Source organism: Notothenia rossii, assembly GCF_949606895.1.
Source record: "Notothenia rossii genome assembly, chromosome: 4".
Taxonomy (NCBI): Eukaryota; Metazoa; Chordata; class Actinopteri; order Perciformes; family Nototheniidae; genus Notothenia; species Notothenia rossii.
In genome coordinates this window covers 93,422,321-93,494,409 of record NC_136902.1, presented here as the reverse complement: position 1 = coordinate 93,494,409, position 72,089 = coordinate 93,422,321, and the positions used below count along the sequence as shown (strand labels likewise).

The 72,089-nt window shown below is 40.7% G+C and overlaps 4 protein-coding genes across 6 annotated transcripts in view; all 4 read right to left on the bottom strand.

Annotated features, from left to right (window-relative positions):
• Positions 1-5,145, bottom strand: part of LOC307037531 (uncharacterized protein) — a 19,244-nt gene extending 14,099 nt beyond the window's left edge. For 2 of the 3 annotated variants that reach the window (XM_079678482.1, XM_079678483.1), the window contains exons 1-2: positions 4,610-5,145; positions 3,921-3,986 (exon numbers count right to left, since the gene is read on the bottom strand). In XM_079678482.1, the coding sequence (XP_079534608.1) occupies positions 3,921-3,953 (33 nt within the window). In that variant the 5' untranslated portion in view covers positions 3,954-3,986; positions 4,610-5,145. The remainder of the gene's footprint in view (positions 1-3,920; positions 3,987-4,609) is intronic. The other variant, XM_079678481.1, reaches the window with a different exon arrangement.
• A 21,391-nt stretch (positions 5,146-26,536) lies between these two features.
• Positions 26,537-42,629, bottom strand: LOC307037534 (uncharacterized protein). The gene is made up of 4 exons (XM_079678487.1): positions 42,567-42,629; positions 42,399-42,460; positions 41,737-41,802; positions 26,537-28,862 (listed from the first exon to the last, which is right to left on the bottom strand). The coding sequence occupies exons 3-4, from the start codon at positions 41,767-41,769 to the stop codon at positions 27,669-27,671; spliced, it is 1,227 nt and encodes a 408-aa protein (XP_079534613.1). The 5' UTR covers positions 41,770-41,802; positions 42,399-42,460; positions 42,567-42,629; the 3' UTR covers positions 26,537-27,668.
• Positions 42,630-47,347: 4,718 nt separating this feature from the next.
• Positions 47,348-51,057, bottom strand: LOC307034986 (uncharacterized protein; the record flags this gene model as incomplete). The annotated part of the gene is made up of 2 exons (XM_079673910.1): positions 47,348-49,493; positions 51,004-51,057. The coding sequence occupies 2 exons, from the start codon at positions 51,055-51,057 to the stop codon at positions 48,225-48,227; spliced, it is 1,323 nt and encodes a 440-aa protein (XP_079530036.1). The 3' UTR covers positions 47,348-48,224.
• A 1,771-nt stretch (positions 51,058-52,828) lies between these two features.
• LOC307037533 (uncharacterized protein) lies at positions 52,829-69,779 on the bottom strand. The gene is made up of 5 exons (XM_079678486.1): positions 69,674-69,779; positions 69,411-69,474; positions 61,330-61,375; positions 60,940-61,242; positions 52,829-55,830 (listed from the first exon to the last, which is right to left on the bottom strand). Exons 3-5 carry the CDS (start codon positions 61,330-61,332, stop codon positions 54,469-54,471), a joined length of 1,668 nt encoding a protein of 555 aa, XP_079534612.1. The 5' UTR covers positions 61,333-61,375; positions 69,411-69,474; positions 69,674-69,779; the 3' UTR covers positions 52,829-54,468.
• Positions 69,780-72,089: the final 2,310 nt, after the last annotated feature.

Here is a 72,089-nt window from a genome sequence, read left to right as displayed (position 1 = left end):
TAATCCTATGCAACTGGTTGATGGTTTTGTAGTCGAGGTCGGACTGTTTTAAAAACGAAAGCGTTTACGTGCTAAACTTTCACGCGAGTAATCCAATGAATCAAATGGAAATAAGGTTTTTAACACATGCACGGAATAATATTGCCAAACTAGTTAGTGAATATAGCAAACTTTATTCAATAAGTCAAGTATTTACTCCCGGAAAATGTTTATGTATGATGATATATTGTTAACTTAGCTCACAATGGAAACAGCGTCGGACATCTACAAACGCGTCCTGTATCCGATCTCAAAATGTGCCATTTGCACAATGTGTCATGTATGCAGCCCTTGTTTTGCACTTGCGCGCATGTCGCGGCACTTTGCGAGCGTCTACCGGCTCCGGCTGCATTTTACACCGAACATATAATATACCGTTCGAAACATCTATTTGCCGCCGAACGCCACCTCGCTCAAGTCGACCCAAGTCATACCGTCATATACCGTATACCACGGTATGATGTCAGCAAGGTATGACGGTATGAAAAAAATGATACCGCCCAAGCCTAGTAGGTAGACCTTCTGTAAACTATAACACTGTTTTTTATAGTTTTTTTAAAGTGTACTGTACCATTTAAAATAAAATAAAAAAGTTCCAGTGATTGACCTCAATCCCTCCTATTCTTCCAATATCCTGATGAAAAATAAAATCTCTCTGTTGCAAAGGCCACGGTTTGATCAACGCGAATTGGGTGTGGGTCCTTGTACTCCGAGTCGGGCTAACGTCCACGCTAGCTGCTATACGTTTTGCATTGAGGTGATACTTGAGGCTTGATATGCTGCGGTGATATGCGAATTCCTTTTTGCATAATTTGCAAACAACCGTGCTCTTATCGATGCTTCCATCCGTCCGTTTTTTTAAAACAAAATGTCCCATCCACGGGGCCAGCCAAAGCGGTCTCATCAGCTTCTTCGTTCATGTTTGACTATTGTTCACTGTGATTTGTTGTTGTCTGAAGTCATGAACGTTAGTTGGTGCTCCAGTATAATCGGTACCCCTGAAACTCATCCAGTGAGAAACGTTCCGCGGTGCAAAAATAAGTGCGATTAAAATGCGTTAATTTATGTGTAATTAATTAATCTTAATTAACGCGTTAAAGTCCCGGCCCTAATATATATATATATATACACACACATACACAACATTGACTGTCCCAGATGTAGGGATAGACTCAGCAGCAGACACACTAGGGTGCATCAAATTGCAATGCATAAATCTCAACATATCAAACTGTCTGGGGTTGCATTTTGTTCAGACACACATAAAAATAACTTTTGCAAAGTTTGGGGAAAATTCATTGAGATTTAGAGGTGGAACACAGAATGTGAAAAATATGAAAATCGGCCGTTTTGGGTGTTTTCCTAGGCAACTAAAAAAAATTCAAGAAATTGTTTTTGAGAACAACATTTATTTATTTAAAGGGCACATGTCATGCTTTTCCGGTTATTACTTCTAAAAGGGTTAAATTAATCATCTTTTTTCTCAAAGCAATGATAAACCTGTGAGTTGGATGTAGAAAAGTCAGAATCAATATAGATGTTTTTTATTTTAAAGAAAATGTAGATTGAACATGGTAAAAAACTGTAACTTATAGTGTCCGTCCAAAAGATATTTTGTACTTATAGTGAAAACTAACCTTGGATGATGGGATAGTGAATAAAAGCTTTAGGAATCCAAAGTACAACATGTACCCTGTATCAAGACTGATGCAAAACAAGTGATATTTGACCTTTTTAGACAGATTTAGCAAAAAAACCCTCTTCTGGGGTCATTTGGGTGGATTTTCCATATCTCTGGCCCCCCTTGGTCGATTTTGACATGTGACATCTCTTTCCAACCGTCAAAGCCAATGGAATCGAGGGGAACTCCCACATAGTCCTTATTTGGTAATGTGTGTGTGTTAGACTGCCGCATAGCAAAGACCGGAAGCTGCGATAACTCTGGTGGCTACCATAAGAAGCTAACTTTTCCTCTCCGATTTTTACATAAAAATGGAATTATGGATTATAAATGAAAAACATTATTACACAGACACATTATCAACCTATGGATTAACCGATTCAGCCGCTTTTTTTCTCGTTTTAATGCCATTGAACACGTCTTTTGATCAGATTGACAGCTACGGTGAGACGATCTCCCTAAAAGCTCCGTAAAGGTGCGTGTTGTGAAGTCTGTTTGCTTCCCCTGTCGCGAGTTCGGATCACTCAGTGATGATACTATATACCTAAATAATCTGTGGAACCTCAGCTTTAATCGGATATCTTGTATGTGCAGCTACGATAAGTAATAAGGGTATCTTTATCTTGAGTTCTGTGCCAAAGTCTGTTAGCATTTTTCGCTCAGGGGTCATTTAGATGCTTCTTATGAGACTTGGGTTTTGTTTTGGTTAAAATGGTTTGTATCGTCAGTTAGCTGAGATTCTTCTCGTTAATCTGGTATAACACATTAATAGGTTTTTAAATATTAAGATGCCCTGAGACACAGTGTCGTGAAAAAACTGAAACAGGGTCCCCGCCGGTGGGGACCTTGGGGCTTAACAGGTTAATATTAGTGTAGACCTTGCCCAGTTTTTTATCCCCCCTCGTGCCACATTTAACATGCTGGTAGAGTCTGGGAAGCACTACCTTTAAGTTGGCATGGTTAAAGTCCCCCGCAATGATGTGGACAGTCTCAGGATACATGCTTTGTTGACTGCTAATAGTATCATGTAGCTGACTTAGCGCCGCGCTAGCATTGGCATCTGGTGGAATATATACTGCAGTTATCAATACAACATTACAACTCCCTCGGAAAGTGTCTAGGTCGGCATTTAACTGTCATAAATTCTAGGTTCGGGGAACAGTGCTTACTCACAGTGACAATTCTCGGGTCCCGTCTAGTCTATGGGAGGTGCGGTCAGCTAGCTCGATCCAATGGAGCTTTCCTAGCTGGTTTGGTGAATCAAACCATCTGAGTCAGGTTAGTAATGCTCACATGTTTTATATCTATTACAGGGTGAATCTTAAACTGAAGCTTGACTTTAAAGCAACCCAACGGAAGTTTCATGTAAGTTTAGTTCTTTCTCTCGTAGCTCGGTCTGCAGGGGTGCTAGAGACGGGAGCACGTTGATACAACCTTCCTAGCCGGAGATATAGCCGCATTTTACAATAAACTTCCGCTGGGTTGCTTAAAAACAAGTATTGCAAATCAAATCGCAATATCTGTGGAGAAAAATCGCAATTAGATTATTTCCCCAAACCATGCCGCCCTACTTTACACCTGTGATTGTGTCTATTCTGCAGTACTGCAAAGCTACCTGGTAAGTGTTTGTCAACAGCTTTAAAATCAAAACTTCTCCACCTGTTAAAAATCCGCTCAAATATTGTTGGTCCACCCTGTCAGAGACTTCCTGAATGAGCAGACCATAATAACCTGAAAGGCTGTCCAACAACATCATCTGGGACCCAAAGCATGCTCTGAACAGAGAATATGAACTGCTACCATCTAATGGAGATTCAATAAAGTCAGACTGAAGCCTCCTTTGTGCTCCAGTCAGTCCTCTCAGTAAATACAGAGCTGAATCCAGATCAGATGCACGCTGAAGGCTCTTTGAGCAGGTTTTCTCTCACTGATCCTGCTGTTATGTTACATGTTTGTTGTTCATGTATTGTGTCTTGATATTTGTTTATGTTGATGTTACACATGGAGCTGCTGTTACACTATGCATGTCACATTTCAGACTTAATCTGACCAATAAAGTGTTATCGTGTCGTATGTACAACAACGTTCTAACCTATATCTGACCATATTGTGTATTCATATTGTATTTTCTAAACAGGTTGTGATCTTTCATTTGGGGATAACAGTGTTAGGAATATATTGTGATGAAGTGCACACTGACCTGAGCTCCAGGGGTCTTTTTATTCTCCTCCATGCTGCTCTCAGTGCTCCTTCTCAGGCTGTGTCTCTGAAATAATCAACACAAATACAGCTGACACAAAACAAGACAACTCAATACAACCGACAGACACAACTAAACAAATCTACAGCTACTTCGTAGGGTCATAGCAGAGGTGAGAAGTAACTAAGTACATTTAATCAAGAACTGTACTTACGTACCATTTAGAGGTACTTTTACTTTACTCGAGTATTTCTATTTAAATGCTACTTTGTACATTTAGAACAGTTCAGAGATAAATGGTACTTTTACTCCACTACATGCATTTAATACAATTAGTTACTTTACAGATCTGGATGAATGATGTGAAATATAATCAAGTGTTAAATAAGACTAGTTCCACCTGGAGTAAATTCACAAGCTACCCTGCAGCTTTTACACACACACACACACACACACACACACACACACACACACACACACACACACACACACACACACACACACACACACACACACACACACACACACACACACACACACACACACACACACACACACACACACACACACACACACACACACACACACACACACACACACACACACACACACACACACACACACACACACACACACACACACACACACACACACACACACACACACACACACACACACACACACGTTACCTCTCTCTCCTCTTCGTCCTGGTTCCTTAGTCTTTCGTCTCCTTGATAAAACACTGCCGTTAAAACACACGAATCTCCCTTTAATGCCTTTACTTGTGTTTACCGATCAGCCACGTGGTATACAAAGCTACGAACAAAGAACGGGAGGCAACAAAAACACGGTTTAACGGAAAAAAGCACGGATAAATCACCCTCCAAGGATAAACTAACTCTTTGTATGTGTTTTAAAAGTCTCTTAAACACATTACATTCGGTATAACATCTGCATCAACGTCTGTTAGCAACGTATAGCTTCTGAGGAACGGAAGCTAGAAACGAATGGCCGCAATGCATCATGGGATTAGAGATTTTCTTTTAAACATCATTTCACTGCCCCCTGTGGTGAAAACATTTAAAACACTATCGCTATTAAAATAAATAATAATTACAATATTAATAATAATAATAATAATAGATATATAAAGATGAAACGGTCAGACGGGTTTTGAAAGTTGTGGAAAATGTTTTTGTTTGTAATAATACTTCTTTATCATGATTGATCATTAAAGTGTTCTCAAAGCTGGTAAAGGTGCAGCTTGTTTGAATGACTTTGTATTCTGAGGGACATAACAAGAATTGGACAAAACAAATAATAACATCATAAAAAAAATTCATTAGGAATTACAAATAAAAATAGTTAAATAAAATAATCATGAAAGATTTAATAATCTTGGAAAAAATCATTTGTTTTTTGTGATTGAAAATACTATTATTAATATAATAGTGTTTTCAAATAACAAATATAATAAAATAAGAAGTAAAATAAGAAAATAAGAAAAAAAAAGTAAGAATAAAATAATGTAAAAACAAAAAAATAATTGAAATAAGAAAATAATAATTAAATATATCAAATAAAAAAATTATATAATTTACAATGAATTAACAAAAACTAACTTGAAAAAATATATATGAAGAAATGTTTATTTTTGACTAAAGCAAGAATGATAAAATTAAGAATTAAATACATTATTTTTTTCAACTATTGTTATTTTATATACATTTATTATAATATATTTATATTGAAAGCAATGCATCATGAGATTTTAGTATTTCTTTTCAACAGCAATTCACAGTATTAATAATAATAAATATGGGACTGGTATGACAGATTTTAAACATTGGGAAAAATGTTTTTGTTTCTGATAATACGTTTTTTTTATTATATATGTTTTATAATGATTGATCATGAAAGTGTTCTCAAAGCTGGTAAAGGTGCAGCTAGTCTGAATGACTTTGTATACTGCAGGGTAGCTGGTGGATTTACTCCAGGTGGAACTAAAGTCTGATTTAACACTTGATTATATTTCATATCATTCATCCACATCTGTTAAGTAACTAAAGGTATTAAATACATGTAGAGTAGTAGAAGTAAACCATGTACCTCTGAACTGTAGTGGAGTAGAAGTACAAGGTAGCTAAAGTAAAGTCCAACTTTCTCCAAATTGTACTTCCGTACAGTACTTGAGTAAATGTACTTAGTTACTTTACACCTCTTTTAAAGATACATCTAAAATGATCATAAAATCATTCAAATAGGATGTAATTGCGTTTTTGGTTTAGATATACGTATTTACTAATTATTACAAAATGATGGCTTGTCAGAAAGTGTTTCTAATCACCCACAAAAATGTGACTTGCTTTTTTGCTGAATTTGAAACTCATTAGCCTACTTACATCCAAACATTCTGTGTACCTTCCTCTCATATTCTGTTTTTAAACTAGTGAACAGAAAAGGAACTGCAAAGTTTTTTTATAGTTTTTTTACCTTAATGACCAAAATATCTTTGAGTGAGAGGAGGGAGGGACCTCTCGGAAGTAATTTACAAACAAAAGCCTTCGTCTGGTAAAAGACCCTCGATGACAGAGGAAGGTTTTGGCTTTTGATAAGAAGAGCCTTAAAGAGGGCGGGATCAGGGATTAGTCAAAGATATTCAAGACAGATTTTGAAAACAGAAAATGAACGAACATAGCTGAAGGCAAAAGATGTGAACAGATGTATCAGGAAACAGATCCTATCTCCATATCTAATGAACTCTTGAAAAGCTGGTGTTTTAAACTATAAGATCCATGACAGGGGAAAGAACCATGGGCTCCGTAAACAGAACCCAGTCTTAGAGCTCTATAGTCCACGATGAAGTGTTTTAGATATATGAAAACACAGGTGTTGTCTGACAATAAACGCACCAAAGAAAGCTGATTTAACCTTGTGAACACCATGAAATAGTGACGTTGTTTGGCACTGCTTTTGATTGAACTGTCAAATATGAAAGAGTTTACGAAATGCTTTTAGCACCTGTTAGTGGGCTTAGTATATGATAGGGGTGGCATTTGTATTGTGAAATGTGCCATATGATTTTTTTATTATTGATCTATTTTTAATAAATCACGATTATAACAGCATAGAAAAGTTGTCAGTTAGTAGGCTTGTTTGAGACGCGTTGCGGCTCGCCTCGAAAGTAGACGAGAATAGCCGATCGCAGCCGGGGAGGTCTCAAAAAGCTCACCTGAAGTCGGACAGCTTCTTCTTCTTCTTCTTCTTCTTCTTCTTCTTCTTCTTCTTCTTCTTCTTCTTCTTCTTCTTCTTCTTCTTCTTCTTCTCTCGGTTTTTTGGCGGATTGCAAACAACTTTAAGGTGTATACCGCCACCTCCGGAGTCGGCTTGACTCGGTTTGCATTTATAAAGAATGCACACATGTGTTTAATCGTTAATGTCAGATATGTACTAAGTAAATACATTTGTTCCTGCTCAAGATTGGATTCAACTTTATTGTTATTGCACAGATTACAGGTACTGAGACACCGAAATGCAGTTTAGCTTCTAACCAGGAGTGCAACAAGCAGTAAAGTGAAAAGTAATGTACACAATCTACAGAATAAAATATAGAATGAATTGAATGATGAATAAACAGTGAGGGATATGAATACACTAGATACACACAGCAGCCTGAGAGCAGTATGAACAGTGTGTATGAATACACTAGATATACACAGCAGCCTGTGAGCAGTATGAACAGTGTGTATGAATACACTAGATATACAAAGCAGCCTGTGAGCAGTATGAACAGTGTGTATGAATACACTAGATACACACAGCAGCCTGTGAGCAGTATGAATAGTGTGTATGAATACACTAGATATACACAGCAGCCTGTGAGCAGTATGAACAGTGTGTATGAATACACTAGATATACAAAGCAGCCTGTGAGCAGTATGAACAGTGTGTATGAATACACTAGATACACACAGCAGCCTGTGAGCAGTATGAACAGTGTGTATGAATACACTAGATACACACAGCAGCCTGTGAGCAGTATGAACAGTGTGTATGAATACACTAGATACACACAGCAGCCTGAGAGCAGTATGAACTGTGTATGAATACACTAGATACACACAGCAGCCTGAGAGCAGTATGAATAGTGTGTATGAATACACTAGATACACACAGCAGCCTGACAGCAGTATGAACAGTGTGTATGAATACACTAGATACACAAAGCAGCCTGTGAGCAGTATGAACAGTGTGTATGAATACACTAGATACACACAGCAGCCTGTGAGCAGTATAAACAGTGTGTATGAATACACAAGATACACACAGCAGCCTGAGAGCAGTATGAACAGTGTGTATGAATACACTAGATACACACAGCAGCTTGAGAGCAGTATGAACAGTGTGTATGAATACACTAGATACACACAGCAGCCTGAGAGCAGTATGAATAGTGTGTATGAATACACTAGATACACACAGCAGCCTGAGAGCAGTATGAATAGTGTGTATGAATACACTAGATACACACAGCAGCCTGTGAGCAGTATCAACAGTGTGTATGAATACACTAGATACACACAGCCGCCTGTGAGCAGTATGAACAGTGTGTATGAATACACTAGATACACACAGCAGCCTGTGAGCAGTATGAACAGTGTGTATGAATACACTAGATACACACAGCCGCCTGTGAGCAGTATGAACAGTGTGTATGAATACACTAGATACACACAGCAGCCTGTGAGCAGTATCAACAGTGTGTATGAATACACTAGATACACACAGCAGCCTGTGAGCAGTATGAACAGTGTGTATGAATACACTAGATACACACAGCAGCCTGTGAGCAGTATCAACAGTGTGTATGAATACACTAGATATACACAGCAGCCTGTGAGCAGTATGAACAGTGTGTATGAATACACTAGATATACACAGCAGCCTGAGAGCAGTATCAACAGTGTGTATGAATACACTAGATACACACAGCAGCCTGTGAGCAGTATGAACAGTGTGTATGAATACACTAGATACACACAGCAGCCTGAGAGCAGTATGAACAGTGTGTATGAATACACTAGATACACACAGCAGCCTGTGAGCAGTATGAACAGTGTGTATGAATACACTAGATACACACAGCAGCCTGTGAGCAGTATGAACAGTGTGTATGAATACACTAGATACACACAGCAGCCTGTGAGCAGTATGAACAGTGTGTATGAATATGTTAAGATATATAAAGTATGAAAACGGTAAGCAGTGCAAGTATAGTATAACATTAACATACATAGATATTAATTTCATGATGATAAACATTGTGGAACAATGATGAAAAATGTGAATGGAAGGGGCGACGTAAAACTGACACAAAACAACAACAAACTTTTGCCGAGCCAATTGGAGAGCTTCATCAGCAGCACGTTGTAAAACCCACCAATGAGCGCTCAGCTCGAGATACCAGCGAGTCGTTTCCCATCAAGCATTTCGCTTCCGCAGCACGTGGAGAGGAACTGCGCCGCCTCGCCGCGCCTCGCTCTCAAGGCTGCGGGCGTCTTTGTCCCGTGAGATTTCAACTTCTCATGTAGGCGAGCCTCCAGAGCAAGTCGGACAAAATGACTAACCATCATGCAACGCACTAGCAAGACGTTGATCGCAACTGCGCAGGTCTGCGCAGGTCTCGCTTGTCTCAAACAAGCCGAGTAACAATCGTTCGTTGCGCCGGAAACATCAACTTCGGCCATTTCCGGCGGTGACGTCATGATTAGAACACAGCTGAGCTCAGTCCCGTTTGAATGCATTGGAGGGCCAAATATTATGACAAAGGATGCACAGCAATAAGACGCCAAGAATAATTGGCAAGCGATGTGTTGTATGGGATGTGGGGCCGTCTCAACATCTGGTTATGGGATGTTTTTGTGGCCAAAAAAAGATCAAATGTTGCGTATATGGACAAAACAAGTGCGTCGTACGAGGCGGACTTTTGCTAGACCAGGTAACGCGGGGTCGATGAAACCGACGATGTGCGGGCAGCACATCGAGAGATCGTGTTTCGAACAGCTTTCTCGAAGATTAGTTTTGCTTTCTTACAACGCTACGTTAACTTAACCTTACGTTTGCCATGAGGTTTACTTCCCTTAAGAGCTAGCTGTCTTAGCTAACAACACTTAGCAGCTAACATTTTCGGCAGTTTGTGTTTCCACTGAAAAACGTGATGTAGTTATTTAAGGGTAAGTTAACTAAACATTATCTTACAAGTAGAGAGAGTTAAGTTGTGTTTAAAATCGTCAATGTAATGCACGTTAAAGGTTTTGAGCATGAAGTTAGCTTTACTGTAGCTCACCAAAGGTTAGCATGTTAAGCTGCACTTTATGTGGCAGCTCGCTTAATACAAAGAGGGGTTTTGTGCTTCATTGTAAACTTTTCTTACAAATGTGTGTTAATCTACCTGAAATTGTAGGGACAGTTTTTTTCTACCCAACTATACAGACCATTATTGAGGAGATGCAAAACATACTGTAAATGAGTTGGGTCCGACATATACTTTGAGTAATGTTAGTTTGCTGCTTAAAAAAATGAAACATTATCAGATGAGGACATCACCAAAGTGTGCAAAGTGTGTGAGTCTGTCAGGAGATTTGATCTGTTCTCTGCATGTCGTACAGGGCCTATGTACACACTGCTCTGGTATGAATACAAAATATAATTGTAAAATGTAAGTCTCTTGCTCTTGTCGTCATTTGAACTCCTATGACTGGTTACGGACTTGAAGGGAACGACTTTCTGGCCTTCCTGACATCCAGGAAAATTGTGAGATTCTACTCCATTTCAATACCAACAGCAAGCCATTGTTTTTAACTTTTGTAATATGATGTTTTGGGGAATTTCTGTTTTATTGGATAGTAGAAATCTACTGGAACCTAACACCAGAGAGAGAGAGAGCGAGAGAGAGAGAGAGAGAGAGGGAGGAGATGATATGCAGCAAAAGGCCCAGCCGGATGGTTGCTGCTCCTCGTGGAACGTGTTCTATCAGGTGAAGCACTTTGGTACCCAGTTATTTATGGTATTGAGTTTGAATTTAGCCTTTGGAAGGTAATTTTCAACAGTGCATTGTAATGACCGAAAAAACATTTTGTCTCTTAACATTCCTGTAATAATTTGTTTTTTTATTGTTGATATTGTTTTGTTCTTTATTTTTGTTGTGAGAATCACTTTGCAATTGTGTAAGTGCTATATAAATATTTATACTAATATTATTTTTGTTACCATCATTACCATTATTAAAAATGTTTTCTTTGTTTTCTTTATTTATCTCTGCAGAAAGAATCATGCCAGCCCACATCAAACTCCTGATCAAGAACTTGTGAATCTTCAGGCAGAAAAGATGAAAACACCTGTTCAAAGTTCCAGTTTCCTGTGCATGGAACCATGCCTGTCCTCTGTTCCACATGTCTTCAGTCAGTCCTGGGGCCTGTACTACGAAGCAGGATTTTCGCTCAGCCGTCTAACTTCAGGGAAAACTCTGGGTTTCCGGTCTTACGAAGCTGGTTCTCTTTTTAGTAGGCTAGCTCTCCATGGTAACTTATGCTGAGCGGCTAACCTGCCCCGGAGCAGGTTAGGTTGCAGGCTAAGAGCTCAACTCAGTGAAAGCACCGCCTGCTGACCAATCAGAGCTCAGTGTGCGGAGTTTAAAGCGATCAAGTCATATTACAGGAGAAAGGAAATACAGAAAAGCTGCCGTTGCAGGAAAGACGGCCGGCAAAAATCACCGACTGTGAACGTGAACATGAATAGAATATCACCTCCCATCTTCAGAGCAATCTGACTATTAGAACATTAGCGTTAAGAAAGCTTACTTAAATATCTGCCACAACATAAGTAACCGGATCAGAGTAACATTAAGTACAGTCCGCGGCATATCACATCATAATGTATCATATATCTCCTTATCTGAGTCAGCTGAGCCGTATCTGGCCGTGCAACACTCACAGTGTCACATACTGTATGCAGAAGTATTATTTGAAGCAACACATTAAGTTGAGGAAACACTCGAGACAAATGTAATGAAAGTCAGATGGTGTCTTAGACGGGGCAGTGATATCATAAACAGGGGTGCACACAACTTTCTGAGTGAGGTACTCAGATGAGTACCTGGAGTCAGTGTTTGGTACTCCAACTTCCGGCTCCCCTCAAAGTTCCCATGAAGCCCTCTGTATCGCGAATGTCAGCGGGTGGGGGCAGGGGCGGATCTAGACAAATATTCATGGGGTGGCAAGAGGGTGGCAGGAGAATTTGAGGGGTGGCATCCCCTGACAGAAGTATATTCTGATTTAATCGCAATCATATCAATCAATGTTAACTTGGAAAGCCACAATATTGATATTTTAACTCAATAACAATAGGTGAGATTATTGTGGCACATCAGTAAAGCCTTAAATATAAATATATAAGGTGGCACACGTAATTTAATGAATTTTAACTGAATGACTTGGTTTAACTCTTAGACCAGCAGGGGTACCAAATATGCAGACTGCTGCAATAAATACATTAATTAACTGTCTCATCGATGTGTGTCTGTATGAATATGATAATATTCACAATCATATTATTCCTATCAGCTGTCAATCACGGTTATGATTCACATCTTCAGTGTTATTATTACATAAACTATATTTTTTGGAGGAGTTAATGATGAACGTTCCTCAAGATGCTTGCTCACCCTCCTTCAAATTTGAAAGACCAGTAATTACTATCATAATTCAAAAGAATCAAAGGAACAGTTCAGCGCCCCACAACTTCATTGCAAACAGTTACAACCTTGACTTTACATCAGAAAGAACAAACATTAAAGAAATGACTAACTGCATCAGTTAGGGTTAAAAAAAACATGTATTCAGCTAAAACATACATCGCTGCAGTTATTATCCAGTGGAAAGCCCTTACCTACTGGCCTAGTTAAATCAAAGTGGTTACTTTTTTTGGGCTGGGCAGTGAAGTTTTACACACCGTCTTATTTATTTATAAGAAACATATATTTATGTAAGGTCATCATCTTAACAGTTCATTATTCTCATCGACTCATCCGTGAGCAGAGCATCACGTTGGCATGCCTATAACAGCTGAATGTGGCGATTACCATCTTGATCAGCAAAACGCCTCACAAATTTATTAAGATTTAAAGCTATGGTGCGTTTTGATTCAATGCTGAGTACAGCCAAACTTGACAGGCTCTTCTCTGTCATAGTAGACCGCAAACAGTTGCGGCGCCAGAGTATTTGTGTTGGGTAATCTATGGTAGGGCTAACCCATACAGTGGTGGGGCTCAAGTCAGTATTTGCAATGTAATTACATACACGCTCCCCTTGACAGTGAAACGCCACGCGTGAGGTTTATATTATTTCCCTGTCTCAATCCAAATTGAACTGTATGAAATAAAAAGGCACATTTGTCTTGTAGTAAATAAAAAGGGCGACCTGGAGCCAATCCTGCAATTTCCCCACAGGTGAAAGAGTTGAAAACCAAACCCCTGCAGGGGGGTCTTGGGGGCTTCTCCCCCAGGAGATTTTTTAAAATACTAACATCAAATACACATTCTGGTGCTCTCCTAAGAAGAAAAATAAATTAATATATAGAAAGAAGAAAAATAAACAAATCTATTACTCCACGACATATTTAAAAAAAAGAATGTCATTTTAGTTTTTTGTTACTTTGTTCTGAAAGCTGAACCTGCTGCTCCTCACAGAGAGGAGAGGAACGAGGCTGTGTGAATTACTTTACATTGTGGATAAGGGTGGATAGCCCCCATTGTTCTGTGTGTCAAAATGAAAGACAGCCCACACACCTATCAATCATCAAACCGTGGGGTCTTATAGTTGTAACGATGTATGATACTACAGCAAAAGTATTCTCCGTCGGGACTTCCTGCAACAACACCACGCCGTTATCGTGATTCTGATTGGCCAGAAGACATTATCAAAGATGTTCTATTGAGAAGACGATCACTACGTGACAAAAGTTTTCAAAACCGTTTCTAGTCTTCGGTATTTCCAGACAAGTCGCTACTGAAATCAATCTTACTAACTGCTGTCTGTGCAATTTACTCCGCACAAGTTGGCAGACTTTATTTTTGCTTACTTTAACATCATTTTTCATGGTGGGGCTAAGCCATTTATTGGTATGAATGTAGCCTACCCCAGCCATACCCTGACCGCAAATACCTAATTCCTTCTGTCTACTTGTATCCGAAATGCTTCTCGTTTTGCGCTGTCCTCCCGTTCAAATGAAATCGCCGCCAATCATATTTCCAAGCTCGCGCCAGGGGGGGGAGGGGTTACAAGGCTCGCGTCTTGTGCTGCATTCACTTGCACTCGGACATTAGAGATTTTCTCTCATAAATGTCCGATGAGCCACAACTTTTCTTTCAAAACAAAGCTGCCAAATGGGGTGGCAGCTGGGGTGGCAAGGCATTTTTCTGAGGTGGCAGCTGCCACCCCGTGCCACCCCGTAGAACCGCCACTGGGTGGGGGTGCTAGTGGAGTATGATGAAGCCCTCTGTATCGCGAATGTCAACGGGGGGGGGGGGGGGGGGGGGGGTAGTAGTAGAGTGCAGAGCTTCGTGACCACAGAGCGTGTGAACGTTGTGATCAGCTGTTTTAGCGCAGTGCTGCTGTACAGGCCGACGTTAACAGCAGCCCTGTCTGTGCACACGGAGACCAACTCCGTCGTCCGATGATCTAACCGCCTTCTGGAAAAGCTTCACATATACATCGGTACGCAAATGCGCTTTGTGACACAAGTGACGGTACGCATTTCAGATTGTTGCCGCGCATGCGTACCTGCGTACCACTTATGTGCACCCCTGATCATAAACCTGTTAATGTACGCATTCAAACACTTGTTCTGTTACCAGCTGTATTCACCTTGCAGGTGGCTTTTATCCTGGATAAAGTATTTAAGTCATGGATGTTTAAAGTTTAACGTCTTCATATTTGTCTAATATTATAGTTGACTTTTCATTCAGGACGTATGACGCGAGTCGCTGTCAGTACGCTTCTCCATGTTTGTGATTGGTCGAATGCTCCAAATACCACCCCTTTCATGTGAACGCGCACCTAACTAGATAGGACACGGCTGGCTTGAGCGATCCACTTGATAACCCGCGTCGTAGGACCGTTTAGCGAGAGCGCGTATGTTATGGATTAGGCCAACCGGCTAACTCAAACATATCCAGGTTAGGTTGAACCAGCTTCGTAGTACAGGCCTCTGGACCCTATGACTCGGACACTAGTTCTACCAAGGCTTATTAGAGGTAAGAGTGGTAGGAGAGGAGTGGAGTTATCTTTGTATTTAGGCTGCAAGTCGACAAAGGTGATCAGATGCTAATAATGATCAGATTCATTTGATATTGATTGTCTGTCAATACCGAATCCTGATCCGATTCTTCTATTTCCCAGATAATACAGGTGCACCGTGTATACTAGCTCTATTTGTTTTTGCCATTGTAATTCACCATAAGCAATTGTTGACTAACGTCTATGCCAACCAACTGTAATTTGTAATGTATTATACTTTAACGGTTCTGGCAACCACAGCAGCCCAAATGTTAAAGTAAATGTCAAGTTTTCTTTTTACAGTGTACTTATATCTGTACATTTCTTTTCAGTTTGCGTGAAGAAGTGGCTTCAACAGACAGAAGTGCAGGCCAGATTGGGAAAGGCTGGACGCTACACAACGGGAAACATTATGGACATGAACAATACAAAACCAAAAACACTTCCTTCTATGTATTACTTTTATTTTAAATCAAATGCACCGGTTTTAGATAATATATTTATTTTTGAAGTGTAGGTTGATTTGCAGGTTTGTTGTTATTTGTATAATTATTGTATTGTTACTGTGTATTTTATTATATTACATAGCTATTTATTAAATAAAAATACTGTTATGAACACTATGCAATGTCTTTATTTTGGTAGATACCAGAATACATGACACAATGAATCTTTGTAATATATTTATGTTCTCTTGTTTAAATAATCATACCACTATTTAATGTGTGCTGGTCACCTGGAATCCTGGTAAGCTCCCAGCAGGGTATATTTAATACTATTATTAAACATAAGCTGGTGATAGATGGATAAACCAGCCATCCTGGCCAGCTGAAGTGTCCAAAACCCCTCTCCAGCCAACCATTCATTCCAGCCTAATATCTACTGGCTGGTCAATTTACAACAGCCTGACCAGCTACATTTATCTAAGCTGGTTTTTTCAGCAGAGTCATTATTATTGATTAACGATTTATTGAGAATCTCTATGAATTATAGTCAAATGTATACAAGTCCGTGTTCTGTTGCCGCATCGGATCTTCGTCAAATCCAGGATCATCACCAACCTAGTTCGCTCCCGTCTGTATCTCTACCGCTACTTGAATATCGTGGCTCAAACTGGTATGGTTCCACCACGTTAGACTCACCCGCATGATTTGATTCCACCACACCGGCATCCTCTTCAATAAAATCCTCCTCTTCTTGAAAGTGCACCGAGTCTATTGACGACTCACTGTCACTCGATTCTGTCTCCAGAGTCCGACATCAGCCATATAGGTAGTGTATTATTCAACAAGTGTTCTACTCGTGACGTGCTTGACGTCACCAACCGGCGAAAACTGTTTTGTTCGGAGCGGTCGTGTAACATCGGAAGCGAGCATGGAAAGTTTTAATAAACCACGATTTATAAATACAGCGAGCATATTATCATGAATGACATGATTTCCCATTAATAATAGTATATATATTATCGTAATAAGAACAGTGTTGTCCTTCATTTCGTAAGCTCTTTAAAGCCTTAACACAGAGACAGATGTTCTGGGTGGTGAACCCCAGGCCCCTGCATGTCAAAACAATTCTTAGACCACTAGACCAATGTGAAGAACTCTGTATGAACAAAAAACAGATCTTCTTTTAATCCTGTCATGAAAAACAGTGTGAAAAGCGACGTTTTCAACTATTAAATGCTTGGAAAATGCATATTAGACACACAATACATTTTAACTAGAAAACATGTTGACATATAGTATTGTGGCACTGCTTTTTACATTACTGAACTGTGTTACGGTCTCTGCCTTCTATCTGCTCATTAATCTGTCTGTGAGTGTTTCCAGCTGTGTGTGTGATATGTAAATGAGCTGTGCAGTAGGCCTGACGTCATTGGCTGCCCATCCTCTGGTCCGCCCCCGACGACTGCGACAGAGTGGTGAAGTCCCGCCCATCTACTTCCTCCCCATGGGACCTTATTTCTGAAAAATTATGCATTGAAGTCAATGGAGAGAGAAAGATCATCTTTCGATCCCGTTTGAATTGTGCCACGAATTACACATATGATGTTTGTCAATCTTAAAAAAATAATTTCGATGTCAAAAAAGTCACAGTTTGTCGTAAAACTGTTGAAATATAAGACTATGAAAAATACGCAACTAGAAAGACGACAAATCCCAGAATCCCGGTCCCGCATGCTGGCTCTTACGGAACCGACTAACTCCCCTTTTGTGTTATTTTCACCTCTTTGAATACTTTTCACCTCATTCTGAAAGAAAGAAGTGAAATGTGCCAACGTGCCGGCCGTCTTGGTGTGTGGTGCGAGACGGGAGTTGTAGTTCATTGAGCGGTTTCACACAAAAAAAAGTGTTACTTCACAGTTTTACGACACATTCGTATTTTTTTGACTTGCAAAATTATGTTTTAAATTGACAAACATCATATGTGTAATTCGTGGCACAATTCAAACGGGATCAAAAGATAATCTTTCTCTCTCCATTGACTTCAATACATACTTTTTTCGAAATAAGGTCCCATGGAGATCCACCGGAAGGGGAGGGACTTCGCCTCTTTATAGGAGCTGATGGACCCGACGTCCTCCAATCCCTGCGCACATCCAGCGCACACCTTCGACGAGACAACTAAAAAGCCGGTTGACTGTGATCACTCTGGAGGCTCTGTTGTGTGAACAGACGTCTCTCGCTACTTGCTCTTCGTTCGTGTATAAATCGGTTAACAGTGGTTAACTTGTGTGGTCTGTGTTTGGTAGTGTTGATGTGATTAGATGTGACTAGAGTATCTTAGCCTTTACGTTGGCTGTAGTATTTAGTTTAGCTGTGGTTTAGTTTGTACCACTGATAGTGAGGGTTATTTAGTTTATTATGTATATTCCTTTGTCGTTAAGTAGGCTCATGTAATAGAGTCCTCCCTTTGTTAGAGTCCTCCTTTTGTTGGCTCATTAGATATATCTGTGCCTTTTGGCCACTTTGGTTTGCTCCTGGCTGCTTGTCTGCCCTTTTGTTAACTTGTTGTGTAAATAAATGCTTGTAACGTTACCAATTCCATACTGGTGTATGTCACTTTCCTCTACCCTAGAAGGGGGACGTAACAACTGTCAAATTATTAAACCCTTAAAGGTGGGGTATGTAGTGCCGAGGACATGGAGTCGGAGGCGGTGCAATGGAGATGTGAAAGGGTACTTTAATAGAGAGCAGAATAAGACATGTTGTTGGATCGCAGCCCGGGTCGACAAGAGAAAGAGCCAAGAGGGCACACACTATAAGTAACACATAACATGTCCGTGCGGGAACAATAGCCGCAACTGTAGTTCCCAGTTTGAATTATGAACCCAGTGTATAAATAGGTGGTCACCACACAAGACACAGACGTGCCGCGGCGGCGGGCATGAAGTCCTCAGCAGGCGCCGAGGCGTCCCCGGGAAGCAGGAGAGCAACCCGGCCGCAGGCAGACGTGCCGCGGCGGCGGGCATGAAGTCCTCAGCAGGCGCTGAGGCATCCCCGGGAAGCAGGAGAGGAAACCGGCCGCAGGCAGACGTGCCGCGGCGGCGGGCATGAAATCCTCGGGAAGCAGGAGAGGCCAGACAGGGTCACGGAGCATGCCACCCATGGACCGATGGAGCATGGGCGACGTCCGGAACTGTCGAGGCGAGACGGGGTCCAGGAGTGCACCACCCAGGCATCGATGAAAACGTGAGTGGCGTCTGGAACCGCCGTCGATGTGGTGAAAAAGGTGAGTGTCCACATGAGGTCAACCGGCTGGTCGAACCTCCTCTCCGGCACCAGAAAATTCAAAAGGGCCGTTAGCACTAGCCGTTAGCTAGCAGCCATGGGTAGCCGCTAGCCGTCGTTAGCCCCACGTGGTTAGCCGCTAGCTGGCCGCCATGGGTGGCTGCAAGCCGTCGTTAGACCCATGTGGTTAGCAGCCAGGATGTGCAGCCGCACGCCCCGAAGAACAAACCCACGAGGTAGCAATGGGGTTGCTGGTCGACCCAGCAGGTCGTGCATCGTCCCCCCGTTGTATAGAAAGCCGATGCGGGAACGGCGAGCAACGTCCCCAGCCTTCTGCGGAGCACGCACCGAGCCTCAGTCCGCGTGCCGGTGGCAGCCACGGACGTCTCCAATCAAACCCCGGCATTTCGAGAAAGGAACTCGAGTTCCTTTTGCCGTGTTCGGCTCCGTCCAGGAAACTTCCCAAGACGTAACGGGGTCACCAGTGTAGTGCCGAGGACATGGAGTCGGAGGCGGTGCAATGGGGATGTGAAAGGGTACTTTAATAGAGAGCAGAATAAGACATGTTGTCGGGTCGCAGCCTGGGTCGACAAGAGAAAGAGCCAAGAGGGCACACACTATATATAAGTAACACATAACATGTCGGTGCGGGAACAATAGCTGCAACTGTAGTTCCCAGTTTGAATTATGAACCCAGTGTATAAATAGGTGGTCACCACAGTTAGTTCATTTCGGAGAAACCAGCTCGAGCACGCTAGAATTTGAAAGTACACAGCCGGAACAAATCTGCCACTTCCTCACAGAGCCCCTCCACCAACACACATGACCAATGAGGGCACGAGATACGTTTGTGGACAGATGGAAGGCTGACAGGCAGGTAGGCCATCCAGTTATTTTAGCCGGGCCCGCTAAAATGATTGGTCATGGTTTTTCCTACGGCTTCAAAAGATGACATTTCTTTATGGATTTTTTGTCAAAGCATTTAATATATTCATTGCTATCGGGATGTTAAGAGCATTCCATGGAATATAACAAAGTGTATCTCGAGCCGGTTTCTCAAACTTACCACCTTTAACTTATAAATAATGTAAAATTAAAAGTGACTTTGAACATAGATGAATATAAAATACACCTGAGTGATGAACCCAGTGCCCACATATAAAACCAGAGCTTATACCTGTAGTCCACCATTAAAGGTGGGGTAGGTAATTTTGGAGAAACCAGCTCGAGTGCGCTAGAATTTAAAAATACACAACCGGAAAAAATCCGCCACTTCCTTCAGACTTCCTCACAGAGCCCCTCCTCCAACACACACGAACGCGCACATGACCAATGAGGGCACGAGATGAGTTTGTGCACAGATGGAAGGCTGACAGGCAGGTAGGCCATCCAGTTACTTTAGCCGGGCCGGCTCAGATGATTGGTCGTGCTTTTTACATTATTTCGGCTTCCACTTTTCAAAGCATTTAATATATTAATTGCTATCCGGATGTTAAGAGCTTTCCATGGAATATAACAAAAGGTGTTTCTGAAGTGAATTACATACCCCACCTTTAAGAGTTAATAAGAAAACAAGGATTTGTCTAACAATAAAACACAATGTAAGCGTTTTGAATTATTAAACGTGGGAAAAAAGCACATTAGACAAAAAAAGGCAGTTTTTAACTTGAAAACGTGATGAAATAGTGACGTACCGTGGCACTGCTTTTTACATTACATCTGCACACTTTACTACACGCTCCTAAAGCATAATATATATCAGGTTACAGCCGTTGTATATTTTATTATGTTAAGCACTAAATGGTTTTAGTAAATATCTACACTTTGTTTGATATTTACTAAAGCTTACAAATAAAGAGAGTCATTTAGGCCTTTTATATACAGTGGAAGAAATAAGTATTTGATCGCCTGCAGATTTTGTAAGTTTACCCACTTACAAATAAATGAACAGTCTATCATTTTAATGGTAGGTTTATATAAACAGCGAGAGTAAGAATATCAAAAAGAAAATCCAGAAATTGACATTATATAAAAGATAAACATTTGCATTTAACTGTGGGAAATAAGTATTTGATCCCCTTGCAACAAACAAGGATTCTGGCTCCCACCGGCCGGTTAAATAAGTAATTATCCTGTAAGCCCCGAGCCTGTTTTTCAGGTCTCAGGCTCGAAAATGACATTCCCAGAACAAATGGCCATATCTTCCCTTCTAAAAGGGTTCAATTAATAATCCTTTTTCTCAAAGCAAGGTTACATCTTTGAGTTGGATGTAGAAGTTTCAGAATCAATATAGATGTTTTTAGATTGAACACAGTAATACAAATTAAATTATTGTGTCCGTCCAAAAACAAAAATTACTTATAGTGAAAACCACCCTTGAATGATGGGATGGTAGAATAAACCTTTAGGAATCCAAAGTACAACATATAATAAGTACCCTGTATAAAAAAAACCACTTCTGGGGTCATTTGGGTGCATATCTCTGGCCCCCCTCGGTCGATTTCAACGATTGACATCTCTTTCTAACCGTCAGAGCCAATGGAATCGAGGAGGACTCCCACATACACACACACATTACCAAATAAGGATAAGTGTAACACCAAAACCGGAAGCTGCGATAACTCTGGTGGCTACCATTAGCAGCTAAGTCTCCGATTTTTACATAAAAATGGAATTATAAATTATTTTTACAAAGCGACAGACACATTATCAGCCACGTTTTTTCTCGTTTTAATGCCATTGAACACGTCTTTTGATCAGATTGACAGCTACGGTGAGACGATCTCCCGTAAAAGCTCTGTAAAGGTACGTGCTGTGATGTCTGTGTTTGCTTCCCCTGTCGCGAGTTCCGATCGCTCAGTGATTATACTATACCTATATATGTATGTGCAGCTACGATAAGTAATAAGGGTATCTTTATCTTTAAAGTGCGTTAGCATTTTTCGCTCAGGGGTCATTTAGATGCTTCTTATGAGACTTGTGTTTTGTTTTGGTAAAAATGGTTTGTATCGTCAGTTAGCTGAGATTCTTCCCGTTAATCTGATGTAACACATTAATAGGTTCTTAAATATTAAGATGCCCAGAGACACAGTGTCGTGAAAAAAAAAGACCCGCCGAAGGGGTCTTTGGGGCATAACAGGTTAAAATTACTCCTAATATCAACTTGTTACCTATATAAAAAGACACTTGTCCACAGAATCAATCAGATTCCATTCTCTCCACTATCGGCGAGACAAAAGAGCTGTCTAAGGACCTCAGGGTGAGATCGTAGACCTGCTCAAGGCTGGGATCGGCTACATGACCATCAGAAAGCAGCTTGGTGAGAAGGAGACCACTGTTGGTGCGATTATTCAGAAGAATAATGTGTGTGTTTCTAAATGGAAGTGACACAAAATGAGCATCAATGGCCCTCAGTCTGGTGTCTCCTGAGGCCGCTACAATCTCCCGGTTCTCCGATAAATCCTCCGGAGCAGGGGCGGTTCTGGGGGATTAAACGATTTCTTGGCTGACGGAATAGGCCGAACTAACGATATCTGTCATTCGGACCCATTAAAGCAGGGGTGTCCGCCATAATTCCACATGGGACAGGGGGGACAGGTCGAAATCCTGTTCCCCGCCCTTTACAAATATGTTTAACGCAGCCTCTGAGAGAGAGAGAGAGAGAGCACACCTTTATCTGTTTAATATAGTTGTAAAAAATAAAGTAAGAAATCATTCCAATGTGCACTATAGTTTCAAAGGGGAGTGATTCGTAAACATGCTGTTACGACCCGCCCTCTACTTAGTGGTAGTGGCTTGTGGGGAGACCCGCAACATAAAATAAAACACATCAAACACACAGCACTTACCGGCGTTCATTTATTTAGACACAACCGTACTCACATGGGCCAACCGGCAAATGAACACGGGCTGGAGGACAGGAAAAACAAACAAAAGGAAGAAGGGGGCCTGGGCCAGCCATACCACGGGCCGCAGGACCCAGGGCTTCCCTCCGCTACCCAGAGATCTAACAAATCCCTGCCGGTAAAATAAAGCCGCGAAAATCTACACTACCTGGTCCTCCAGAGTACACATATAGACAAAGTAACACAAGGGATCTACAGATCCTACACAGCAGAGAGTAATGTTCACGGACGAAGTCTTCCGGCATAGGGATAAAGAGAGCAACTTCTCCTCCAGCTTCTCCTTTTAAGTCCCCAGCTGAATGGAATTAGGACACCTGGGGGAGGCGGAGCCAGGGGTGGACCAGGTGTACCTGCGCAGCAGAGAGACAGAGAGGAAAACAGAAAATGGAGCACGTAACACATGTATAAATAAAAAGAAAGAATGCTAACTAGGTAACATAAGATAAGAATAAACCAGTTTAAATGATTTGTTATTGGTTGTGATCATATTCTAAAGATGTTTGGAGTATTGAAAAGTGTACAGCTCTCTTTCATATGAGTGTTGAGAGCTGTATCCATAAATTCATGTTGTGCTCAAAGTGCAGGAGATTGATGCATTTTCACTTCAACATTTAAAAAAAATATCTTCCCGGGGTTGCATGCCCCCGGACCCCCCTAGAGGAGGTTAGGTCCCCCCCTGGAGGAGGTGCGGACCCCCCTAGAGGAGGTGAGGTCCACCCCCAAATAAAGCAGGTTAAAATAATTAAATTGTATACATTTTATTTTAGTAAAAACTGAAAACGGGTCCCACAGACCCAAACAGCACACAAAGGTTAAAGGTAAGCATATAATAATGTTAACATTTGCTAAATATATACACTGCAAAAAAAAATAGTAGCTCACGACTTGCTTTATTTTTTGAAAGCTCTCATCCTAAAAAAGGTTGGAGACCCCTGCATTAGAGCTTAAAAACTGTATAAGTATCTGAAATAAATATGTGTAATGAAACAAATACCAATAACTGTGTTGCATTATTTTTTTATGCGCAATTACTTCATACTGTCTTTGACTTTTTCGTCCTGCATTTGTCAGTCAAATTGGTCTGGAACCGCCACTGCCCCGGAGCTGCGGAGGCCATGATGTCTGATGTTGTGGTGAACTGCCGTAAAGATAATAGTAATGTTGCAAAATGTGAGGTGGCGGAGTACACTTAGTAACCGCCAGAGGGAGCCAAATACCTTATCAATAATAATAATAATAGATTACATTTTTATAGCGCCTTTCAAGGGACCCAAGGCCGCTTTACATGTTGTGAACAAACAAACAAACAAGCAATGAAGCATTAACAAGTTAAACGTTATTGATCCCACATTGGGAATTATTTAGTTACATCAGCAGCTCTCCAACATCCTCATTAATTCTCTGAATAAACGGGCTGTGTGTTAATGAGACATTTCTGTAAAAAGATATCCACATTGCTTTATATATATTTTTTCAAAGTAGTTATTGTGATTGAATTATATATTGTTATTTTATTTTATTTATTGTATTATTATTATTTCTTATTAAAAAATGTATTTCATAATTTTCTTTAATTAATTTATCATTTTTATTGTCTTGTTTTATTATTCTCAAAACAGAGGTTCAAACGACCGTAAACAGGAAACGTTTGGACATTTATCAAAACAGCAGCTGGGTCACATGATCTGTCACAGGTCAGCTGACTGGATCAGACCAATAGGAACAGGTTAAAAAAATGATTTAACAACACGAAGCCTCTTTTGTAATTGTCCAATAATTGTCTAATTGTTGTCTTTCTTTAACAAGTAAGCAGACGGCCATGCAATATTAAATAACGTCCCTGTCATAAAGTCAAGTGCAACAAATACTTCAGACATCTCCTAACACTTCCCCTGGTGGTTTCACTACATTAATAACATCTGTTAAATGTATAAACGCTTTTGCATCAAGGGTTTTCTTTTTTAATTGCATTTCCTTAATTTGAGTGAATATTCTTTAAGGAACTAGTTTTTTTTAAATAAAAACGTTTGAAACAAATAATGTATTTAGTTCTTATTTTTACCACTGTGTTTTTAGTTTTAGTAAAGATTTTATTTTCATATTAAATTTCTTTATAGATATTTTTTCAAGTGTTTGTGATTTATTTTATTTATTTCATTATTATTTTATTTTCTGTTTTTCTTATTATTTAATTAATTATAATTATTTTATTTTATACACATTTCTAATTCAATATTGTTTTCAAGTTTTATGTAAAAATGTTTGAAAACAATAATGCATTTAGTTCTTATTTGTATGACTCAGCGTTTCCAATGACATCATGATGGCATCGGATGCAGGAGATTGCGTGGTTCTGGTGCTGTTGGATCTGAGTGCAGCGTTTGATACGTGTGGACCACGCCATCATGCTAGATAGACTCAGGGAGTGGGAAGGCATCTCAGGGTCTGCCATCCAGTGGTTTGCCTCATACCTCAATTGGAGAAGTTTCTCCGTGGCGGTGGGCCCGTTCTCATCCCACAGCACTCCCCTATCCTGCGGCCTGCCCCAGGGTTCTGTTTTAGCCCCCCTTCTTTTGGCCCTTTACATGCTCCCATTAGGCCCCTTAATTAGCCAATTCAAGACAGTCTCGTATCACTGCTACACAGATGATATCCAGATATATTTCTCTTTCAAACCCTTCAAAACTTTTAACACCCTGATTACATGTCTGTCTGCAATTGAGGAGTGGATGTCAAGCAACTTCCTACAGCTCAATGACGGAAAAAACGGAAGTCTTCTCAGCGGCTGATAACATCGCCTCTAAGGTAGCAAGCCACCTGGGTTCATTTAGTGGTAACGTTAGGGCAAACATAAAAAACATTGGTGTAACCTTCGATCAGTCTATGCTACTAGACAAACACATCAAACTCCTGACCCGTACCTGTTTTTTCCACCTAAGGAACATTGCCAAGCTCAGGGGCTTTCTATCCAATGCAGAACTGGAGAAGGCTATCCATGTCTTTATTTCATCCCGGCTTGATTACTGTAATGCTCTGTTCTCCTGACTCAACGACACATCAATAAACCGGCTGCAACAGGTCCACAATGCTGCAGCCAGATTACTCACTCGTCCAAAAAAACATGCCACATCACTCAGATCCTTTCTGTCCTGCACTGGCTCCCTGTCCATCTCAGAACCCAATGTAAGGTATTGGTTTACACATATAGAACTGTCCATGGCCAAGCCCCCACCTACATTAATGACCTTATCCACCCTCACAGGACAACCCGGACCCTGAGGTCCTCCAAGCAAGGCCTCTTAAGGGTCCCCGAACCAGGCTAAAAACGAAGGGGGACCGTGCCTTTGAAGCGGTGGCCCCTATGGAATGAACTACCCCAGAAACTGAGAGCCTCTGTCTCAGTGGTGGTTTTTAAGGGGCAGCTAAAGACTCAACTTTTCCGACAGGCTTTTGGGTTGTCAGAGGAGGTGAGTTTGTAGCTGTTTTTCATTGGTATTTTTATCCTATCTTTTACTTGCTGTGTTTTATGCCTTTTATTACAAACAAAAACATTTTCCCCAATGTTTAAAATCTGTCATACCAGTCCCATTTTTATATATTATTATTATCAATAATAATGTAAATATTGCAGCTTAACGAGGCTAGCAGTTTAACTCTGGATATATAATATTTTATAAATGGAATAACAAGGCTATAAGAAAACCATGGTTGAAACACGGCATAGTAAAACATTTCTTCATAGTTCAATAAACGACAAGAAAGTCCCCTCAGATGTTAAGACCTTTACAGATACATGCAGCTAAATATAACATTTTAACAGGTTAAGATACACAAGGAGGTAAAAGGTATGATAATAACAAATTGAATACAGTGTTACGTTCCCTCCTAAACTCGGGGTACAAAGGGAAGTAACAAAATATAAAAATAACCGGGAGAGAGGAAACTGATTTGGCAAAATTAGTAGATAATGTTTATTTTTTTTGAAAAGGAAGAAGGCTCACCAGCCAATTTACAAAACAAACTTAAGATGAACTGAGAACAACTTTCTCCTAAAAGATGTGACTCAAGTACTCAATGCACAAAGATAAACTGGAACACATCTCCTAACAATGAACAAGTGAAACTAACAGGTCTCAAACAGAGACACCACAGTACACATGATGCACACGTCACACAAGCAGCCCAGAGGAGAAGGATTATGATTTATCTCGGAAAGATAAGAAACAAGACAAGTGAATAGATGTAACAATATAAAGTGAACATATAGGTACAACAGAAATACAAATACAAATGAATAGTAATAAAAACGACATCATTCTAATAAAGGCTAAACGATTAAAATATAAAGAAACCAACGTAAAAATAAATGTTGCTATTGAAACTGTTAAATAACTAATATAAGATAAAACCCTTCCTATCATAAATGAAACAATATAAAAGTAGGTCAATAATAAAGAATAAAAGACCATTTAAAGTGGGGGGATGCTAATAAGCTAATCTAAAGAGATGTGTCTTTAGAAGGCGTTTAAAAATGTGCACTGAGCCTCTCTGATATTTCCTGGTGTTCCTCATTTTGGGAGCGTAGTGGATAAAAGCCTCACCCATTTTATTTTGGGGGATTTTAGGGATATTTAAAAAGCTGAAAAGGACCTCAGGGCTTGTCCAGGGACATCAAACGAGACTGCCTCTGTGAATTGAAGTCTGTTAGTCAGACTTCAATTCAGAAAGACTCTTCAAATATAAAAATACAGCTAGCTTGGCTCTCATAGTTGTTCAAAACTATGCGGTTTGGATTCGCTCGTGGAGCTTAAGGTGAGAACTTTGAGAATACGTTTTCCCACACTCTTCACACCAGTAAGGTTTTTCTCCAGTGTGAATACGTTGATGTTTTTGGAGACCACTTGATCTAGTGTACGTTTTCCCACACTCTTCACAGCAGTATGGTTTTTCTCCTGTGTGAATACGTTTATGCTTTTGGAGATCACCTGATGTAGTGAACGTTTTCCCACACTCTTCACAGCAGTACGGTTTTTCTCCAGTGTGAATACGTTTATGCTTTTGGAGATCACCTGATGTATTGAACATTTTCCCACATTCCTCACACCAGTACGGTTTTTCTCCAGTGTGAATACGTTGATGTGTTTGGCGATCACCTGAAGTAGTGAAAGTTTTCCCACACTCTTCACAACTGTACGGTTTTTCTCCAGTATGAATACGTTGATGTCTTTGTAGATCACTTGATGTAGTGAATGTTTTCCCACACTCTTCACAACTGTAAGGTTTTTCTCCAGTGTGAATACGTTGATGTTTTTTTAGATTACCCGATTCCCTGAATTTCTTCCCACACAACTCGCAGCTGTACGGTTTTTCTCCTGTATGAATAAGTTTATGTTTTTGGAGAACACCTGATTGAGTGAACGTTTTCCCACACTCTTCACACCAGTACGGTTTTTCTCCTGTGTGAATACGTTGATGTTTTTGGAGATCACCTGATGCAGTGAACGTTTTCCCACACTCTTCACACCAGTACGGTTTTTCTCCAGTGTGAATACGATGATGTTTCTGGAGACCACTTGATGTAGTGAAAGTTTTCCCACACTCTTCATGGCTGTACGTTTTTTTTCCAGTGTGAATACGTTGATGTGCTTTGAGATGACCAGATCTAGTGAATGTTGTCCCACACTCTTCGCAGCTGTACGGTTTCTGTCCAGTGTGAATACTTTGATGTTTTTTTAGATTACCTGATTCCCTGAATTTTTTCCCACACAACTCACAGCTGTACGGTTTTTCTCCAGTGTGAATACGTTGATGTTTTTTTAGATTACCTGATTCCCTGAATGTTTTCCCACACTCTTCACAGCTGTACGGTTTTTCTCCTGTATGAATACGCAAGTGGCACTTTAAATGTGCAGATGTTGTAAAGGATTTTTCACATTGCTGACAGCTGTGACGTCTCTCTCTTCCTTTCAGTTTCTAGAACAGATGGACAAAGAAAGAGAGAAAGTAAATCTAAAAAGCATAAATACATACAGTTAACACAATAAAAACTCACTTAATATAAACCTTGAGTTAACAAAATACTAGTTTTACTAACTGTTTGTGTTTATTACATTTGTATTATATTAGATACAGTAACAACAACATTCTAACCACAGTAAATACCAGAGGTGGGGGTTTCGAGTCACATGACTTGACTCGAGTCGCATATTTTTGTGTTTTGTGACTTGCTTGACTAAAATTGATAACATCCTCGATTTGACTTTGACTTGAGACTTGACTTAGGCTTGAGACGGATGACTCGAAAGGACTTTACTTTCTAAAATAAAATATTTGCATTTGTACTGTACGAAGCCCCAAAAGGGCAATGAAAACAAAGAGTGAGAGAAAGTTGTTTGCACGAGAAAGTTACCAGTGTGCCAAGTAGGAAGTGGAGTGCATAGGAGACAGACGTTTCATTGCAGATTGTTATGTTTATGTGGGGAAATGGCAGTGCATACATTATTTGAGATATATTTCCAAGTCGGACTTCATTTTAGGGACATTTCGCCCAGGAGAGCTATTTGTTTAAGCACCGGATCGGCAAAACAGGAGAGTCTGTTAACCAGTCTGCCTTGATCTATGAATTCATGTCCGTGACTCTCACAGTATCTACTGCCCACAGCTGTTTTATAGAAGGAAAACCTCCTTCACTTCATGAAATCTCTGCAGCACCAGGAAGCAGTAACGTGTAACTCAGCAGAATCTGAGAAGAGCAGCACCAGCTGCAAAGAGCTGTGCCTTTTACTTCACTGTGTTTACCTTCACTAGAACAGATAAATAGTGATTGCATGCTGCTATGTTTTATCAACACACACCTCTACACACACATATCGTACTGCCTGATTATTCCCCATATTACCTGTTTTATGATTTCAGAACCCCACTCTCCATTGTTGCTAATGTTGAAAAATAAAACTCTACTTTTCATAACGACCGTCTTTTAACCGATTTAAATGAGGAAACTGGGGTTATTCATCAGGATTTCGTATGACTTGACTTGCTTGACTCTTACCCCAGTACCTTGAGACATGCACATGTATGACTTACTCCCACCTCTGGTATATACAGGAGACAGAGGGAGATGGCATCCTGTCACTGCGCGTCTCAGTATGCTCCGTTAGTCTTGTGTTTTGTTTGTTTGGTCAAATTATTGTCTAAACTTTGTTGTGTCTGTATGAAACGTCATTTTGAGAGACCATGCTTTTGATACTGTGGATTATATTTTCCTTTTAGCAGACCATGTCTGGCCATACAACTTTCCAAGAAACACCTGAGTGACAGCACGAGCAGGTATGGCGAGGACTCCCGGCCCCTACGCTGCTACAGCCGTGAGGCTATGCTGGAGCTACGAATACATCAAGCCATCTGTGCTCTTCAATATTGGATGTCATAACTCGGGAGCCGCTTAGAAACACCAGGAAAAAGAGACGAGGAAGGAGACGATGCGTTCAGATTCGCCTATGGCTAAGATTCAGATGGCCACCACTTGCATCCATCATTCTCATAAACCTGCACTCATTGATTAACAAAGTGGACACACAAGGTACTGTCATGAATTTTGTGAGGCCTCTTTATTATGTTTCACGGAAAGTTGGCTACAATCTACAAGGCCTGAATCTCTCTTTGAGGTACCCGGATAGAACCTTGTTCGAGCAGACAGCGATGCGATGGAGTGATGGTGATGTGTCGGCGCATCTGGAGATTTACTCGGAGGACGCGATCCAGAAGCTTCTACTGAAGGCAGTTTCCAACGTGAAAATGTACGACTGTATTTTGGTAAAGTTAGCGGCCATGGGAATCGTCCACAGCGCTAAGTCATGCCGGGACAAAATAAAGAAACTGAAGCAGGACTACAAAAAAATAAAAGACCACAACAACAAGAGTGGTAACGGTCGGAAGACCAGCAAGTGGTAGGATCGCTTGGATGCTCTGCTCGGCCACAGACCCTCATTCTCCGGCACAGCTTCGACGATCAATTCTGGCGCGATGAGGTGGGAGGCTGAAATGGCGGTTGAATTGCCTAACGACGACGACGACGAATTAGGTAAAATATACTACATGCACTGCACTGTTTTAATCTGCACAATACTGGTCTCAGATTAGGGGTGTAACGATAACCGTATTCGAAGGTTCGGACGTCACGGTTCGGTGCATGCAATCACACGACGAATACGCCTTTTTTTTTACGAGTGAGAAAAAAGCCTGTCATTCAGGGCAATATCCACTACACTATATATATAATCCAGGGGGCGGTATTGCACCTAAAAGCTGTTTGCCAGCCGCACTTAAACAACAAATGAAGAAGAAGAAAACACAACAAAACTAACAAAATGTGTTAGTATGGCGGGTTCAGATAACACAGGAGCTAGAAGAACCACCTGCTTCTTTTAAATCAGCTGTGTGGGAACATTTTGGGTGGTGGATCGGACGAGGACGGTGTGGCTGTTTTGTTCGACAGCAATGCAGTATGCTAATGGTAACACACGCCAAACATGCTAAATCATATTAGAAGGGATCACCCAGATTTGGCAATCACCGGAGCCCGGCAAAATACAGCAGCAGTTCAACAGCTTGTCCCCGCTGTTTTTAAGAAGCCAATACACATGAAAGCCGAGAGACCAAAATAAACAACGGAAGCTTTTGGCATATGTTTTTCAACTGCTATGCACCCTTATGCAATAGTGGAGGACCCCAGCTTTTATTGATTGTGATTGAAAGTGATTGAAACACCATCTTATTATTTATTTTGTAATATTTTCAAGACATTCTTTTTAGTTTTACAGTTTATTGAACCTTTTTGTTTTACATCAGCCATTATAGGTAATCTGGGCAGCTGAGTGTGTGTTACTGCTTGTTTTTAACAGAGTAATACATTTAATTATTCAAAATGTTAGAGTTCCTTATTTTTTAAACTGAAACTTGCAATACTATTCCAAATAAATAACAACAAACATGGAATTATGCATTTGGGAATTTCTTTTGCATTTTCTTGATGTACCCGAACCGTGACCCCCAAACCGAGGTACATACCGAACCGTGAATGCTGTGAACCGTTACACCCCTATCTCAGATGTACTTGTATTTGCTCGGTAGATCGAGTTAGCAATGCTAGTCTGAATTGGGTAACACTGTTAGCAGGCCGGAACCGAGCTAGGTAATAACATCTAGCTAGCTCGCTAGCTATTCTCGGCCGCTATGAAAACATTTTGACTTGTGAATAAGTGTGCAATGTTCTGTAATTTGCTTCACTAACTCATGGCACTAATCGTGTGTTTCAGGCGACGAGGTGTTTCCCATTGGATTGGAAACTAGTGAGCTTTCCCCTCCGGAAATCCACAGTAGCGCCTGCTCATCACCCTTTCCTATCTGCAATAGGTAAGCAGCTTGGTGTGAAGAAATCAACCGTGGGAGCAATTATTAGAAAATGGAAGACATACAAGACCACTGATAATCTCCCTCGATCTGGGGCTCCACGCAAGACCTCACCCCGTGGGGTCAAAATGATCACAAGAACGGTGAGCAAAAATCCCAGAACCACACGGGAGGACCTAGTCAATGACCTACAAAGAGCTGTGACCAAAGTAACAAAGGCTACCATCAGTAACACGCTACGCCGCCAGGGACTGAAATCCTGCAGTGCCAGACTCCCCCTGCTCGGAAGTGCAACTCACTGCAGTTCATCTAGTGGCCAGTAGGAGCAGTCTGCAGAAGGGAGCAATTTCCATAGACCCCCATGTTAAAATGCCCAACTTTAAAGCAGAAATAAACATGTTTACATCGTGGTTCAAAAAACCATATTCTCTGTATAGTTAGATCCCCCCTTCATGAATATGGATTGGGGGGGTGGATTTGTTCTCAACTCATCTGTTTAATTCATATTAAGCCTAAAAGTTATGCATGTATTAGGGCGTGGTCAGATTGAGTGACGGCTCTGTCAAGTAACTGCTGCTGCTAGCTTCTTGTCTCTCTGCTAGTTGCTCCGTGAAGCTAGCTACAGGGACTCTGCCTGGTCAGTTCATCCAGGGAACACAACTTGATCCGGCCGTGGTTGTTTGTTCTTCATGCTTATATATCGGACTATTGTGACTCGTTCTGCGGTTCAAACAGACGGTGCATTAATGCGGTAAGTAAAATTCGAGTACTTTATTTATGTGTTAATGATTTTAATCAGCTACGTAATTACGTAAGTTTAAGCGAGTGGTAGCTACATCGGTACTAATGATGCTAATAGTAGCCTCCAAGTTAAAAACATAGACTTTATATAAAGGTTAAAACGAAATAGACAAGTGTTAAGTGTTAAGTGGGATAATACTGTACAACAAACAGCTTCTGTTTGAGGTTGATAAAATAAGGTCATCGTTGTAACTTAGAGAGATGATTATTATGTAGGTAGGAACTGTATGCATCACTAAGGTTAATTTAAATTGGCTATGCTCAAGTATGTAGACAAGCTAATGTCGAAGTAGTGTATGTGAAATCAACCTCACAATAAGATGTGTGTATATTATAATTATTAGTGTCATATTTCAAGATGATTACTTAGATATTACAATATGGTTGGTTGAGCTGGAGTTCATTATTGAGCTTACACGTTAACGTCACAGTCATCTGAAGAACAAACCCAAACCTTGTTGTTTTTATGAATTGCATTACCAAATGGGTATCAAATAAACAGCAAGCATTGGTAACACAATAAAAAGGACCCTGACTCGGACAATACACAATCCAACATGTTCTACAGAAGAGAATCAGTTATATTGTTTGTACACATGGTACTTTCCTGGAGCGTCAGCTTTAGCTTCAGCCAGACGAAGACTGACAAAGACATTGGAGTCCTGTGGGAGTCACGAGGGAGGCAAATCCTACTTTGATTGAGCTAAGTATCGCTGGTGTTTTCTTTTGTTTTATTCAATTCTCTTGGGTTCTCTAGCCCCTCATGCTATAATCATGTGTATTTTCTCCATTCCTGTTCATGTGTCTTCTCGCAATTATCACTGGCCCCGTGTTTCTCCTAATCGATCTCACCGGCCTGCTCTTGTCTATCCCACATGCTCCACTGAAATCCAACATCTCGTTTCAGGGGGCCTGTGGAACTGCCAGTCAGCTGTTCCTAAGGCTGACTTCATCTCTGGCTACGCTTCCCTGCAGTCTCTGGATTTCCTTGCTCTCACGGAGACCTGGATTACTCCATCCAACACATCCACCCCAGCAGCTCTCTCCACAGCATATTCCTTCTCCCATACACCCAGACCCTCTGGCAGAGGAGGTGGCACTGGTCTCCTGCTCTCTCCCAACTGGAGCTTTTCCCTCTTCAAGCTACCTAACTTCACTCCTTCCACCTTTGAACTCCATGCCGTCACAGTAACCCATCCTATACAATGAACCATTGTTGTTCTCTACCATCCACCAGGCGCCTTGGGGGACTTCTTGGAGGAGTTAGATCATCTCCTCTCACACATCCCTGAAACTGGCCCCCCCGCTGTACTTCTCTGAGACTTCAACCTCCAGACAGGGAAGATATCTGAACTAACATCTCTGTTAACCACCTTTGCTTTCTCACTGTCTCCATCCCCACCAACTCATAAAGCTGGCAATGTCCTTGATCTCATATTCTCAAGGAACTGCACTACTTCTAACCTCTCTGTAAACCCGCTCCACACATCCGATCACTTCTTCATTTCATTCTCTCTATCCCTTTCCAAACATAACAACCTAATCTCTTCTAATTCTGCACCTGTCCGCCGTAACCTCCGTTCCCTCTCCCCTTCTACCTTTGCCTCATCGGTGCTCTCAGCCCTCCTTTCCTCTGACTCGTTCCAACTCCTGCCTCCAAACTCTGCTGCAGAAACTCTCTCATCCTCTCTGGACTCTCTCTGTCCTCTCTCCTCTCTCATCCTCTCTGGACTCTCTCTCTCCTCTCTCCTCTCTCTCTGTCCTCTCAAATCTCGGCCGGCTCGTCAGTCCCCTCCTGCTCCCTGGCTAAATGACGCACTGCGTGCTAATAGAACTATCCTTCGGGCAGCAGAGCGGAAACAGTGGAAATCCAAACACCGTGACGACCTCCTAACCTATCAGGCTCTCCTCTCCTCTTTCTCTGCTTCCATCTCTCAGGCAAAAAGCACTTTCTTTCAAGATAAGATCCAATCTTCCTATTCCAATCCCAAAAAACTATTTTCTATCTTCTCCACCCTCTTGGACCCCCCCCCAAAGCCCCTTCCCCCTCCTCCCTCTTGGACCCTCCCAAAGCCCCTCCACCCTCTTGGACCCCCCCAAAGCCCCTTCCCCCTCCTCCCTTCTGTCAAGCGACTTTGTTAACCACTTTGAAAAAAAGGTTGATGACATTCGCTCTTCTTTTTCTGACTCACCTTTACTCACCGCTGGGTCACCAGACCCTCCTTTCACCCACACACTGACCTCCTTCTCCCCTCTCTCTCCAAGTGAGGGTCTTACCCTCATTACCTCTGCCCGTCCTACCACCTTTCCTCTGGACCCTATCCCCTCAAACCTCCTTCAGACTATCGCTCCTGATATTCTACCGTTTCTCACCCATTTCATCAACACTTCTCTAACTTCTGGTCACTTTCCAAACAGTCTCAAGGAGGCAAGAGTAAACCCTCTCCTAAAGAAACCCACTCTCAACCCGTCTGATGTTATAAACTACAGGCCTGTCTCTCTCCTCCCGTTCCTGTCGAAAACACTTGAACGCGCTGTCTTTAAACAACTCTACTGTTATCTCCATCAGAACAACCTTCTGGATCCGCACCAGTCTGGTTTCAAGGCAGGTCACTCAACAGAAACTGCCCTCCTTGCTGTCTCTGAGGAACTGCACACGGCTAAAGCAGCCTCCCTCTCCTCTGTCATCATCCTTCTGGACCTGTCTGCTGCATTCGACACGGTGAACCATCAGATCCTGATTCGCACTCTCCAAGAACTTGGAGTTTCAGGCACTGCACTTTCCCTCCTCACCTCATAGCTCAAAGACCGCACCTACAGGGTTACTTGGAGAGGGTCCGAGTCCGACCCTTGTCAATTAACTACAGGGGTCCCTCAGGGCTCTGTTCTTGGTCCCCTCCTCTTCTCCTTGTACACAAACTCGCTCGGGTCTGTCATTAGCCCGCATGGTTTTTCATACCACCGCTACGCTGACGACACCCAACTAATTCTGTCCTTTCCCCGCTCAGAGACCCAGGTCGTCGCACGCATCTCCGCTTGCCTAGCAGACATCTCTCGGTGGATGTCTGCTCATAACCTCAAGCTCAACCTTGATAAGACTGAACTGCTTTTCCTTCCGGGAAAAGATTGTCCCGCTCTTGACCTAACAATCAACATCAGCCCCTCTGTTGTTTCCCCGACTCAGACTGCAAGGAATCTGGGTGTGACCCTAGATAACAAACTGTCCTTCACTGCAAACATCGCTGCTACAACCCACTGCTGCAGATACACTCTTTACAACATCAGGAGGATACGTCCCCAGCTGACCCAGAAAGCAACGCAGGTTCTGGTCCAGGCTCTCGTCATCTCACGCCTAGACTACTGCAACTCCCTCCTGGCTGGTCTACCTGCATGTGCCATCCGACCTCTGCAGCTCATCCAGAATGCAGCGGCTCGTCTGGTCTTCAACCTTCCTAAATTCTCCCACACCACGCCGCTCCTCCGCTCCCTTCACTGGCTTCCAGTAACTGCTAGAATCCACTTCAAGACACTGGTACTTGCGTACCATGCTGAATGGATCTGGCCCTTCCTACATCCAGGACATGGTTAAACCGTACAACCCAGCACGTGCACTCCGCTCTGCATCAGCCAAACAGCTCGCTGCACCCGCACTGCGAGGGGGACCCAAGTTCCCGTCAGCAAAAACACGTGGGTTTGCTATCCTGGCTCCAGAATGGTGAAATGAGCTCCCCATTGAAGTCAGGACAGCAGAAAGCTTACACATCTTCCGGCGACGACTGAAAACTCATCTCTTTGGACTCCACTTCGAGTGATTGAATTACTAAAAGCACTTATATACTAATAAAGGGCTGGCTTATCTAAAGCCAGTTGAGTAGCACTTGAAATGTTTGGCTCTATGAAACCTAATGTACTTATATGATTCTGTTTTCTTCAAGGTTGTATCTTCCTGGTCGAATGCACTTATTGTAAGTCGCTTTGGATAAAAGCGTCAGCTAAATGCAATGTAATGTAATATATCCTCACAGCAGTGAACTTCAGCACAGGTAAAGACATTAGTTTAAATAAATGAAGTATTGACTTTAATACACTGATATACATTACATTAAACAATACTAGATCACCGACACATCAGTGAAGTTGAGGGTTTTTTCCATGCAAAAAGTTACATTTAGATGTTAACAAGCAATATGATTTTGTCAGCTTTCTAATTTAATGTATTGAAGGCAAATATATTTAACACATAGGTCGAACTGCTACTATTTATCTCTGAATATTGTCTGTAAAAAACGTGGTAAAAGTTATTCTTTCAGTGAGACAACAGAGCAAGCTTCTACAGTTGCACTACGTTTTGATAACAGTTAAATATTATTTTGATAATAACATATTTCAATGTTGATGAACTTCATACTGTTCATTCATAATCTGATTGTCTTTGTAGCTCACTGTTGAAATAAAAAAAAAAACATTACAATTACAAAATAATTATATCTACAGCCCCTAAACACACAAACACACCACTTTCATAAATAACACACTTGTTCTGCAATAATATGTTTTATGTTTCCTGTCATTTTTGTTAGGAAAGGGCATGCCTGAAAGACACGAAATGTTCTCCTTCTCTGAGTGTCAAGAAGAACATCCAAGAGGAACATTAAAAGCTGATGCTATGAGACTTTAAGACCAGTACACTAAGAAACTACTTTTATTGTAAAAATAGTCAGCTGATCGAATGCACCTATTTCCACATCTACACTCCATCAGCTGATTATTTCTATTTGCCTCGCTTTATGAGCTTCACATCACTTGTGCCTTGTACCGCAGAGTTTGCAACGTCACAAATAAATAGGGCCAATCTTCAGTCAGATGTGAATGTGTAATCTAACATTTTCAGTAAGAATAATGGACGAAAAGAGTGCAAATACAATTTATTGAAATGTGAACCAAAAGTTAATCAAACATGTTTTAAATAAAAAGCACATATGGACAGAAGGTGTAAACCTATTAAATGTATAAGTAAACACATTTAGTCAAATAAAGTGACAGACTAGGCCTGTGCAGTTGGTATCAGCTTTGCCCAGCGTGGGCTCCTCCATCAGGCCTGGTCCTCCTCGCAGAGGAAAGACCCTCAGTCCTCTCCAAACCAACAGACAGGACGTCCATCACACGGAGGTTTCTCCCTGAAGTCTCAGCAGCTTTCTGGACCCCACGCTGTCTCAATCCGTCCACACTGAAAATGAGAGGGGGAACATGACAATAAGAAACATAAAGTTGAGTTGCTCAGTTTTTTTAGATTGTCAATACTATTACTGTATAACTAATATCTCAGGTTAAGAGGCACATTCAAGTAAAGATTGGTCTTTAAATACATGTTGTCTTTTGAATTGTTTGTCTAAAGTCAAGGATCTAAAGCTGGTACTTAGTTTTAATGATACAGTCTGGTTATTATGCTGTTTGGAGGAGGCCTCACAGGTAAGAGCACTAACTAGCTACCATCACATGTACCTTAGCTTGACTTAAATGTATTAAAACTATAATTACTGATATCAAAATATAAATAACTAATGTTATGCAAACATATTAATATTTGCTTGATTCCAGTGTTGAATTTAGCACAATTGCATACAAACGTTAAGGGATTTTAAGATTCTGAAGTATTATGCTAAAAACGCAATAACTTATTATTATTTATAGTTTTGCTGAATAGTTTCATGTCCCGCTTACCTTAGAAAACGTAAAATGCCGCAGCTCGGTGGCAGCAGGTCCCACCTCTTTGCCCTTATTTGGAGCAGGCAGGAGTTGAACTCTGACGTCACCAGGCTTGTTTGAGACGCGTTGCGGCTCGCCTTGAAAGTAGACGAGAATAGCCGATCGCAGCCGGGGGAGGTTTCAAAAAGCTCGCCTGAAGTCGGACAGCTCCGAGTTGGCTTCTTCTTCTTCTTCTTCTTCTCTCGGTTTTTTGGCGGATTGCAAACCACTTTAAGGTCCATACCGCCACCTCCGGAGTCGGCTTGACTCGGTTTGCATTTATAAAGAATGCACACATGTGTTTAATCGTTAATGTCAGATATGTACTAAGTAACCTGCTCAAGATTAGATTCAACTTTATTGTTATTGCACAGATTACAGGTACTGAGACAACGAAATGCAGTTTAGCTTCCAACCAGGAGTGCAACAAGCAGTAAAGTGAAAAGTAATGTACACAATCTAGAATCTACAGAATAAAATATAGAATGAATTGAATGATGAATAAACAGTGAGGGGTATGAATACACTAGAGCAGAGGTGCCCAGTACGTCGACCGCGGTCGACCGGTCGACCGCGGGGGCAATGCTGGTAGATCGCGAGTCATTCATAAATTAAAAAAAATCCAGCTCCGTTAAAATAGACAAAACAGGTTTTGATCCCTCCTCCTTTGGCCTCCCTGCCACTTAATTCAGGAGTTGACTTGATTGACAGAAAAAGCGACCTATTGCTTTCCAGTCTGTTAACACAGAATGCAAAGCGATACAAAATCAGTCAAGTGCCGGGAGAGACAAACAACAAAATGAGTGCGGGAACGAGCAAAAAGCTAAAGACAAACCACTTCCACACAGAATGGGAGGGAGAATCTTTGTTTGTGATGTCACATTCAAAGGTTATTTGCCTTATTTGTAAAGCAAGCGTCGCTCTGCCAAAGAAAGGTAACGTGGAGAGGCATTATCGGAGTGTTCACAAGGCATATGACAGCGACTTCCCTCCGAGTAGCGAGTTGAGAAAGAGAAAGGTCATGTATTATTGCTACACAAACATTATCTCTTAGTCTTAGTGTCGCCAACTCGTTTCTAACATGCAAAAAGACAAACAAATGCGTCTATGGTCGGTGTATTTTCTATCTTTCCAATCCAGAAGAGATCTCTCTCTCCCCCGTCTGTTTGCAAGGGGGCGGGGCAGTTTACACACACGCATCTGCTACATGCAGCAACACACGGAGGAGATGGTGGAGAGAAGCGCTCCAAGGTGTGGTTACATGTTACCCGTCTTGAGGTGGACAATGCTCGTCACCAAAAGTGTTTATCATGTAAGGGCGGTAACACGAGCAATTTGTCTAAACATTTAGCAAAAGTGCACCACATTCAGACGGAGGAATGCACCGGGTTCGACTGTCTTTCTAGTAGCTCTGTAGCCCCATCCACGAGTAACGTTTCCACGTCAGGTGTTATGTATGCTAGCAGCAACACACGGAGTTAACTACATTATACAAACATGGGTTAATGATTAGAGGTAACTGAGTTATTTAGTTTGTTAAAGTTTCAGCTATTCTGTTTAGTTCTGTCATCACATTATTTAATACGGTTTGTTAAAACATTGTTTCTTTTGATGTGAAATATTATTTATTTAATTCAAATAAAAAGCAATGTTAATTTTGTTGACAATTTGTTAAGTTAATTTAATAATATATGTATTTTTGAATCAAGTATTCATCTTTATTGTCTTCATTGTTAGTTTCCACATGCCTAAAACAACCTCAAACTAAATCTAAAAGTTGATGGCTAAATCAGAGCGTTTGAGAAATTGTGCAAGGCACACAGTAGTAGTCCGAATAGTCGATTAATCGTTTCATTAATCTATAGATTAATCGATAATCAAATTAGTCGTTTGCTGCAGCCCTATTGTAGTTATCCCATGTAAAAATAAAACGTGTTATTCAGCAACCCTTGCAATTTGGGTTTTTATTTTTGGTTGGTAGACCTCGGTTAGCTGGTCATTTCAAAAGTAGCTCACCAGCCAAAAAAGTGTGGGCACCCCTGCACTAGATACACACAGCAGCCTGAGAGCAGTATGAACAGTGTGTATGAATATGCTAAGATATATAAAGTATGAAAACGGTAAGCAGTGCAAGTATAGTATAAAATACATAGATATTAATTTCATGATGATAAACATTGTGGAACCATGATGAAAAATGTTAATGGAGGGGCGACGTAAAACTGACACAAAACAACAACAAACTTTTGCCGAGCCAATTGGAGAGCTTCATCAGCAGCACGGGGTAAAACCCACCAATGAGCGCTCAGCTCGAGATACCAGCGAGTCGTTTCCCATCAAGCATTTCGCCTCCGCAGCCCGTGGAGAGGAACTGCGCCGCCTTGCCGCGCCTTGCTCTCAAGGCTGTGGGCGTCTTTGTCCCGCGAGATTTCAACGTCTCATGTGAGCGAGCCTCCAGAGCAAGTCGGACAAAATGACTAACCATCATGCAACGCACGAGCAAGACGTTGATCGAAATTGCGCAGGTCTCGCTTGTCTCAAACAAGCCTACTGTCGAGCCGTTAGTGGCCGACTCCGCCTACTAAGGGCTTCTCGGCAACTCTGCAGAATCCTATGGGTGACGTCACGGACCCTACGTCCATTTATATATACAGTCTATGGTCTTGATATTTGTTTATGTTGATGTTACACATGGAGCTGCTGTTACACTATGCAAGTCACATTTCAGACTTGATCTGACCAATAAAGTGTTATCGTGTCGTATGTACAACAACGTTCTAACCTATATCTGACCATATTGTGTATTCATATTGTATTTTCTAAATAGGTTGTGATCTTTCATTTGGGGATAACAGTGTTAGGAATATATTGTGATGAAGTGCACACTGACCTGAGCTCCAGGGGTCTTTTTATTCTCCTCCATGCTGCTCTCAGTGCTCCTTCTCCGGCTGTGTCTCTGAAATAATCAACACAACTACAGCTGACACAAAACAAGACAACTCAATATAACCGACAGACAAAACTAAACAAATCTACAGCTACTTCATAGGGTCATAGCAGAGGTGAGAAGTAACTAAGTACATTCAATCAAGAACTGTACTTACGTACCATTTAGAGGTACTTTTACTTTACTCGAGTATTTCTATTTAATGCTACTTTGTTCATTTAGAACAGTTCAGAGATAAATGGTACTTTTACTCCACTACATGCATTTAATACCATTAGTTACTTTACAGATCTGGATGAATGATGTGAAATATAATCAAGTGTTAAATCAGACTAGTTCCACCTGGAGTAAATTCACAAGCTACCCTGCAGCTTTTAAACACACACACACACACACACACACACACACACACACACACACACACACACACACACACACACACACACACACACACACACACACACACACACACACACACACACACACACACACACACACACACACACACACACACACACACACACACACACACACACACACACACACACACACACACACACACACACACACACACACACACACACACACACACACACACACGTTACCTCTCTCTCCTCTTCGTCTTGGCTTTACTTGTGTTTACCGATCAGCCACGTGGTATACAAAGCTACGAACAAAGAACGGGAGGCAACAAAAAAAAAGCACGGATAAATCACCCTCCAAGGATAAACTAACTCTTTGTATGTGTTTTAAAAGTCTCTTAAACACATTACATTCGGTATAACATCTGCATCAACGTCTGTTAGCAACGTATAGCTTCTGAGGAACGGAAGCTAGAAACGAACGGCCGCAATGCATCATGGGATTAGAGTTCTTCTTCTAGTTCTTCTTCTTCTTCTTCTTCGTCTTCTCTTGCTTTTGGCGGATTGCAAACAACTTCAAAGGTGCATACCGCCACCTACTGTACATAAGTATGAATCATCATATCATTCCAACTCTTCAACCTATGTTCTAATAAAAATAAAAATAAATCAATCAATCAATAAAACCATTAAATAAAACAAAACACAAATCTATGTTCTTTCCTGACCTAATGTTAAATTATTTTTCCTACCCCAGTTTCACTCAAGAATGTAAACAGTGCCTTTCTGGTAGCTTTTACTCCCTCTCCTTTTGTTCCCAAAACACCAACCACACTCCACTCTCTCTCTGCCTCTAAGACTTTAGCCTTTAATTGTTCTCTTTCCGCTTTATAGATGTCACAGTGTAACAAGATATGTTCTACGTCTTCTTTTACTGCGCAGTTCCCACACTTGTTACTGTCACTTTTCCCCATGATATACAGCTACCATTCAAAGCCGTGTGATTTATTCGGAGTCTAGCCATCATGATTTCCTCCCTTCTGTTTCTTTCTTTATGAATATTAATTGTAATTGTCCTTTGAACTTTGTGATGGTCCTTGTCTTTCTGGTCTTTCTCCCACCTTTTCTGCCAGATCTCCATCCCTTTCTTCTTAATGACTGCTTTTCCTTCTCCTTTACCAAGTTGAACTGGTAATGTTATTTGCTTTTATAGTGCACTTTTTGCTAATTTATCAGCACACTCGTTCCCTTTCACCCCCTCATGTGCAGGCACCCAGCAGAACTGCAGATTTATCCTGTGTATCCTGTGTGTGTAGTCTTAACAGGCTATGATTCAGTTCTATGAGAATGTCTTCTCTGGTAGTAGTTGTTGATTGTATGCTTTGTAATATGGACAATGAATCTGTACATATAACCACCCTATCTGGTCTGACCTCTTCAACCCACTGCAATCCTATTATTACAGCAAGCATTTCTGATGTATACACTGATAGTTGATCAGACGCTCTTTTTAAAATAGATATTTTAAAGTCTGGGATGTATATGCCAACTCCAACACACTCTTCCTTGTTCTTAGAACCATCTGTATACATTTGTAGGTAATTGTAGTACTTTTCGTTCAGATACATACTTGTTTTAATTCCCACTTCATTTATTTGCCACTCTTTTTTCCTTTCTATGATACTCATATCTATGTTAGCTTCTGGGAACAGTCATGGGGGAACAAATGGGGTTGCTTTGGCAAACGTGATATTCTCCACTCCATTTGTCCTCGTTCTCTCCTTACTCGTCCAGCCAAACCCATGTCCCTGGAACTTTGCATATTCCCAGCAATCCTGTAATATTCTGTTTGAAATATGTTCTTCTCCACTTCCTTGTAGTCTGACCCAGTATGACAGAGCAAGTTTCTCTCTTCTGATCTCCAGAGGTGTCTCTCCTGCTTCTGCTCTTATTTTTACCACTTTGTGTTTTTAGTTTTAGTAAAGATTTTATTTTCATATTACATTTCTTTATAGATATTTTTTCAAGTTTTTGTGATTTATTTATTTATTTCATTATTATTTTATTTTCTGTTTTTCTTATTATTTAATTAATTATAATTATTATCATTTTATTTTTCTACACATTTCTAATTCAATATTGTTTTCAAGTTTTATGTAAAAATGTTTGCATTTAGTTATTATTTGTATCACTCAGGGTTTCAAATGACATCATGATGGCATCGGATGCAGGAGATTGCGTGGTTCTGGTGTTGTTGGATCTGAGTGCAGCGTTTGACACATGTGGACCACGCCATCATGCTAGATAGACTCAGGGAGTGGGTAGGCATCTCAGGGTCTGCCCTCCAGCGGTTTGCCTCGTACCTCAATGGGAGAAGTTTCTCCGTGGCGGTGGGCCCGTTCTCATCCCACAGCACTCCCCTATCCTGCGGCCTGCCCCAGGGTTCCGTTTTAGCCCCCCTTCTTTTGGCCCTTTACATGCTCCCATTAGGCCCCCTTAATTAGCCAATTCAAGACAGTCTCGTGTCACTGCTACACAGATGATATCCAGATATATTTCTCTTTCAAACCCTTCAAAACTTTTAACACCCTGATTACATGTCTGTCTGCAATTGAGGAGTGGATGTCAAGCAACTTCCTACAGCTCAATGCGTCAAAAACGGAAGTCTTGATCTCAGCGGCTGATAACATCGCCTCTAAGGTAGCAAGCCACCTGGGTTCATTTAGTGGTAACGTTAGGGCAAACATAAAAAACCTTGGTGTAACCTTCGATCAGTCTATGCTACTAGACAAAAACATCAAACTCCTGACCCGTACCTGTTTTTTCCACCTGAGGAACATTGCCAAGCTTAGGGGGTTTCTGTCCAATGCAGAACTGGAGAAGGCTATCCATGTCTTTATTTCATCCCGGCTTGATTACTGTAATGCTCTGTTCTCCTGCCTCAACGACACATCAATAAACCGGTTACAACAGGTCCACAATGCTGCAGCCAGATTACTCACTCGGTCAAAAAAACATGCCACATTACTCTGATCCTTTCTGTCCTGCACTGGCTCCATGTCCATCTCAGAACCCAAAGTAAGGTATTGGTTTACACATATAGAGCTGTCCATGGCCAAGCCCCCACCTACATTAATGACCTTATCCACCCTCACAGGACAACCCGGGCCCTGAGGTCCTCCGAGCAAGGCCTCTTAAGGGTCCCCGAACCAGGCTAAAAATTAAGGGGGACCGTGCCTTTGAGGCGGTGGCTCCTATGGAATGAACTACCCCAGAAACTGAGAGCCTCTGTCTCAGTGGAGGCTTTTAAGGGGCAGCTAAAGACTCACCTTTTCCGACAGGCTTTTGGATTGTCGGAGGAGGTGAGTTTGTAGCTGTTTTTCATTGGTGTTTTATCCTATCTTTTACTTGCTGTGTTTTATGCCTTTTATTACAAACAAAAACATTTTTCCCAATGTTTACAGTTTTACTCGATTGCTAACACTAAAATTCTACATAAAGCACAATTATTTTAACTGACACTCAAAGAGCAAAACATCGGCTCAAATCTCCAAAACTCTAAACGCGTTTTCAGCTTCTCACACAATTTGCAAATCATCATGGCCCTTTGTGCAAACCACTGCACACGTTTCTCCACGTAAGACACAGGAATCTGACATAAAGTCACGTGTTAGCAGATTCAAAACACTGATATTCAAAATGCCTCACACATGGAACAATGATCAAGAAACACGTTCCACCTGATCAAACACCTGGTAGCATAATTGTTGGCTCATCAATCAGGATGTTAGCACTATGAAAAGACCACAGTATTTTCTTACAGCAACAATGGAAGCCAACATGGAAGCAAGAGGAAGAGGAAGAGCTTGGCTGGGCTGAGAGTGAGAGGAGGAGGAATGAGAGGTAGAGGTAGAGCTGGAAGGAGAGGACGTGGACAAAGAAGAATACTCTCTAATGAAATGTTATCAACCATGGTTTGACGATGAGAGAGGCTGGACAGAGGGTTCAGCCTAATCTAAGCCGATTTACTGTTGCCTCTGTAATCCGGACACTTAGACTTGAAAACAGGTTAGTTACCAGTTTTTAGCTCTGCATAATTCATGATATATCAGTGCTTATATCTTTTGTGTGAAACTTATTTACTTCATTACTGTAATTGAATTGTTGCATACTATAACTTTACAAACATCCTGCAGAATGTACTGTGGTAAACTTACTTTTATGCAACACAGACACTGACCAACCACTATATATTTGTTGTTTATCTGAAGGACTGAGAAACAAAGAGGTGCAGGTGGAAGGCTAAGGATGTTCAATGAGGCACAGGAAGCAGCAGTTACAAACGGGGTTTTGGCAAACAATGCATCAAACATGTAGAGAGATCTGAAGCATAGTAACTATGTGCTGAGATGCATGTTGCTCAATGTTATTTTTGAATAAAATGTGATTTTCTTCAACAACTCATTTGTATTTCTTCATTTATTGTATTTCTGTAAACTCAAGCAATCTTTCTCTGCAGAAACCTCTATGTACAGAGCATAGCCCATAACAGATGAAAGTGCTTTAGATGATGCTCAGCAGTGTGTAGTTGGGTGGTCAAACCATCCAGTATTATGAATGAAGTGTGTTATATTTGGTGCAAAAGTTTGCATTTGGTAAGTGTTTATGTAGTTTTGGGTGCAGTTCTTCACTTAGCAGGAGAAATTAGGTGTTTTGCACTTTGGGTGTGTGGTTTTGTGAATTGTGTTTAGTGTTCTGAGAAACTGAGCAATTTAAAAAAAAAATGTGTGTTAGCAATCGAGAAAAACTGTCAAATCTGTCATACCAGTCCCATGTTTATATATTATTATTATCAATAATAATGTAATTATTGCAGCTTAACGAGGCTAGCAGTTTAACCCTGGATATATAATATTTTATAAATGGAATAACAAGGCAATAAGAAAACCATGGTTGAAACACGGCATAGTAAAACATTTCTTCATAGTTCAATAAACGACAAGAAAGTCCCCTCAGATGTTAAGACCTTTACAGATACATGCAGCTAAATATAACATTTTAACAGGTTAAGATACACAAGGAGGTAAAAGGTATGATAATAACAAATTAAATACAGTGTTACGTTCCCTACTAAACTAGGGGTACAAAGGGAAGTAACAAAATATAAAAATAACCGGGAGAGAGGAAACTGATTTGGCAAAATTAGTAGATGTTTATTTTTTTGAAAAGGAAGAAGGCTTTCCAGCCAATTTACAAAACAAACTTAAGATGAACTGAGAACAACTTTCTCCTAAAAGAAAGTGACTCAAGTACTCAATGCACAAAGATAAACTGGAACACATCTCCTAACAATGAACAAGTGAAACTAACAGGTCTCACACGGAGACACCACACTACACATGCTGCACACGTCACACAAGCAGCCCAGAGGAGAAGGATTATGATTTATCTCGGAAAGATAAGACACAAGACAAGTGAATAGATGCAACAATATAAAACCCTATAAAATAAAGTGAACATATAGGTACAACAAAAATACAAATACAAATGAATAGTAATAAAAACGACATAATTCTAAAAAAGGTTAAACCATTTAAATATAAAGAAACCAACGTAAAAATGAATGTTGCTATTGAAACTGTTAAATAACTAATATAAGATAAAACCCTTCCTATATCATAAATGAAACAATATAAAAGTAGGTAAATAATAAAGACTAAAAGACCATTTAAAGTGGGGGGTTGCTTAAAAAAAGCTAATCTAAAGAGATTTGTCTTTAGAAGGTATTTAAAAATGTCCACTGAGCCTCTCTGATATTTCCTGGTGTTCCACAGTTTGGGAGCGTAGTGGATAAAAGCCTCACCCATTTTATTTTTGGGGACTTTAGGGATATTAAAAAAGCTGAAGAGGACCTCAGGGCTTGTCCAGAGCCATCAAACGAGACTGACTCTGTGAATTGAAGTCTGTTAGTCAGACTTCAATTCAGAAAGACTCTTCAAATATAAAAATACAGCTCTCAGGACATCAGGAGGAGGAAACAGCTAGCTTGGCTCTCATAGTTGTTCAAAACTATGCGGTGTGGATTCGCTCGTGGACTTTAAGGTGAGAACTTTGAGAATACGTTTTCCCACACTCTCCACACCAGTACGGTTTTTCTCCTGTGTGAACACGATGATGTTTTTTTAGATTACCTGATTCCCTGAATGTTTTCCCACACTCTTCACAGCAGTACGGTTTTTCTCCAGTATGAATAAATTGATGTTTTTGGAGATTACTTGATGAAGTGAACGTTTTCCCACACTCTTCACACCAGTACGGTTTTTCTCCTGTGTGAATACGTAGATGTTTTTGGAGAGCACTTGATGTAGTGAACATTTTCCCACACTCTTCACACCAGTACGGTTTTTCTCCTGTGTGAATACGTTGATGTTTTTGGAGATCACTTGATGTAGTGAACATTTTCCCACACTCTTCACACCAGTGCGGTTTTTCTCCTGTGTGACTACGTTGATGTTTTTGGAGATCACTTGATGAAGTGAATGTTTTCCTACACTTTTCACAGCTGTACGGTTTTTCTCCTGTATGAATACGTTGATGTTTTCGGAGATCACCTGATTGATTGAATGTAGTCCCACACTCTTCACAGCTGTACGGTTTTTCTCCAGTGTGAATACGTTGATGTGTTTTTAGATTACCTGATTCCCTGAATGTTTTCCCACACTCTTCACAGCTGTACGGTTTTTCTCCAGTGTGAATACGTTGATGTTTTTTTAGATTACCAGATTCCCTGAATGTCTTCCCACACAACTCACAGCTGTACGGTTTTTCTCCTGTATGAATACGTTTATGTTTTTGGAGAACACCTGATGCAGTGAACGTTTTCCCACACTCTTCACACCAGTACGGTTTTTCTCCTTTGTGAATACCTTGATGTTTTTGGAGAACACCTGATGCAGTGAACGTTTTCTCACACCAGTATGGTTTTTCTCCTGTGTGAATACGTGTATGTGATTTGAGTTCATTTGAAGTCTTGAACGTTGTCCCACACTCTTCACAGCTGTACGGTCTTTCTCCAGTGTGAATACGTTTATGTGCTTTGAGATTACCAGATCTAGTGAATGTTGTCCCACACTCTTCACAGCTGTACGGTTTCAGTCCAGTGTGAGTACGTTGATGTTTTTTTAGATGACCTGATTCCCTGAATGTTTTTCCACACTCTTCACAGCTGTACGGTTTTTCTCCTGTATGAATACGCAGGTGGCACTTTAAATGTGCAGATGTTGTAAAGGATTTTTCACATTGCTGACAGCTGTGACGTCTCTCTCTTCCTTTCAGTTTCTAGAACAGACGGACAAAGAAAGAGAGAAAGTAAATCTAAAAAGCATAAATACATACAGTTAACACAATAAAAACTCACTTAATATAAACCTTGAGTTAACAAAATACTAGTTTTACTAACTGTTTGTGTTTATTACATTTGTATTATATTAGATACAGTAACAGCAACATTCTAACCACAGTAAATACCAGAGGTGGGGGATTCGAGTTACATAACTTGACTCGAGTCGCATATTTTTGTGCTTTGGGACTTGCTTGGCTAACATTGATAACATCCTCGACTTGATTTTGACTTGGTATTCATGACTTGAGACTTGAGACAGATGACTCGAAAGGACTTTACTTTCTAAAATAAAATATGTGCATTTGTATTGTAGGAAGCCCCTAAAGGGCAATGAAAACAAAGAGTGAGAGAAAGTAACTTGTTTGCAGGAGAAAGTTACCAGTGCGCCAAGTAGGAAGTGGAGTGCATAGGAGACAGACGTTTCATTGCAGACAGTTATGTTATGTTAATGTAATTATTGCAGCTTAACGAGGCTAGCAGTTTAACCCTGGATATATAATATTTTATAAATGGAATAACAAGGCTATAAGAAAACCATGGTTGAAACACGGCATAGTAAAACATTTCTTCATAGTTCAATAAACAATAAGAAAGTCCCCTCAGATGTTAAGACCTTTACAGATACATGCAGCTAAATATACAATTTTAACAGGTTAAGATACACAAGGAAGTAAAAGGTATGATACTAATATATTAAATACAGTGTTACGTTCCCTCCTAAACTAGGGGTACAAAGGTAAGTAACATAATATAGAAATAACCGGGAGAGAGGGCACTGATTTTGCAAAATTAGTAGATAATGTTTATTCTTTTGAAAAGGAAGAAGGCTTTCCAGCCAATTTACAAAACAAACTTAAGATGAACTGAGAAAAACTTTCTCCTAAAAGATGTGACTGAAGCACTCAATGCACAAAGAAAAACTGGAGCACATCTCCTAACAATGAACAAGTGAAACTAACCGGTCTCACACAGAGACACCACAGTACACATGATGCACACGTCACACAAGCAGCCCAGAGGAGAAGGATTATGATTTCTCTCGGAAAGATAAGACACAAGACAAGTGAATAGATGCAACAATATAAAACCCTATAAAATAAAGTGAACATATAGGTACAACAAAAATACAAATGAATAGTAATAAAAACGACATAATTCTAATAAAGGTTAAACGATTTAAATATAAAGAAACCAATGTAAAAATGAATGTTGCTATTGAAACTGTTAAATAACTAATATAAGATGAAAACCTTCCTGAATCATAAATGAAACAATATAAAAGTAGGTAAATAATAAAGACTAAAAGATCATTTAAAGTGGGCGATTGCTAATAAAAAGCTAATCAAAAGAGATGTGTCTTTAGAAGGCATTTAAAAATGTCCACTGAGCCTCTCTGATATTTCCTGGTGTTCCACAGTTTGGGAGCGTAGTGGATAAAAGCCTCACCCATTTTATTTTGGGGGACTTTAGGGATATTGAATAAGCTGAAGAGGACCTCATGGCTTGTCCAGGGCCATCAAACGAGACTGACTCTGTGAATTGAAGTCTGTTAGTCAGACTTCAATTCAGAAAGACTCTTCAAATATAAAAATACAGCTCTCAGGACATCAGGAGGAGGAAACAGCTAGCTTGGCTCTCATAGTTTTTCAAAACTATGCGGTGTGGATTCGCTCGTGGAGCTTAAGGTGAGAACTTTGAGAATACGTTTTCCCACACTCTCCACACCAGTACGGTTTTTCTCCTGTGTGAATAAATTGATGTTTTTGGAGATTACTTGATGTAGTGTACGTTTTCCCACACTCTTCACACAAGTACGGTTTTTCTCCTGTGTGAATCCGTAGATGTTTTTGGAGAGCACTTGATGTAGTGAACATTTTCCCACACTCTTCACACCAGTACGGTTTTTCTCCTGTGTGAATACGTTGATGTTTTTGGAGATCACTTGATGTAGTGAACATTTTCCCACACTCTTCACACCAGTGCGGTTTTTCTCCTGTGTGACTACGTTGATGTTTTTGGAGATCACTTGACGAAGTGAATGTTTTCCTACACTCTTCACAGCTGTACGGTTTTTCTCCAGTGTGAATACGTTGATGTGTTTTTAGATTACCTGATTCCCTGAATGTTTTCCCACACTCTTCACAGCTGTACGGTTTTTCTCCAGTGTGAATACGTTGATGTGTTTTTAGATGACCTGATTCCCTGAATGTTTTCCCACACTCTTCACAGCTGTACGGTTTTTCTCCAGTGTGAATACGTTGATGTTTTTTTAAATTACCAGCTTCCCTGAATGTCTTCCCACACAACTCACAGCTGTACGGTTTTTCTCCTGTATGAATACGTTTATGTTTTTGGAGAACACCTGATGCAGTGAACGTTTTCCCACACTCTTCACACCAGTAAGGTTTTTCTCCAGTGTGAATACGTTGGTGTTTTTGGAGATCACTTGATGTAGTGAACATTTTCCCACACTCTTCACACCAGTGCGGTTTTTCTCCTGTGTGACTACGTTGATGTTTTTGGAGATCACTTGATGAAGTGAATGTTTTCCTACACTCTTCACAGCTGTACGGTTTTTCTCCTGTATGAATACGTTGATGTTGTCGGAGATCACCTGATTGAGTGAATGTTGTCCCACACTCTTCACAGCTGTACGGTTTTTCTCCAGTGTGAATACGTTGATGTGTTTTTAGATGACCTGATTCCCTGAATGTTTTCCCACACTCTTCACAACTGTATGGTTTTTCTCCAGTGTGAATACGTTGATGTTTTTTTAGATTACCAGCTTCCCTGAATGTCTTCCCACACAACTCACAGCTGTACGGTTTTTCTCCTGTATGAATACGTTTATGGAGAACACCTGATGCAGTGAACGTTTTCCCACACTCTTCACACCAGTACGGTTTTTCTACTTTGTGAATACCTTGATGTTTTTGGAGAACACCTGATGCAGTGAACGTTTTCTCACACCAGTACAGTTTTTCTCCTGTGTGAATACGTTGATGTGATTTGAGTTCATTTGATGTCTTGAACGTTGTCCCACAGTCTTCACAGCTGTACGGTTTCAGTCCAGTGTGACTACGTTGATGCTTTTTTAGATGACCTGATTCCCTGAATGTTTTCCCACACTCTTCACAGCTGTACGGTTTTTCTCCTGTATGAATACGCAGGTGGCACTTTAAATGTGCAGATGTTGTAAAGGATTTTTCACATTGCTGACAGCTGTGACGTCTCTCTCTTCCTTTCAGTTTCTAGAACAGACGGACAAAGAAAGAGAGAAAGTAAATCTAAAAAGCATAAAAACATACAGTTAACACAATAAAAAACTAACTAAATATAAACCTTGAGTTAACAAAATACTAGTTTTACTAACTGTTTGTGTTTATTACATTTGTATTATATTAGATACAGTAACAGCAACATTCTAACCACAGTAAATACCAGAGGTGGGGGATTCGAGTTACATAACTTGACTCGAGTCGCATATTTTTGTGCTTTGGGACTTGCTTGGCTAACATTGATAACATCCTCGACTTGATTTTGACTTGGTATTCATGACTTGAGACTTGAGACAGATGACTCGAAAGGACTTTACTTTCTAAAATAAAATATGTGCATTTGTATTGTAGGAAGCCCCTAAAGGGCAATGAAAACAAAGAGTGAGAGAAAGTAACTTGTTTGCAGGAGAAAGTTACCAGTGCGCCAAGTAGGAAGTGGAGTGCATAGGAGACAGACGTTTTATTGCAGACAGTTATGTTATGTTAATGTAATTATTGCAGCTTAACGAGGCTAGCAGTTTAACCCTGGATATATATTTTATAAATGGAATAACAAGGCTATAAGAAAACCATGGTTGAAACACGGCATAGTAAAACATTTCTTCATAGTTCAATAAACAATAAGAAAGTCCCCTCAGATGTTAAGACCTTTACAGATACATGCAGCTAAATATACAATTTTAACAGGTTAAGATACACAAGGAGGTAAAAGGTATGATACTAATATATTAAATACAGTGTTACGTTCCCTCCTAAACTAAGGGTACAAAGGGAAGTAACAGAATATAGAAATAACCGGGAGAGGGCACTGATTTGGCAAAATTAGTAGATAATGTTTATTCTTTTGAAAAGGAAGAAGGCTTTCCAGCCAATTTACAAAACAAACTTAAGATGAACTGAGAACAACTTTCTCCTAAAAGATGTGACTGAAGCACTCAATGCACAAAGATAAACTGGAGCACATCTCCTAACAATGAACAAGTGAAACTAACCGGTCTCACACAGAGACACCACAGTACACATGATGCACACGTCACACAAGCAGCCCAGAGGAGAAGGATTATGATTTATCTCGGAAAGATAAGACACAAGACAAGTGAATAGATGCAACAATATAAAACCCTATAAAATAAAGTTAACATATAGGTACAACAGAAATACAAATACAAATGAATAGTAATAAAAATGACATCATTCGAATACAGGTTAAACGATTTAAATATAAAGAAACCAACGTAAGAATAAAAGTTGCTATTGAAACTGTTAAATAACTAATCCAAGACAAAACCCTCCCTATATCATAAATGAAACAATATAAAAGTAGGTAAATAAAGAATAAAAGACCATTTAAAGTGGGGGGTTGCTAATAAAAAGAGATGTGTCTTTAGCAGGCGTTGAAAAATGTCCACTGAGCCTCTCTGATATTTCCTGGTGTTCCACAGTTTGGGAGCGTAGTGGATAAAAGCCTGACCCATTTTATTTTGGAGGACTTTAGGAATATTTAAAAAGCTGAAGAGGACCTCAGGGCTTGTCCAGGGACATCAAACGAGACAGACTCTTCAAATATAAAAATACAGCTCTCAGGACATCAGGAAGAGGAAACAGCTAGCTTGGCTCTCATAGTTGTTCAAAACTATAAGGTGTGCATTCGCTCGTGGAGCCTAAGGTGAGAACTTTGAGAATACATTTTCCCAACCTCTTCACACCAGTACGGTTTTTCTCCTGTGTGAATACTTTGATGTTTTTTTAGATTACCTGATTCCCTGAATGTTTTCCCACACTCTTCACAGCTATACGGTTTTTCTCCTGTATGAATACGTTGATGTTTTTGAAGATCACCTGATTGAGTGAACGTTTTCCCACACTCTTCACAACTGTACGGTTTTTCTCCTGTGTGAATACGTTGATGTGTCTGGAGAGCACCTGATGTGGTGAAGGTTTTCACACATTCTTCACAGCAGTACGGTTTTTCTCCAGTATGAACACGTTGATGTTTTTGGAGATCACTTGATGTAGTGAACGTTTTCCCACACTCTTCACACCAGTACGGTTTTTCTCCTGTGTGAATACGTTGATGTTTTTGGAGAGCACTTGATGAAGTGAACATCTTCCCACACTCTTCACACCAGTACGGTTTTTCTCCTGTGTGAATACGATGATGTTTTTTTAGATTACCTGATTCCCTGAATGTTTTCCCACACTCTTCACAACTGTACGGTTTTTCTCCAGTATGAATACGTTGATGTTTTCGGAGATCACCTGATTGAGTGAATGTTGTCCCACACTCTTCACAGCTGTACGGTTTTTCTCCAGTATGAATACGTTGATGTGTTTTTAGATTACCTGATTCCCTGAATGTTTTCCCACACTCTTCACAACTGTATGGTTTTTCTCCAGTGTGAATACGTATATGTTTTTTTAGATTACCCGATTCCTTGAATGTCTTCCCACACAACTCACAGCTGTACGGTTTTTCTCCTGTGTGAATACGTTGATGTTTTTTGAGATCACCTGATGCAGTGAACGTTTTCCCACACTCTTCACACCAGTACGGTTTTTCTCCTGTGTGAATACGTTGATGTTTTTTGAGATCACCTGATGCAGTGAACGTTTTCCCACACTCTTCACACCAGTACGGTTTTTCTCCTGTGTGAATACGTTGATGTTTTTGGAGAACACCTGATTGAGTGAACGTTTTCCCACACTCTTCACACCAGTACGGTTTTTCTCCTGTGTGAATACGTGTATGTGATTTGAGTTCATTTGAAGTCTTGAACGTTGTCCCACAGTCTTCACAGCTGTACGGTCTTTCTCCAGTGTGAATAAGTTGATGTGCTTTGAGATTACCAGATCTAGTGAATGTTGTCCCACACTCTTCGCAGCTGTACGTTTTTTCTCCTGTATGAATACGCAGGTGGCCCTTTAAATGTGCTGATGTTGTAAAGGATTTTTCACATTGCTGACAGCTGTGACGTCTCTCTCTTCCTTTCAGTTTCTAGAACAGACGGACAAAGAAAGAAAGAAAGAAAGTAAATCTAAAAAGCATAAATACATACAGTTAACACAATAAAAACTCACTTAATATGAACCTTGAGTTAACAAAATACTAGTTTTACTAACCGTTTGTGTTTATTACATTTGTATTATATTAGATACATTAACAGCAACATTCTAACCACAGTAAATACCAGAGGTGGGGGATTCGAGTCACATGACTTGACTCGAATCACATATTTTTGTGCTTTGGGACTTGCTTGACTAACATTGATAACATCCTCGACTTGACTTTGAATTGGTATTCATGACTTGAGACTTGACTTAGGCTTGAGACAGACGACTCGAAAGGACTTTACTTTCTAAAATAAAATATGTGCATTTGTATTGTAGGAAGCCCCTAAAGGGCAATGAAAACAAAGAGTCAGAGAAAGTAACTTGTTTGCAGGAGAAAGTTACCAGTGTGCCAAGTAGGAAGTGGAGTGCATAGGAGACAGACGTTTCATTGCAGATTGTTATGTTTGTGGGGAAATGGCAGTGCATACATTATTTGAGATATTTTTCGATGTCAGACTTCATTTTAGGGACATTTCGGCCAGGAGAGCTATTTGTTTAAGCAACGGATCGGCAAAACAGGAGAGTCTGTGAACCAGTCTGCCTTGATCTATGAATTTGTGTCCGTGACTCTCACAGTATCTGCTGCCCACAGCTGTTTTATAGAAGGAAAACCTCCTTCACTTCATGAAATCTCTGCAGCACCAGGAGGCAGTAACGTGTAACTCAGCAGAATCTGAGAAGAGCAGCACCAGCTGCAAAGAGCTGTGCCTTTTACTTCACTGTGTTTACCTTCACTAGAACAGATCAATAGCGATTGCAGGCTGCTACGTTTTAACAACACACGCCTCTACACACACATATCGTACTGCCTGATTATTCCCAATATTACCTGTTTTATGATTTCAGAGCCCCACTCTCCATTGTTGCTAATGTTGAAAATAAAACTCTACTTTTCATAACCACCATCTTTTAATTGATTTAAATGTGGAAACTGGGGTTCTTCATCAGGATTTCGTATGACTTGACTTGCTTGACTCTCACCCCAGTAACTTGAGACTTGCACATGTATGACTTACTCCCACCTCTGGTATATACAGGAGACAGAGGGAGATGGCATCCTGTCACTGCGCGTCTCAGTATGCTCCGTTCGTGTGTTTGTTTGGTCTAATTATTGTCTAAACTTTGTTGTGTCTGTATGAAACGTCATTTTGAGAGACTATGATTTTGATCCTGTGGACTATATTTTCCTTTTAGCAGACCATGTCTGACCATACAACTTTCCAAGACACACAGTAATAATAATAATAATAATAAATGGGATTTATATAGCGCTTTTCTAGACCCAAAGACGCTTTACATTATGAGTCAGTTCGACAAACAAAACAAGAACAAAAACAAAAACAGAAAAGCAGTCAGGAGGATGTTGGTTCAGAGGGGGGAGGGTGGGTTTAAGGATAAGCAGAGTTGAAGAGGTGGGTTTTGAGACGGGACTGGAACAGGGTGAGGGGAATCAGACTCACGGAGGTCTTGGGGGAGGGAGTTCCAGAGCTTCGGGGCTACCACAGAGTAGGCTCTGTCCCCGAAGCTCCGGAGTTTGGCCTTGGGGATTGAGAGCAAAACGGCTGAGGTGGATCTGAGGGACCGGGGTGGTTGGTAGAGGATGAGGATGTCAGTGAGGTAGGGGGGGGGCCAGATGGTGGAGGGCTTTATAGGTGAGGACCAGGAGTTTGTAGTGAATGTGGTGTGAGACGGGAAGCCAGTGGAGTTCTTTGAGGACCTGGGTGATGTGATGCCATGATTTGGTGTGGCTGAGGAGTCTGGCGGCTGCGTTCTGGACACGCTGGAGTCTGTTGAGGGATGTTGTGCTGATGCCGAAGAGGAGTGAGTTGCAATAGTCAAGGCGGGAGGAGATGAAGGCGTGAATGAGTCGCTCAGCTGCGGGGCGGGTGAGAGAGGGACGGAGTTTGGCGATATTGCGGAGGTGGAAAAATGAGGTTTTTACAACTTGGCGGATGTGGGGGTCGAGGGAGAGGGTGGGGTCGAATATCACGCCAAGGTTGCGTGCCTGGGTGGAGGGGGAAACAGGGGTGCCATCGATGGTGAGTGTCAGGTTGGGGGTTTTGCTGAGGGTGGATTTGGAGCCGATGAGGAGGAGTTTAGTTTTATTGCTGTTGAGTTTGAGGAAGTTGTGTTGCATCCAGGATTTTATTGCAGTCAGACAGGATTCGATGTGTGTGAGAGGGGGGTTGTGGGGGGATTTGGTGCTGAGGTAGATCTGTGTGTCGTCAGCATAGCAGTGAAAGTCCAGGTTGTGATGGCGGAGAATCTGACCAAGGGGGAGGATGTAGATGATGAAGAGGAGGGGGCCGAGTACTGAACCTTGGGGAACACCTTGGGTGACTGAAGCTGTGGGAGAGGAGTGATTGTTGAGGGAGATGAAGTGGGATCTGTCGGAGAGGTAGGACTGGAGCCACCTGAGTGCAGTACCTTCGATACCGATATCCCGGAGTCGGGTAAGCAGGATGGTGTGGCTCACGGTATCGAAGGCTGCACTCAGGTCAAGGAGGATGAGGATGTTGAGGGAACCGGTGTCAGCAGAGGTGAGGAGGTCATTGAGGACTTTGATGAGGGCCGTTTCTGTGCTGTGGTGAGGATGAAAACCAGACTGAAGGGGTTCAAAAAGGTCATTTTTTTTGGAGATGGCGGTGGAGTTGTTTGGAGATTATGCGTTCTATTGTTTTAGAGAGAAAGGGGAGGTTGGAGATGGGGCGGTAATTACTGAGGGAGGAGGGATCCAGACCGAGTTTCTTGAGGATGGGAGTGACAGCAGCAGTTTTGAAGGCAGAGGGAACGGTTCCTTGGGACAGGGAGGAGTTGAAAAGGTTGACAATGTAGGGGCAGAGGACGGGGAACAGGTATAACGAGGAGTCCCTGCCCCTACGCTGCTACAGCCGTGAGGCTATGCTAGAGCTACAATGTGATCTGCATTATACGAATACATCTAGCCATCTGTGCTCTTCAATATTGGATGACCTCCCTTGGGAGCTGCTTAGAAACACCAGGAAAAAGAGACGGGGAAGGAGGGGAGGCGTTCAGTATCGCCTACGGCGAAGATTCAGCCGGCCACCACTTTCATCCATCATTCTCACAAACCTACGCTCATTGATTAACAAAGTGGACACACACAAGGTACTGTCATGAATTTTGTGAGGCCTCTTTATTATGTTTCCCGGAAAGTTGGCTCCAATCTACAATGCCTGAATCTCTCTTTGAGGTACCCGGATTCAACCTTGTTCGAGCAGACAGCGATGCGAACTCGGGGTAAACCAGAGGAGGCGGTATTTGTGTGTGTATATATATACACCTGTTAAGCCCCATTCCCCGCAGGCGGGGGAGAAACCACAACATCTGCAAGCAACAGTTGGCGTGTTCACACCGGAGCACTTTTCCCACAATAGTTCATCAGAACTACGATATATTTCCGTTCACACCAAAAAGCCCCCGGAACTAAATTAGTTCATCAGAACCCATTTTTACCCGCTTGTCAGTCCCTGCTAGAGAGCAGGGACTTTCATGGGAGAAAAAGGTTCATATGTCTGATTGGCTGGGCGGAATGCAAACCACGCCGTAAAACTCCCAAAAGGTTTTGTGAATCCGCCATTTCATTTGCTCGCATTAAAAGCTCAGCGCAGCGCACCAATGAAGAGAGTACTTTTGTGAAAGCAGCTATGGAGCGGTGGAGTGATGATGATGTGTCGGCGCATCTGGAGATTTACTCGGAGGACGTGATCCAGAAGTTTCTACTGAAGGCAGTTTCCAACGCGAAAATGTACGACTGTATTTCGGTAAAGTTAGCGGCCATGGGAATCGTCCACAGCGCTAAGTCATGCCGGGACAAAATAAAGAAACAGAAGCAGGACTACAAAAAAATAAAAGACCACAACAACAAGAGTGGTAACGGTCGGAAGACCAGCAAGTTTCACATTAAAAACAAGTTACAATTTTCAAAAGGTTTTTTTTAACGGGGGGAGGCCCTTTTTCCAGTTTAGAGCAATAGCCCCTCCAAATGTCTGTGCACGTCCCTGCTCTCAGGAGGATATATAATAAAAGGTGTGTTAACTGCCGAGCGTATTTACTGTACATACAACACACCTGGCAGTTTGTTATTATATCGCCACACTGTTTTGATACTGACATCTTATCTTTGTTGACTGTGGTAAATAAAAGAGAGAACCAAATGCACTGTACAAAAAGATCAGCTTTATTGTCAATTTAAAATTGACATGCTGTTCAGATGCCTCATAAGGGCTGTGCGCGTGTCTTGGCCCCCAGCCACGACAATGGCTGGCCCATCAAGCTGGGTCGCCTGTAAGGCAGTCCATTCCTCCCTGTACTCATCACCACGACGCTCACACAGGTTATGCAATACGCAACATGCTGCTACCTGGATTGTGATATTGCCCATGTTGCAGTCGTTTCGCTTCATCAAGCACCGCCATCTGCCCTTCAGTCTGCCAAAAGCGTTCTCCACCACCACTCGTGCTCGGCTTGTTTTGTAGTTGTACACATGTTGCTGGCGTGTGAGCCTTTCATTGTCTTGGAAAGGTTTCATCAGCCATCTTTGCAGGGTGTAGGCTGAGTCACCAAGGATATAGTAACCCACATCATGTCCACCAATATTCCTTGTTACATGAGGAAGTAGACCACCTCTATCCACAAAACTACCCAATGATGACATGCTGAACACTTTGCTATCATGCATGCTCCCTGGTAAGCCAACAAAAACACTCCAAAAGAGGCCCTTACCATCCACAACACCTTGCAGGACGACCAAGTGCCAGCCTTTGCGGTTGAAATACTCGTTGTGGTATTCCTCTGGTCTCAGAATAGGGATGTGTGATCCATCTACTGCACCTACACACTGTGGCACACCCCATTTGCCCTCAAAAAATAACGCCATCTCCTCTAACTTCTCAGAGATCGGCCATGGCATGAACTCAGGAAGGAGTAGCGTCACAACAGAGGAGCAGAACTCCTGCACACAGCAACACACCATATATCTGCCGACTCCAAACAAATGAGAGATGGTCCTGTACTCAGAGTTGGTCGCAAGTTTCCACAGTGCTATGGCGATTTTCTTAGGCACGGGTACACACTGCCGGTAGTTGGTGTTGCGTCTCCCCAACGTTGCTTCCAGGCAAATACAGAGGAGTTGAAAAGAGCCCTTGGACATTCGTAAATCTTTGATCGAATGCACATTGGTGTAAGTTGGCACCACCTTCTCCCACCAGGCCGATGTTCTATTGTTCACCCAGAGAGAGCACGGGACACAACGCGTTCCGTAGTTTTCGCATATCTGGAACACATACAAAGACACAAATTAGCTCTACATAACACCACAAATCCTACATTAGATAGTATTAATGTGATTTACTGAACTTACCATTGCTGTTCTTTGGGCGTGATAACACTCATCATCCTCAGCTGTCCTATTGCGAAACATGTCCACATACATTGTGTTACTCCAGTAAGATAGAGATATAATACTTTATTTATTCATGTTATGTTAAGCTGCTGTTGCTCATTGCATTAATACTAGAGTAGTTAGTCTTAAGGCTAGAATTCTGCACTCATTTTATTTTATTATTTGTGACTGAATGTGAACTTGTGAAGCTAGTCAAGCTACCTCTTTCCAGTAGAGTTATTTTTGTTTTGTTACTGCACTATCTGCACTCAATTTGTTTACATGGTTATTTTGTGGTGGACCACTGATAAGCTTTATTTTTGTTTTGATCCAATGCTGCACAACTGAACTGATCCAATGCTGCTGTGAAAAAAAGAAGCTATATCCATGTTGGATAGAATGGGTAGTTGGGTACTGTCATTTAAATACAACAATAACCTTAAGGGACAACTTGAATGCTTTTTCTTTTTTTTTCTCTTAATGCATTGCATAAAGATTGGATTGGGAAAAATCGGTATCGGAAGATTGTCAAAATCAAATGATCGGAATCGGATCGGGAGGTGATCGGGACATCCCTAACGAGCACCAAAACCACAACTTCAGTCAACTCCATACCATGTCTGAGGTCGGAAGGTAAACAGACGCACAGAGCGGAAGCGGAAGTTTTTCTTCTTCTTCTCTGAACCTCTGAATTAGCCCTGAGCGAAAAAATGCTAACGCCGTCAGCACAGAACTCACGGTATAAAACCCTTATTACTTATCGTAAATTCTAGTGGTGCACGATAATTATCGGCCCGATAATTATCGGTCCGATAATAGGAATTATGACATCATCCCGATAAAAGTATTAATAGCCCCGATAATATACAATATATTTTTTGGGTAAAAAAAAGAAAAAAATACTGTGGTGTGGGTGGATTGGGATGAGGGGCGCTTGTTTTTCACTCGGCTCCTCCCGTTTTGCCAGTACTGTGGTATTAGTGGTTTAGGAAGAGGGGAGTTTTTCACAAATCCAGCGCTCCCTAACTCATTCCTGGCTGTGACGTAAATTGTGTGCGGCCGTGAAGCCAGGACAGTAAACAAACATGTCATCGGTAGTAAGTTTCAGAGTTAGATAGTTTGCTTGCTATTTGTATTAACAAATGCAATGCAGAAGTTCCACGAGGAGGGAAAAAGGCAACGAGCTATAATACTTCCAACCTGATTAGTCACCGACATCGACATCGTTACGATGGTGTGTTAAAAGCGTACGAAGACGCCTGCGCTGCTAAAATAGCGGCAAATCCAAAGCCAGCTGCAAAGGCACCGGGGCTTTTACCTATCGACGAGTCTTTTGAAAAAGGCAAGAAGTTTGCCAGAGACGACCCCAGGGCTAAAACGAGGAAAAAACAACAGGTACATTTAATATATATATATATATATATATATATATATATATATATATATATTATATTATTATTGTTATTATTATTGGTTATCGGTATCGGTCTTGAGAAGCAGGAAGTTATCGGTATCGGTTTCAAAAAAACAATATTGTGCATCCCTAAAATTCACATCCAACCCATCGATTAGCATCGTGAGATTACACAGATTCGATAGGTATCGGTATCATCACTCCATGATCAAAACTTGCGACATGAAAAACAAAAACAGACATCACAACATGTGGCAATAGGTAGCCAACACGGCAATATGTCTTACCTTTGTTGTTGTCTGATCAAAAGTTGTCTGCAATTGCATTAAAACGATAAAAACTCTGCTGAAGGTTAATCCAATGCGTCTGTGTCACTTTGAAATGATTTCTGATAATCCATCAGCAATAAAACTAGTTTTAAGATTTCAGAGCGGAAGATAGGTTTAGCTTTGGGCAAACTGCGTGCGCATAGCTCTGACTTCTCATTGGTAACGTGTGTGTGTGTGTATGTGGAAATTCCCCTTTGATTCTATTGGCTCAAAAGAGATGTCCAATCGACCAATGGGTTCCAGAGAAACTGCAAATACGCCCATTTCCACCCAAATTACCCCAGAGGTGGAGTTTGTTTTGCTAAACCTCTCTAAAAATCTAAAATGTCACTTTTTTTGCATCAATCTTGATACAGGGTACTTATATGTTGTACTTTGGATTCCTAAAGCTTATAGTCTCCGATCCCATCATCCAAGGGTAGTTTTCACTAAAAGTAATGTTTTCTTTTTGACGGACACAATAATTTACATTTGTTTTACTATGTTCAATCTGAATTCTCTTTAAAATAAAAAACATTTATATTGATTCTGACTTCTCTACATCCAACTCAAAGGTTCATCATTACTTTGAGAAAAAAGATTATTAATTTTCGCCTTTTAGAAGTGTAGCTATGGTCATTTGTTCTGGAAATGTCATTTTCGAGCCTGAGACCTGAGAAACAGGCTCGGGGCTTAACAGGTTAATGATCTGTGGTGCCGATCATACTCAGTAAAATGTAAAACCTGTGATCCCAACGTAGAAATTCTCGGAATAACGTTAAGACCCTTTCATCCTCTAATCTGCCTAGAGAATTCAGGTGTATTTTACCGTTTGTTGTTTACGTGCCTCCCAGCGGCAGAGCGTCACTGGCGGCCCGGCTCCATCGCTGACCGTGTTCACGAGCTGCAACTCAGCCACCCCGATGCACCGGCAATAGTGCTCGGGGACATGAAGCAATGTCGCCTAGAGACTGTGTTAACTGGGTTCCAACAGTATGTTAGGGATCACACCACAAAAGACAATATCCTGGACACATGCTTTGTAAATGTTAAAGGAGCCTCTGCGACTAAATGTAGCCCACCAATACTGAACTCTGATCATAATGTTGTGAATATGATTCCAGTGTAAGAGAAGTAAATTAAATGAAAAGTAGGGAACAGTTGAAAGCCTGTTTTCAATGGACAGATTGGGACAGGTTCACTAGATGAAATAACTACAGTTACCACCGACTATATAAACTTCTGTGTAGAACTAGTTGTTCCCACTAAAGAAATACAAATCTATCCAAATAATAAATCTTATGTGACTAAGGACATTAAAAAAAGTTACAAATACCAGGAAAATATCTTTCAAAAACAAAGACTATGGACCACTTCGACAGATAAAGAACTGAAAGTCAAGTTGAGGGAATCAAAACTGGCAGAGAGCTTTTGGAAAATGCTTTTAAAGCCAAAGACCCCAAAAAAGTATGAGATCCCATGAGAACCATGACAGGAAAGACCTCTTCAGCTAAACCTATTGTGACGGACAATGAATTTTGTTTTGCTAACGAACTAAACATGTTCTTTACCCGTTTCGAGTCACTGGATAATTCTGCAAAGTGCACTGAAATTCTCTAAATCATAATCCCTGCTTCCTCTGACAAAATAACCATCAGTGTCGAAAAGGTCAGAAAAACATGTCAGTACACCAACACCAAGAAAGCTGCTGGGCCAGATGGGTGCAGCGGTTTTCTGCTGAGAAACGTTGCTACTGAGCTGGCTCCAGTGTGCCAACCCATCTTTCAGGCTTCTATTGACACGCACACCATCCCTCTGTCATGGAAAACTACACACATAAAACCACTGCCCAAAAGAACATAAGGAATTTTAACAGTCACAATTACTAAATCAGCCTACTATCACCTAAAGAACATATCTAGGATTAAAAGACTAATGTCACAGCAGGATTTAGAAAAACTTCTCCATGCTTTTATCTTCAGTAGACTTGACTACTGTAATAGTGTCTTCACAGGTCTCACTAAAAATTATATTAGAAAGCTGCAGCTATTTCAGAACGCCGCTGCTCGCGTCCTCACTAACACTAAGAAAGTGGATCACATCACTCCTGCTCTGAAGTCTTTACACTGGCTTCCTGCGTGTCAAAGAATATATTTCAAAAATACTGCTGCTGGTTTGTAAAGCACTTAATGGTTTAGGCCCAAAATACATTTCTGACCTCCTGCTAAATGATGAACCATCCAGATCTCTCAGGTCTTCAGGGACGGTTCAGCTTTCTGTCCCCAGAGTCAGAACTAAACATGGAGAAGCAGCGTTCAGTTATTATGCTCCAAACATCTGGAACAAACTCCCAGAAACCTGCAGGTCCGCTAAAACTCTGACTACTTTTAAATCCAGGCTGAAGACTTTTCTGTTTGCCGTTGCTTTTAATTGAGCTGTTCATATCTTAAACTGCACTGTAACTTTTACTCATGTATTTTGTCTTTTAATGTTTATTTTATTATCTTTGCTTTTTAATGACTGATTTTAAATGCCATTTTCTTAATGTCTTTCATTTTTGTAAAGCACTTTGAATTGGCTTGTGTTGAAAGGTGCTGTATAAATAAACTTGCCTTGCCTTACTCTCTCTACACTGATGATTGTCGTACCAACACACCAAATCAATTCATAATTAAGTGCTCTGATGATACAAATACTTGGGTGTAATGATTGACCACCTGCTGTCATGGAAAGAACATGTCTTTTTGGGCGATCAGAGAAGTTCTTCCATTGTTCTTTACATTAGGGCTGAACGATTAATCCATTTTAAATCGAAATCGCAATTTGAAATGATGCGATTATCAAATCACAAAGCCTGCGATTTTTTTTTAAACATTTCATTTGTTATCGTTTTCTTTCTTCTTGTTTGTCAGTCATCCACATCAATCAGAAGCCATTGTTAACCAATCAGAAGTGGCCCAAGATAGTGATAGACAGATTGATCCAATTACCTGCAAAGTATTTTTTAAAGTGCCTGCCCTTTCCAAATGGCTTCCAATGGAGCTTTCCTAGATGGTTTGGTGAAACCATCTGAGTCAGGTTAGTAATGCTCACATGTTTCTATTACAGGGTGAATCTTAAACTGAAGCTTGACTTTAAAGCAACCCAACGGAAGTTTCATGTAAGTTTAGTTCTTTCTCTCGTAGCTCGGTCTGCGGGGGTTCCTCTTGTAGTCCATCTTGGCCCGCTTGATCCCCCGCTTCAGGTCGGCTCTGGCAGTGCTGTACAGCTCCCTCTCACCAGTCCTGAAGGCAATGTCCCTCTCCCTGACCAGGCGCTGCACCTCTCTAGTCATCCACGGCTTCTTGTTGGGATGAACCCGGATGCGCTTGTCCACAGTGACGGAGTCTGAACAGTGCTTGATGTATTCCAGGACCGCTGATGTGTACGGTTCCAGGTCCTCATGTTCGAAAGAAAAACAGTCGGTGCTCTCAAAACAGTCTTGCAGCTGTCGAGTGGCGTCTAAAGGCCAGGTTTTAATTGTCTTTATAGTGGTGGAAACACTTTTCCTGATGGGGGAGTAGGCCGGAATTAGGAGAAGGGACACATGATCTGACTGGCCTAGGTGCGCTAGCGCTTTAGGCCCCCTTAATATTAGTGTAGACCTTGTCCAGTGTTTTATCCCCCCTCGTGTCACATTTAATGCTGGTAGAGTCTGGGAAGCACTACCTTTAAGTTGGCATGGTTAAAGTCCCCCGCAATGATGTGGACAGTCTCAGGATACATGCTTTGTTGACTGCTAATAGTATCATGTAGCTGACTTAGCGCCGCGCTAGCATTGGCATCTGGTGGAATATATACTGCAGTTATCAATACAACATTGAACTCCCTCGGAAAGTATCTAGGTCGGCATTTAACTGTCATAAATTCTAGGTTCGGGGAACAGTGCTTACTCACAGTGATTGTGTTTGTTCCCCAAGAATCCTTATTTTATATAATGAGGCCACCACCTCGCGTTTTCCCCCGACAATTCTCGGGTCCTGTCTAGTCTATGGGAGGTGCGGTCAGCTAGCTCGATCCAATGGAGCTTTCCTAGATGGTTTGGTGAATCAAACCATCTGAGTCAGGTTAGTAATGCTCACATGTTTTACATCTATTACAGGGTGAATCTTAAACTGAAGCTTGACTTTAAAGCAACCCAACGGAAGTTTCATGTAAGTTTAGTTCTTTCTCTCGTAGCTCGGTCTGCAGGGGTGCTAGAGACGGGAGCACGTTGATACGACCTTCCTAGCCGGAGATATAGCCGCATTTTACAATAAACTTCCGCTGGGTTGCTTAAAAACAAATATTACAAATCAAATCGCAATATCTGTCAGAAAAATCGCAATTAGATTATTTCCCCAAACCATGCCGCCCTACTTTACACCTGTGATTGTGTCTATTCTGCAGGACTGCAAAGCTACCTGGTAAGTGTTTGTCAACAGCTTTAAAATCAAAACTGCTCCACCTGTTAAAAATCTGCTCAAATATTGTTGGTCCACCCTGTCAGAGACTTTCTTACTCAGAAGACCATAATAACCTGAGAGGCTGTCCAACAACATCATCTGGGACTAGGGACGGGTATCGTTAGGATTTTATCGATACCGGTACTGCTTATCGGTATCGGTATTTTTCGATACTCTTATTGATACTTTTCAATAATTTGGTGCTCAAAATTAAAGACATGAATACAAAATGTGAAGATTAAACAGTAATTGTATTTTAATTGCAGAAATAACTGTATAACTTATACACGAGCTTCTCAGAAGCAGACACAAATAAATAATAACTTAAAGGGGCCTGGTTCGCCCTATCATGCTTTTTGGGGTTTTCCCTCAGACAGAGGATGAAAAGAGGCATTTTTTAACATCTGAAATCATTTACATCTTCATCCAGACATTTCAAACTGACAACCTAGCTCGACAAGAGATTCTTAAAACATTGTCCTACATCATGCAAAACTGTGATATGAAGAAATTGGTCAAAAGGCTAAGATGGCAAAAAGTTAAAGGCGAGTACGTATATTATTCTGGATTGTACTTTTAAATCATCACAAAATAAATGATGTGCTGAACTGAAACACGTCAACATGTGTCTGAAGGTTTAAACATAGAACAACATATTTGAGCTTAAAAAATGTCAATTCCTAGTAAACGACCAACAATTGCTGAACCATACATTGAAACGTTGACCTTTAAATGCAGTTTTCCAATTCACAAAGACATCTGTAAGTTTAACTGGTTTATAAAGCATTCAATGAAAGGCCAAATTATTATAGGTGTAGGAGCTCACATTAATACACTGTCAGTGTTAATAAACAAAAAAAAGACAAGGCGATGTGCCTGCAAGATTGCACTCAGGTAAAATAAACATATTACCCGTGCACAGCAGCTAACCTGCCTGCGAGCCTTCGCTCAGGCCACATTTACACACGGCGCGGCTGAAGCCCGCTAGCACTATTAGCACTAGCACTGCGTCATTAAGTTGCTTGTGTTACCCCCATTACAAGCAACTAATTGAGTACATAGATTGCACCTTGCACTATCGCCTCTACATTTTTTAAAAGTGCACCCAGACCTTCGATCGCATCGCTCTGTCCGCCATGCCTGCGGGAGTCTCACAACAATAATAAGAGCGCTGTTGAGAGAGATGACGAGTGGCATTTACAGTGGCCAATCAGAGGGGTCTCAAACCGGATACATCACACGGGATGAGGGTTCCCAACCAACCAGAATGGTTTAAAGTTAAACGAAGGAAGTAGACGTAACACATATACCGATAGCAGCACCGTTTGTCCAGCGGCTTAACGGTATACCGATACCGTCCAATCAGGTACCGGTATTGACTTAGTACCGGTTCTCGGTACGCATCCCTACCTGGGACCCAAAGCATGCTTTGAACAGAGAATATGAACTGCTACCATCTAATGGAGATTCAATAAAGTCAGACTGAAGCCTCCTTTGTGCTCCAGTCAGTCCTCTCAGTAAATACAGAGCTGAATCCAGATCAGATGCACGCTGAAGGCTCTTCGAGCAGGTTTTCTCTCACTGATCCTGCTGTTATGTTACATGTTTGTTGTTCATGTATTGTGTCTTGATATTTGTTTATGTTGATGTTACACATGGAGCTGCTGTTACACTATGCAAGTCACATTTCAGACTTGATCTGACCAATAAAGTGTTATCGTGTCGTATGTACAACAACGTTCTAACCTATATCTGACCATATTGTGTATTCATATTGTATTTTCTAAACAAGTTGTGATCTTTCATTTGGGGATAACAGTGTTAGAAATATATTGTGATGAAGTACACACTGACCTGAGCTCCAGGGGTCTTTTTATTCTCCTCCATGCTGCTCTCAGTGCTCCTTCTCCGACTGTGTCTCTGAAATAATCAACACAACTACAGCTGACACAAAACAAGACAACTCAATATAACCGACAGACAAAACTAAACAAATCTACAGCTAGCAGAGGTGAGAAGTAAAATGTGTTAAATCAGACTTTAGTTCCACCTGGAGTACTCACACACGCACACGCACACACACACACACACGCGCACACACACACACACACACACACCTCTCTCTCCTCTTCGTCCTGGTTCCTCAGTCTTTCTTCTCCTTGATAAAACACTGCCGTTAAAACACACGAATCTCCCTTTAATGTCTTTACTTGTGTTTACCGATCAGCCACTTGATATACAAAGCTACGAACAAAGAACGGGAGGCAACAAAAACACGGTTTAACGGACAAAAGCACGGATAAATCAACCTCCAAAGATAAACTAACTCTTTGTATGTGTTTTAAAAGTCTCTTAAACACATTACATTCGGTATAACATCTGCATCGATGTCTGTTAGCAACGTATAGCTTCTGAGGACCGGAAGCTAGAAACGAACGGCCGCAATGCATCATGGGATTATAGTTTTTCTTTTAAACATAATTTCACTGCCCCCTGTGGTGAAAAAATTGAAAACACTATCGCTATAAAAATAAATAATAATTACAATATTAATAATAATAATAATAATAATAATAATAGATATATAAAGGTGAAACGGTCAGACGGGTTTTAAAAGTTGTGGAAAATGTTTTTGTTTGTAATAATACTTATTTATCATGATTGATCATTAAAGTGTTCTCAAAGCTGGTAAAGGTGCAGCTTGTTTGAATGACTTTGTATTCTGAGGGACATAACAAGAATTGGACAAAAATAATAATAACATCATAAAAAAAATTCATTAGGAATTACAAATAAAAATAGTTAAATAAAATAATAATGAAAGATTTAATAATCTTGGAAAAAATCATTTGTTTTTGTGATTGAAAATACTATTATTAATATAATAGTGTTTTCAAATAACAAATATAATAAAATAAGAAGTAAAATAAGAAAAAAAAGTAAGAATAAAATAATGTAAAAATAAATAAATAATTGAAATAACAAAAATAATAATTAAATATATCAAATAAAAAAATAATATAATTTATAATGAAATCACAAAAACTAACTTGAAAATAAATATATAAAGAAATGTTTATTTTTGACTAAAGCAAGAATGATAAAATTAAGAATTAAATACATTATATTTTTCAACTATTGTTATATTATATACATGTATTTTAATATATTTATATTGAAAGCAATGCATCATGAGATTTTAGTATTTATTTTCAAAAGCAATTTACGGTATTAAAAACATAATAATAACAATAATAATAATAATAAAAAATTAAATAATAATAATAATACATATAAATATGCGACTGGTATGACAGATTTTAAACATTGGGAAAAATGTTTTTGTTTCTGATAATACATTTTTTTTATTATATATGTTTTATAATGATTGATCATAAAGTGTTCTCAAAGCTGGTAAAGGTGCAGCTAGTTTGAATGACTTTGTATACTGCAGGGTAGCTGGTGGATTTACTCCAGGTGGAACTAAAGTCTGATTCAACACTTGATTAGATTTCACATCATTCATCCACATCTGAGAAGAAACTAAATGTATTAAATACATGTAGAGGAGTAGAAGTACACCATGTACCTCTGAACTGCAGTGGAGTAGAAGAACAAGGTAGCTAAAGTAAAGTCCAAGTTTCTCCAAATTGTACTTCCGTACAGTACTTGAGTATAATGTACTTACACCTCTTTTAAAGATACATCTAAAATGATCATAAAATCACTCAAATAGGATGTAATTGTGTTTTTGGTTTAGATATACGTATTTACTAATTATTACAAAATGATGGCTTGTCAGAAAGTGTTTCCAATCACCCACAGAAATGTGACTTGCTTTTTTGCTGAATTTGAAACTCATTGGCCTACTTACATCCAAACAGTCTGTGTACTCTCTCTCATATTCTGTTTTTAAACTAGTGAACAGAAAAGGAACTGCAAAGTTTTTTTTAGTTTTTAGTCTTTACCTTAATGACCAAAATATCTTTGAGTGAGAGGAGGGAGGGACCTCTCGGAAGTAATTTACAAACAAAAGCCTTCGTCTGGTAAAAGACCCTCGATGACAGGGGAAGGTTTTGGCTTTTGATAAGAAGAGCCTTAAAGAGGGCGGGGTCAGGGATTAGTCAAAGATATTCAAGACAGATTTTGAAAACAGAAAATGAACGAACATAGCTGAAGGCAAAAGATGTGAACAGATGTATCAGGAAACAGATCCTATCTCCATATCTAATGAACTCTTGAAAAGGTGGTGTTTTAAACTATAAGATCCATGACAGGGGAAAGAACCATGGGCTCCGTAAACAGAACCAAGTCTTAGACCTCTAGTCCACGATGAAGTGTTTTAGATATATGAAAACACAGGTGTTGTCTGACAATAAACGCAATCCTGTCATGAAAAACACTGTGAAAAGCGACGTTTTCAACTATTAAATGCTTGGAAAATGCATATTAGACACACAATACATTTTAACTAGAAAACATGTTGACATATAGTATTGTGGCTCTGCTTTTTACATTACTGAACTGTGTTAC

What these genes read in the sequence shown, in the direction of transcription:
- LOC307037533 (XM_079678486.1), bottom strand. An exon ending in TTGGAGTCGGCAGATATATG is followed by an intron (nt 55,831 to 60,939) that starts GTGTGTTGCTGT and finishes CGTCTGTTCTAG; the next exon opens with AAACTGAAAGGAAGAGAGAG.
- LOC307037534 (XM_079678487.1), bottom strand. Translation starts at nt 41,769, where the DNA reads ATGGAGGAGAATAAAAAGACCCCTGGAGCTCAG. An exon ending in AAAAGACCCCTGGAGCTCAG is followed by an intron (nt 28,863 to 41,736) that starts GTCAGTGTGCAC and finishes CATCTGTTCTAG; the next exon opens with AAACTGAAAGGAAGAGAGAG.